This window comes from Meleagris gallopavo, chromosome 7 (genome assembly GCF_905368555.1).
Source record: "Meleagris gallopavo chromosome 7, MGAL_WU_HG_1.1, whole genome shotgun sequence".
In the NCBI taxonomy this organism is placed as follows: domain Eukaryota; kingdom Metazoa; phylum Chordata; class Aves; order Galliformes; family Phasianidae; genus Meleagris; species Meleagris gallopavo.
Window position 1 is genome coordinate 1,715,033 of NC_139410.1, and position 69,148 is coordinate 1,784,180.

General features: G+C 45.9%; 1 protein-coding gene and 1 long non-coding RNA gene across 3 annotated transcripts; both read right to left on the reverse strand.

Moving 5' to 3' along the window:
- Positions 1 to 348: 348 nt before the first annotated feature.
- Positions 349 to 12,819, reverse strand: LOC146543922 (uncharacterized). The gene is made up of 2 exons (XR_014884320.1): positions 12,559 to 12,819; positions 349 to 2,082 (listed from the first exon to the last, which is right to left on the reverse strand). It is a non-coding gene; the product is annotated as an uncharacterized LOC146543922 (long non-coding RNA).
- Positions 12,820 to 26,544: 13,725 nt separating this feature from the next.
- NAB1 (NGFI-A binding protein 1) lies at positions 26,545 to 51,182 on the reverse strand. 2 transcript variants are annotated; one of them, XM_085228602.1, is made up of 8 exons: positions 50,880 to 51,182; positions 45,968 to 46,801; positions 40,422 to 40,555; positions 39,334 to 39,385; positions 33,831 to 33,941; positions 31,496 to 31,637; positions 30,157 to 30,306; positions 26,545 to 29,074 (listed from the first exon to the last, which is right to left on the reverse strand). In XM_085228602.1, the coding sequence occupies exons 2-8, from the start codon at positions 46,784 to 46,786 to the stop codon at positions 28,983 to 28,985; spliced, it is 1,500 nt and encodes a 499-aa protein (XP_085084728.1). In that variant the 5' UTR covers positions 46,787 to 46,801; positions 50,880 to 51,182; the 3' UTR covers positions 26,545 to 28,982. The 2 variants fall into 2 exon arrangements, with proteins under 2 accessions (XP_085084728.1, XP_003207476.2); XM_003207428.5 differs by lacking the exon at positions 50,880 to 51,182 and adding an exon at positions 50,359 to 50,759.
- Positions 51,183 to 69,148: the final 17,966 nt, after the last annotated feature.

Genomic DNA, 69,148 nt, shown 5'->3' on the forward strand with positions numbered 1-69,148 from the left:
AGTGATATATGTAAAACCTATCAAGGTGCCTCCGGTTTTTGTTTTGATCCTACATCTCAGTGAAATCCCCTTTTGACTTCCCTCTAGAACAGCATGATATTGTCTTTTTGAAAACAGAAGACAGGCCGTCTGCTCCACCACTGTGTTTCGCACGGTTATCCACAGAGAAACAGAAAATTACAAAATTTTAATTTCAAAGTTCCCTCTAGCTTTGAGTCAGTTATGCAGCTGGCAGTAACCACAGACCAATGATTCTCTTCTAATTTCGACAGCTATGCATGTATTTTTGTGAAAAAAGAACTACGATTAGACGATAAGTTTCTTCAATAAAAGAATAAAAATAAGAAATTGTTCTTTTAAATGGACTTTATTTTGAAGTATTTTCCTTAAGCTGTACTGTAGCAAAGTATGTGTAGTCTATTCCTCTCAAAATAATCCATGTAGAGAGGTTTTTCTTTCTAAAAGGAGCGTAGCAGCGTTAATCTTCTAGGAGAAAGGGCCCTGAAAAGCAGGTGGAAGGAGGTCTTCCCAGTTCAAGCACATCCACTGATAACAGCTTTCAGGAAGGTTAAATCCTCCCATCAGATCTGCAGGGCAGATCTCAGATAAGCAACAGAAATTAAGGATTATCTTGACTACACCACAAACTGTTTACTTCGCTATTTTAGATGGTTATGTTGACTCCATTTCATTTGTTGCCGGGTAATGCTTTCCCAGGGAGAACTGAGGACCAGACACCCCGATCTTGATTCTATTTCAGTATTCCTATTCATTCTAGCAGCAAACCCTAAGAGCAATTTTCCTCATTTGTGAAGCTAACATAGCATACATTTGGATAACATTTTGTTATGGTTCAAAGGTGCTTAACCACAGGAAACATTTCCTGTTGGTTGTACAAAGGATACGACGCAGCATGCTCTGAGCAGAGGACAAGCAGTAAATAAAGTTACTATTTAATTAAAGAAAATAGTGGTTAAAACATTTAGACATATTTGCTCAGAAATCCAGCGAGGAGGAAAAAGCTCAGAGGAGTAATTTACCTGGAAGGTAATAGCTGAGGGAGTGACCTCAAGTGACAAGCGATAGCAAAAATTTGAAATTGTCTCCCCAGCATGAAGCACAGTAATGACACCATAGCTTATTTCTCATTCTGCAAATTCCAGCTTAAGTAAGGCAGTAAGGAATCAATTCAAGGGAAAGCAACAAAAATATTCGGAGGATTTGCTGAGACTGACATGGAGAGAGACTGAAGAGGCTAGGGACATTCCTAGCATGGCTAAGAGCATACAGAGTTCTTTCAGGGTAGATGACAGAGTAAGCAGGGAAGAGGGTTTCTTGAGGATGATCTGCAAAGACTGATGTGAAGGTGTGGGGTGAAATCAAAGGAACACGTAAAAGCCATAGAATTGCCATATAATTTTGAATCAACTGGGAAGAAGGTGCTTAAAATACAAAAATAAATCTTAACAAAATTATAACGTAAAACGTTTCTGTTTTGACCCGTTTCCTAACCTGCATATTGGGGAAGATCATCTGTTAGCCACAATCTTTTCTGCTACTCTATTTGATAACCCGTTTCCTTTCATCATAGCACCGGTGAGACATCACTGTCACTCATCATGCACATTGTTGGTTGTAGCACTTTTCAAGTGCAAAACACTTTCCACATCAGAGGATGCATCTTTGGAGGCCAGTAGCTTACCTGCAAGGAAGCATCTCTCGATGCCTTCAACGCACAGCATAGTATTTGCCCTGTAATATACCCAAATCATAACATTACAAAACCCATCCACTCAATCCACAACTACATTACATGTTTAACCCCGGTGACCCCTGCCAAGCTGCAGTCCAGCTCTTGACATCAGACCAGGCAGAGCATGGGAGCAAACCTTGACCTTCTCCTCCTGGCCCTGATCCTCAACTGCTAATGCTGTGCTAGCAAATCCAGTGACAGTAGCATGCGGCACGCAGTGTGTCACTGGACTCCAACCACATTTAGTATTTGGACTGGGACTTTTGAACAGTTCCACACTGATAGGTCAATGGGGACCGCTGGTTTCAGAAACTGGTTGCAAAGGTGTCCTAGGAAAAAAAAAAAAAAAAAAAAGAATAACCAAGGTTGTAAAGTAGCCTGGATTAAGCAGCTGGTTTTGCTAATAGCTTTCTTAGTGGTTAAGTGTGTGTGCATTTATCCTAACTCACAAGATGACAATCAAAATTCTCCTAAGTGAATTCTGGTGCATTTGAAACATTTGTGGAAGCAGAAGGTTTGTGCTTCAGAGGTAACTGCTGTCACAGAGCATCTTCCCGTCATCTTAACTACTCCATAGCATTCCATCTTCTCATACACAGCTTGGAAATATGCACAAGAGAAGACTCTGCTTTCTGAAGCGTATTTTTAGCCCTCGGCATAGTTTCCATAGCAGTATTAGGCCCAATTACGTGGGCTTCTGCCTCGCCTGTCTGGGCTGTGCTGTGGAAATTGAGAGCGTTTCAGGCACCGTTACCTTGGGAGGCAAAGTCTCTCCTTCCCACACACATGCCACAGCCCTTCACAGTGCTGTTCAGGCAGAGATTTAATAAGGTCAAGGGAAGCACTCAGTGTCAACGCTGAAAAACAGCATTCTCCTCCTTTGGAAAGAGGAGTTTCACACCACACATCGGTGGTGTGAAACATCTGAACAGCCCTGGGTAGGACACGGCTCTGGGTGGCTCAATGGCGGGACAGCAGCCGAGAGATTTTGATAACTTTGTTTCCCTTTCTACACTTGGCCTTGCACTGCAGGAAGGGGATGTTGTTGGACTTCACAGCCTTCCTGTCCCAGGCCATTTTTAAATGATGACCAAGTGCTGGGATGTTTTGAATATTTAGATAAAGTTTCATCGAGTGGCTCGATCAACAAAGTGAGGTGCGGGCAGTTAGATATCCTCATGAGAAAGCACGGAGCCGAGTCTCCTGCCTGTCTGCACAACACGACTGTATTGACCCCAGGAGGAAACATAAGCAGCTCTGGAACTGCTAGCACAGCCCTTATTCTGTCACAACCTCACACGTGAAATAACCTTAAAATCCCCCACAGTTATCAGTCATCCAAGATATCATGGGCCTGACTTGAGAACACAGCTACCGCAGTTTCCCAGAAGCCCATCTGAAACTAATTTTTATCTCCAGTCTCTTTGTTACATGGGCTGTCTTAGCCTATCCTCTTGTTAGACACCTGAGGATGCAAAAAACAGGTCAGGAAAGCAGTGGGACGTCTGAGAAATGAAAGCCAGGCCACCTTAGGATACTGCAGTTAGAAGAGGACTGTGTAAGAATACATGAGAAAATGAACAGTGACGTGTATTTGGGGCCAAAAGGCTCACAGAGCTGACACGTACCTGCACTGAGAACATCACCCAGCCACCTTTCTGCTTCCTCCCCAGCCCTGACTGGTCGCATCTCGTCTGCTGCAGGATTGCAAGTACTTGGGACAGGGCAAACATCAACCAACAGATGTCCTTGGGGGGCGGTACAAATAAATGCTGTATTAAAAGGAGCTGCTTCAGGCAAACAAGGAAAACTTAAGCCAGGTGTAAAATCTTTTGCACTCTGCAGAGGTTTTCTGGAATCACTGGGTCAAAGCTCTGAATCTCAGAGCAGCAGCATTCAGTTGGTGCTGTGCAAGAAATGCGTGCTTGGAAGCTTCTTTTCTGAGATCTGCTGTGGTTTGCTGCAACAGCAGCAGCTGAACACTGAATGAAAATCGCCTCTCTGGTTTACACGAAGTATCTCCTCTTTCCACCAGCAGAAGAGAAGCCATTTAAATCACTGATAGGAATGTGAATTTCTCGGCAGCAGCCACAACAATCAAAATATTTCACTTACTACTTGGTTTATTCATTATTCCTATTTATTATTATACTTTATTATGAACCTAAACATTGGAGATAATCCTAAATATTAGCACTGGAGACAAAAAGAAAGCCAGTTTGGGAAAACTCTCAGGATGGAGATGGCCATACGTTACTTAAAATTATTTCTCTATCCCAGTTGCATTTAACCAAGTTTTATTTGGTTTATTCCTTCAATTTCCACTATGCATATCCTAATGCAGTTCAGCTTCAGTTCACCTCAACTTGTACAGTTCTACAACCTTTTCCTCCAGTTATCTCTCCTCTAATTTATAACTCTGTGGCTTTTGTTTGATAGAGAAAGCATAAGCTGAAAAAATAGTTCAAAACAATGACTCATTCTGTTCTGCTTTACATATCAGTTACATTAGTTGGTATGTCAACAGCTTTTATTAATATGAAAGGTGAAATTCAGAGTCAAAACAGCACGAGTGGAATGATCTATTGCCATATGACTACAGAGATAAACGTGACAACTAGATGGCATGGCTTGATGCAAAGCCGTATAAATTCTACCCTTTGAAATAAAAAGTTGTTCTTAATCTACTAATAGTTGTTAATGATTACTAGAACTGGAAGTAATCTGAATTCACATGCTGGTGAGTAATGCTCTTCTACAAACATTCTGAACGTGAAAATTATGCCCTCAGCCCTGTGTATTTCAGGATGAGCAGAGGGATGCATACACTGGAATGTTGCTGCTCATCTCCCAAATATTTGGCTCGGCTCTGGGTCCCTGCTCACCCCATCTGAATGGCACTGAACTGTTCAGAATCAGCTTACATGATTATTTTGAAAGAGAAAACCAAAAGCAGTGGATCTCTTCTCCATGAGTATCAGTAGTTCTAGAAAAAAAAAAAAAGGCTGCTAACATTTTTTACATCTTTGAGTTGGTGGCATGCAGTTGGATCAAATGCTGCCCTTTAAACAACAAAAAAAATGAGCACCCTGATAGCGTTACAGCCGTGCTCTCTTGCTGCCTTATCTCTGTCCCTTCTACGCTTTTTATTTTCAGTGAACATTCATCGGTGCCTTGAGACACGCGTCTTAAAGACCAGAAGAGCAGTGTGCGTGAGATCAGGGCAGGAGCAGCACCGTCCCCAGGCAGCTGTCACCACTCTCTCAGATCAAGGACAGCACCAAGCGCCCGGTGCTGGGGAGCAAATTGTGGCAGTGCAGGGCAGCCTCAGCCCGACCAAGCAGGATGAGGCTGGTTTCCCTGTGCCTGTCACCTACTGCTCTGTTCGCTTCAAGAGTGTGGGTAGCGGGCAGCTGTGCCACCAAGGCTACGGGTACAACCTTTGCAAGTATATTTCAGAGTTTATTTACGAAGGCAGCCTGCTCACTCCAGCTGGATCTCAAACAGCTTAACCTTCAGCTGTCGGAGGTGTTCAGGTGGGGGCTGCACGTGAAGGAAGCATGTCATTCCCACGCCCTGGCAGCCTGCAACATATTAACCCGAAGCAGGGAGGACATGCTGCTCTGTCTCCCTGTGGGCAGAAGAGGATGTACTGGGGTTATATGTGTGCAAAGTGTAGTGCCAGCTTGTTGAAGGGCCACATGATTGCATAAGCCTTCAAAAATGCCTTCAGTCCTCAAAGGTGCTGAGAAGATACAGAAAGCTATATAACAACTTCTGTGGAAGGCTATAGGAGATGTTAGGCTTCCACTGAAATTCTTCACTAGAACAAATACAACAAAAAATGGCCTAGTCTGCCATGAGGAAAATCATCTTTCACAAAACCCAAGAGAGCAGATGTTGCTGTGCTCCCAGCAAGGGAGATCTGGAAGGAAATGAATGCCACCATTTTGGAAATGGGAATTATCGAAAGTAGCTGCAAGCCAGGACCTCCTGGCTCTCTGCAGTCGTGGCTCCTTCATACACTGCTGGGCTGCAGTCTCCGTATCACTCACGTTACGCCGCTGGAGGGACACTCACCAGGGTTGGCCTCCGAGGCCCCACAAGCGTACTGAAAGATTAGCGTGGGGGAAGCTGGGAGGCTGTCCTAATCCTCTGCAGCACAGTGCAAATCCTCACAGTGCACAGCAGGCCTGCTCTTGGCTCACTGGAGAGGACATCCCCGATTCCCTGCTGGTACTGGGGCCAGAGCACCCAAGGTAAAAGAGAGGCTGTCATCTGACAGCCACTGCAACCTAATTGTGATGCCTGGAATCTGGAGGGCCCTTTTCTTGCTCCACCACTCAGGGCAAACGCATGTCCTTGGAGTAAATTCAGGCCCAAACATCCAGAGTTTTGGCTAAACTTACACATAAAAAAAGAATATATATATATACATAATGAAAGGGTTATGCTAAAGCACACGTAGCTGTAACAGGGATACAGCAACAAAGATAAGTCATGACATTTCTGTCTAGATGCAGAAAGCAATTGCCATTATGGTTAAGCAGTGCAATGACCATACAGATATGAGCTCAAAACCAACTTTTTTTCTCGTGAGGAACAAAGTAAGAAATTGTCCAACTGTTCCGTGCTGGGGTAAGGTGCTAGTTTTGTTCTAGGTGGTGATGACCTACTAGCACAAGAACAGGTAGGATTTTTCTTCTGCACTACATAAATATGCATCATGTTTCAACTGTTAACTAAAAGCCATTATCCTGTAACCCTGGGTGAAGTGCTACAAAACACTGAGCCTGTTCCCCAACCCTGCAGACCTCACAGAGGTCAGCTAAGCTGAGAGAGACACCGAGACATGAGAGTACTGAACATGATGTTTGGCAGTGAATCACAGTTGTTCTCAAGCAATCTGTGTGACTTTGTGCTGCAGATAAAAACGGACACAGCAAGACTCTTATTTTGGAATATCTACAGAGACCCAGAGTTAAGTTATTGAGATGATAAGGTGCTTCACATCCTCCTGTTCTGCATGAAAATAACTCCACACTGACACACCAGATTTCAGTATGCCACCTAAGGTCTGCTGTTACATGTTAAATATTACCATCAGCCACTACAGCACAGCAGGTTCCAGCAACCACCGACAAGCCAATCGCCACGTACACAGGCAGGCGAATCCAGAACAGTGATGGTTCCTCACTTCTAAGCGTTTTTTCTCATCGTGTAAGTCATGTAAGCCATTAAAATTAGGATAAATCATCATCACATGCAACTCTGAGAACATTTTTAATGTATTAGTTATGTAATTTAGACCCTTGACTTTCAAAGCCCTACCCAAAATAGCTTGCAGTCGAGCTCAAGGAGCCACTGTGACCTTATCATGGGTCCAGCCAGTCGAGGGAATGGCAGAACCTTTTACCCAGGGCCATCTGAGGACAGCATGGAAGTATTAGGGATCTGAGTTTCTGGGTATTGTTCCACACCCAAGTCAAAGAACGATGGGTAGGAAGGACAGTCATACGCATCAACTGGACTTGCTCAGCCTAAACGCATGGATGGGATCCCAGTTCCAGGTTTGAAAAAAATGCTCACAAATATTTTCCAAGATGGCAATGCTTTAGAGCTGAGAGTTTCAACTAGCGCTCACACAAAAGGGCTTACACCTTTTCTCCCTGAATTACGTGCTGAAGTTATGCATTAGCAATTCCCCTTCAGGCACAGGAACATTTGTTCAGGGCAAGAATGTATTTTATTCGGTTTTATTTTCTCAGAAGCACGCAGTTTGCATCTGAGGAACGTCAATTATTAACTCTGGCCTGGGATGGAGGTGTGCAGAGTTAGCCTTCCTGAGGACCAGATGCCTCACTGGATCTGACAGCCCTGGCTGGTTCCCACCACCTGCAGGTTACGACCTATTGAAGGAGCTGGGACAATGGGCATTACACTGAGTATAGAGGGCAGGTAAACCCTGACTGATATAAGTTGAATTCACATTTTTACAGTGTGCAGAGCCACTTACATAATCAACAGGAGGCAACCCCCTGAATTTCTGAAGCCTGCTCCCACAGTGTGACTTCATGCTCATCTGTCAGCTGTAACTGAGCTCTCAGATATCAGATGTTTCTGCTCAAGCTCCCCCCACATTGCAGCATACAGCGACACTCTCCCCTGCTGTTGATCCTTTAGTGAGGGGAGCTGTAGATTTCACTTAACATCAGCTTTTACTCTGAATTCCTAGAGCACTCAGGCATCTCTGCCGTGTCCCATGGACTTCGGGAGTCTCAGCAGTATGGATAGCAGCCCACACATAGCAAGCTTCAGGTTGTTCCTCATTTCTGGCCCTTTTTTCTAAAATGAACAAGGGAGCTTCCGTACAGCTGTGCATTGCAAGAGCTGCTTCTGTCTGGAGGGAGCAGCAGCAGCATTGCCACAGCACTTTGCCCAAGCTTCACTCACAAAGGCAACCTTATCCTCCCAGGCCAAGGCTCCTTCCGTTAAAGCCTGTCACAGCCGAGCTGCTAAAAACCAGCACAGTCATGTGGCCACATGGCAGACAGTAACGGATCTATTCAGATTGATTATACTTCCAACAAAACTGGTTTTGTCAATGTCTATTTACAGGGAAATTGTGGGGGGCATTTCATAACTACTTCATACACTTCCACTGCTAAGCCAGCCAGCCCTGGTCCCTAATGTCTTGGTATGACAGCCCTATAGCTGTTAGGGAAAAAACAGAAAGCCCCATCCAACGCTGTCCCTCCTGAGTTTTCAGGAGGCTGGGGCTGAGTCCTTACTCATCCTTCCCCAGGGCACTGGAGTGTCAGAAATAGCACACCCCAGCTCAGCTAGCTCCCTCTCAAGACTTCAGCCAAAAAAAGTATTGCATCAAATGCAGGGGCTGTAAACTAGCGCGAAGATGAATGTAGTGTTCATGACCAACGAGGTGAAGTTATTCTGTGTCCAGGACCCAACTGTTGAAGTTTTAACAATTAACACCTCACCGATTGCTGTGTAAAGCTAATTAAACATTTGCCTTAAAACATGCTTTTCTTCATGCTGGATTTGGACAGTGTTTTCTTGGACTCAGTGAACTCTCAAGGCAGCGTGACAGAGAAGACCACAGTCTCCAGCAGGCAGAGCAGCTGAGGACAGCAAGCCAGCAGCCAAGAGTTTCTGTAGCCTTCAGCCTTCCCTGCTGAAGCAGCTGGGAAACAGCAATTGCTCTGGGATAGTAAAACATCAGCATTTACTGCTTATCTGTAGATGATCAGCAATATCACCATTGATTTTTCTGTGGGTCAGTTCCTGCTCTGCTCGAAGGCTGGGGGTTGGAGCTACACACGCAAGTCACTGCTGTGCAATTCAAGGGAGTCACTCTGAGCTCCTTGGCTCACAGGGGATGACTCACTTCCAAAGCTGAAATACCATTTGACCACAAGCGACGTGGTAACTTCTCCAAGAGTGTTCAATTGGAATAATGTCACGGCAAGAATAAAAAAGTAACATTAGCTGAAAGGCTAAGATGAAACCTAGCACTTGGTAACTGCTGCACACTGCATTTGGTACTTGTCTGGTGGAGCAGCGTCATACCACATTCCTCAAAGCATTCAAGGCCAGGCTGGATGGGCTGTGGGCAACCTGGGATTGCATAAGTTATACCAGTATCAGTTATACCTAAACCATGGACTAGACGATGTTTAAGGTACCTTCCAACCCAAACCGTTCCGTGATTCTTATTAAGTGCCAGTTCCCCAGGAGAGGGACACAGACGAGCACCTGCTGAAATTGATTGGTGGACTCTCCATCCAAAAAAAGCATTTGTTTAGGAGAGCAGGATTGCTGTGCTCAGTCTAAGGGAGAGCACTCCGGCAGCAGCAAGAGCCTTGCCAAGTGAGTGTACAGATGTGCAAAATCACTGGTGGATTTGCTTCCCCACCCAAAATTAATTAATTCTAATCTTAAGTATTTGTGCATCACTGCATGCTTTGCTCTAGATATCTACTAGAATTACTGTGTTACGGGAGGCTTGTCTATCAGGCAAGCCTCCTGTAACAAGCAAGGTGTGTATTTCCCATTGCTTTTGTCATACAAATAAGTACAGATTACAAATAATGGTTATCTTAGAAATGCCATTGCAACATAATGAACTAAGGTTAGTGGATCATAAAAGCTACTGGAGGACACAACCATGCTTTTGACTGGCAAGGTCTGTAGTAGTAGGAGAAGAACTGTGACGCACAGAGCTATTTGATAACCATTGCAAGTGATACTTCTTTTAACTTCCTTGTGTAGCACAACTGCACATCCCACAGTGACAGCTTAATCCAACATAACACTTTCCTCGTATGCGAGAAGGAGGAAGAAAACCCAAAGAGGAACATGCTGAAAAACCAATGCGAACTAGCTATGCAGAAGCTGAGTGATGGCTATTCTTCTAGTGCATGGCAAAAGCCTTCAGGCAGAACAAAATAAAACCTGTTCTAACTAAATTCAACTTGCTTTGAGCTAATTTTCATGCTTCCTCTTGCGCATACCTTATTCAAATTTCTTCTCCATTTGGCAGCCCAAGACACTGAAACAGGGAAATCAGCCCTAACTTTACGCTGCATTTCACAGAATTTGAGAACCAACACATCAGCAGGTACGCTTACTGATGGGTAACTCTAATCTTGGAAAAAAGCAAAAACAAAACAGAAAAAGCCCCAGCATCTTCCTCATGCCAATTAATATCGTTGTGTAACCAATAGCATTACTGCTCAGGCATAACCATTGCTGCCCTTCCCCAAATACTTGTTTGCATTCTAAGTCTTGCAAAGGCAAAAATCTGTCTTCCAAGTCTTTGAGATGCTTAGCACACTGTTGGCACCTTATAAAGTTATTATAAACCACACAGACATATGTGTGTTTTATAATTATTAGGGATATTGTTATATATGCTGTTTATTTTGCTGTTCAGTGGTTATCCTACTCTGTGTTACTATAAGCTCAGGCAAGGCGTAGACAAACGCAGAAGTAATCGTGCAAATGCAAGCAATGACAATTTCCTCAACAAATGTAAGCTGGGAGAAGCAGGACAGGACTAAGAGAGCAATGACGGCTGATTAGAAAAGCTGTCCGTAAGCACAGCCTGCAGGAAGAAGCTGATATTGCATCTCAAGCTGCAGTGCTTTAGCCCAGCTTCTGCCTTGGAACTTATGGGACGTTTTGGTGATGAATACATCCTTACAGACAACAGACTGGGCAGGAACCTGCTCTGAGCACCTTCCAGCCGGGTATCAGAGAGCAATGCATTTCTGTTGAGCAGGGTACTAGTAGGGGCACACCACGTGCACTGAGATGAGCTCAGCCCGTGACACTCTCTCTCAGAGCAAGCAACTGGGCTCATTGCAGGTGTCATTGGTAAAACTGAGATCTGCCTTGGTCACAAGGAAAGCTACATCAGTTTTCTGCTCTACTATCAGGCACCACACAAAAAATAGTTTGTTCACAAAGGTAAAGACCTCCTTAAAGGAAAAACTGGGTTGCATACATGAAGGAGATACCAGCTTCATGGTGCCCAGGATGGAGCAGCCAAAGCTACCCTCATAAGAGCGAAGGGCTTTCACCCTCTGTGTGGAAGGGGCTGAAAGAGATCTTCAAAACTACCTATGAATGCAGGCAAGGGGTAATGGTGCATGACAATTGAATTATCGTCCTCAAATTAAATTTTCCATTCAAGACTTGAGTTGCTTTTCCAACAGGAGTTAGGCACTGTGTTTGGTCACATCAACTCATTCTCTACAAAGTCAAGAAGACATCATTTATTCTGGACACAGGGATCGTAAATGACAAAAGGGCAATGTGGCTTAACTCCAAGTGAGGCTCCTGCTTTCCAGGGCCACTGAGCTTGGTCATAACCCAAGAAGTTGATAGAGAAAGAGACATTTGTGGCAGTAGGGCATGGAGAGCTCACAGGCAAGGCTGTACTGTGGCTGCCCAAGGCTCGGCTGAGCCAAGCACAAAACAAGATGGGCCAGATGTGGGCTTCTGTTCTACCAGGAAGGTGATCTTGAATTTCAGTGCCTAACCACCTTTAGAGTTCAGGTCTTTGTAAAATCCCAGTGCTTATTCCTCAATGGGAGGAGGAAACTCGTAGCAGATGCTGTGAATGCAGAGTATTTACCTCAAAGAACGGTGCTGGGTGGTCAGAGCCTGCAGGGAACAGGCGAGGCTTGTCCGCCATTATGGCGCTGAGGCAGCCTGCCCCTACCGCCATTTTAGGCTGGAGACGGAGAGGGCCCGCATCACTTCCTTGCTGCTCTTACCTGTGTCAGGAACGAGCACAGCAACAGGAAAGCTTTGCTGCTAACAAAGCATGTGAAAACTGTAGCATGAGTCTTGAAAAACGTGGCTGTTCAGCTACTCCACAGCTAACAAGCAAGGATGTCTCGGTCCTGACATCTCTAACCAAGCCTGATGTTCAGCTACATGGCAACTTTTCAAAATGGGCTCTACTTGACAGGTTTTAACTGGGATTCCCAATGCTCGCCTATGACGTCAAAACATGACTTGGAATATTAGCCCAGATACAATTGAAAGACATTTGATTCTCCTAGACAATCTGGCCCTGATTTAACGGCACCAGCAATTTCGTAACTGCTCCCAGTGCAGAGCTTATTCTGGGATAAAAGAGGCCTTTTTTCCATTACGTTTCTGTTATTATTTTAATTTAGAAAGACACACGGAGGCAATCATCACTTAGGTTTCTTTGAGAAATTCCAGAGCAGCTGAAAACTCCTGAAAATAGTCACATGTGCAGCAGTGCTTACCTCTGTTACGGCACAGGGATGTATCAAACACAGGCTACTCTATGTCTTGACCATTTCAAGCAATATGTGTTATAAAATCATTCTTCAAGTCACTCAGATCTGGTAGAAAGATCTCCAAATGCATTGGGACGTGCTGCAGAAGTCCTCCCTCTTTGGCAGACTTAGCTCACACATCACTTCTTCTTTCAGAAAAGAAAACCAAGAGCCAGAGAGCATGGGAAAAAGTTAAGATAGAAAGTAAAAAGGCAGGCAAGCTGTGACATGTCTATGTTTCCTTTTGCACTCTCTCCACAAGCCAGCAGGGTGTGCCTGCAGATTGGCTTTCTTGCTCGGTTTTCAGCTTAAACGATGCAAACTCTCTTCCTTTATGCACCACAGCCTTATTCAGTAAAAAAGAAGGTTGTGCACCCAATTAAACACTAGGATACTTTTCCAGAGAAAGTACAACTAAATTCCAGCAAATTGAGCAGCAAGCCAAGGAATGGACTGTTTTTCCAATAAATACAAACTCCGGTCAAACTCCTCTTCTGATCAACTGTTGACTGGCTTGGCAGCTTCCCGTGCCAGCCCAGTCACTTGATTTATCGGGGCCAAGTGAGGGCACACCAACTTCTACCCTCTGGACTTATTTAACACTGCTAATTTTAGCGATGGCTCCTGTTGATGTGGCTGCAACATGCTCATGAATCACTGCCACAGCCTCCCACCCCAAGCACCGGATGCAAATACCGAATTGCACCATTACAGCCTAAATGTACATAGAATGACACCGGGTGATTTCTTTTACTGGTGAGCAATATGCACGGGCAATTTATCTTTTCAAAAAACACGGGAAAAGAACATTTCAAGCCATTTAAGCACCGTGCTGCTAAAAGGAGTGCCTGTTTTTTCCCTGCCACTGCAAAGTTGTGCACATCACTGCACATTCACCTCCACTGACCCAAAAGAGACACAGCTGGCATTTTCGATATTTTTGACTGAAGCCAAAAAGCTGTCCCAGATCACTAACGAGTGCCATCTGCTCCTTGAAACCAAAGTGCCATCAATTTGCAAGCCGGGGCCAGGATTTTCAGAAACAGCTAGTCTGAAGTGAGATGCCTCAATCTGCACTTCAGCACCTGTCTGACTTGCAGAGAGCCTGAACACTGTACTAAAACCACGGTCCGTCTCGCCCTATTTACGTAAAAGCCTCGCAGTGCTGCTGTTCTTCCTCCTGCATGTGGCACTGATCTACAACCTTCATTTTCTTTGAAGGGGGGCACAGGAAATGTAGGTCCGCAATGACACTTTTATACCAGTGGAGATCTGGCATTCCTACAGTGCACCATAAAAAAAATCTGACAGGTGTCAAAGATATTTTCATGGTATTAGCGACTATCATTTCAACACGAAACCCACTTTAATGAATACCTGACAACTAAACCTTTTAAAGGAACGATTTAGCTTGACGTGAATGCATGCGGCTGCTGTTTGTTGAATGGCATGCTTCTTAAACAGCTAGTGAAAGAACACTGCCTCACTGTAAACCAACACTGACAACACTCAGGACACACTCAAGGCAGGTAATGGTCTCAGAGCAAAACTGGATTTAAGAACAAGCTTCGATGAATTTACATGAGCAGAGACAGGTTCATCCAGAGAGTAGTCCCCTGGCAAGCACTACTGGGCACTGAACACAGTATACTTCTGTTGTTTCCATCCTTTTTCCACATAACACTGCCTGCAGTTCCTGCTCTGCTCCAGTCTTGCTAATCTCCTGCCAGAGCAGAAAGCTAAATGTGCCCTCCTGAACCAGAGCAGCCAACTAGATGTTGGCAGGGCTCTCTGGTCAGGACACACAGACATCAGGAATCCCACAGTCACAAGGATCTCTGCTCTTCTGCTCTCCATCACCTCCTCCCAAAATGCAGCTGACTGGTACAGTACCGTAAAGGGCAGAGTTTGCACAAAGCTGATCACAAGTTCATAATAAAAGGAGAAAGCATCAGATAAAACGTGGTTAATTAATTAAAAACCTTTTAACGTAAAAATCTGGTCACTTTTCTTTCAAGCAGCGGCTTGAGGCTATGTTTCATTGGTTCACATTCAGAACCATCTCTGTTGCCACCCAGATAATGTGAAGATCAATTTGTTTCGTTTGTTTCTTTCAAGAAAGCTCATCTTCTGCAGAACCAGTGAAGCCTACCAATTTGAGAGAGAAGTCGCTTGGATAAATACCTTCCAGCCTGCCATAGTGAGTCAGAACTGTGAGAATACTGACTCACAACGCTGAGAACCTTGACATGGGCAATCTGTAAGAGCTGCAGTATATATCATACTAATATATATGATAAAATAAAAATACACAAGGCAGATACCCTGTTTTTGAGGGTTGGCCGTGACACGTTTTTACCAGCAGATGTCATATGGAAATTAGTTCTCATCTCAGATGACACTACATCTCCCCTTGCTGAGGCACAGAGGGGCACCCAGAGCAAGTCCCTGTCCCTGTCTCAAAGCTGTCTGGAGTCCAAGGTCTTGGTGACAGAACAGAGCTGTCTTTCAGCCGGGTGAGGGCTGTGACCATCAGCAGGTATCTTGCACCAACATAGGAGATCTTGGTAGTGTCCAAGAAGCTGCCTTTTGCTTCTTATGTTTATAGCAGAATATGCCACCCTTCATCCTAACACGAATTATTGCTCATATAGGGCAAAAATGTCCTACCACTGATATGCACCTAGTTCATCAAGGATATTGGTGTCTGTTTATAAATGCCAGGTGGTGTTTCTTTGTGTTCAGCAGCACTGAAATCATAAAGCATCCCTTCCTCAGATGTGAACAGTGAGCAAACGTTACAGTCAGATAACAACTTCTCATCTCACAACAATTTCTAAGTTTAACATAGACACTACATCGTGTTTCAAGATACTTCAACAGCTGGTCTCCCTCAAAGGAATCCCATGGAGCCCCAGTCTTTTCTCAGTTACATAACCACAAAAGCTGAGGACCTCAGCATGACTGCACACCAGCTATGCTAATTCCCACTGTCTTCCAAGCATCATCTCCAGGAAGAAATCCTTTAGAGCTGTGTGTCAGGAACTTGCCTCAAACCTCTGCCACCACTTCCTTAGCAGAGACCCAACTCACCGCAGTAAAACAGACCTCAGCAGCACTGATAGCCATGAACTCTGCACTTGAGTGGCACTGAAGGCTCCAGAGACATGCCTTCCACCTCCAGAGAAGCCACCACTGCCTGCCTTGAGGTTTAGTCCCTTAGCAACCAGTAACAGCACATTGCCTGTGCTGACCTCCAGGTAAGCAGCTGCTGGACCATGAAGTCTTCCGAGCAGGAGTGAAGCACATAGAGACAACAGACAGCCGTAACACCATGAAATACAGACAATGATCACCACAGTTTATAAAGATGGAATTCCTGCTGAATTATGACGTTATTGTGCTTTTCCTTCTAAAGTGAGCATCCTTCCCAGAGTTCCCATAGACTTACACTTTGGTTTTGTTCCAAGAGTGGAACAAGCAAGATGGAGGTTTCATTAAAATGGATTTTCAATAACCCCACGAGAGTGTGAGAGCACTGGTGTTCAGCATCTCCCTGCAGAGCTTCAAGCACCCTCAAGTCCATCTATACAAGCACAAGCACAGGCTCCATCAGACTATGCTGACCTGGAACACCTTGAAATAGAGATGATTCATCCGTAAGAAATGATGGTGTTTTTCCCCCACCAGCCTCAAGCAAGAAGAGAGGCTTTCAATAAAACAGAAAAGATGAAGAAAAGCATCTTATACTGAAACAGAATGCTCTGGCAAAGCTTCCACGCCTCTGCTGTGGTTTCTAACTTCACGTCTCAGCTCTCGTTGGCCCCACAACCAGCAGCTCCAAGATGCCTATGGCAGGGAGTGCACTTCCCCCTAACCCCCCACACCTGCTGCAAAGGATGCAGACAGCAGGCACAAATCCATGGCTCCCACTGAACTCCCCTGGTATGGTGGGCTCCAAAGGCACCCAACAGCTACCCGCCCTCAGCAGCACTGCAGATGGTGTGATCATTGTAATTAAAGCAGATGCAAGTGTCACAGAAGAGAAGCAGCTAAATTACAGGTCTGAGAGCTGGAGAGCAGCCCTTGTCTGCCAGCATGACAACCGCAGGCAGTAGGTGAAGCCTGGAGCTCTGATACTCTGCAATTGCACCCAAATCTGAGAATAGATAGAAATAGGTATTCATTTGCCTCCAAAAAGTCACATTGCCACTTATTTAGTCCATGGTTTGTGATACAAACATTTTAGTGGTAAGTTTCTCCCTGCTAGTGTGCTCTGTGTAGCAATCGCATCCAAGAGCGACCCTGCAGTCTGCAGAACAACTCAGAAATGACTATCAATAAACCATAAATCATCCCTTCCATAGAGCAACCATCTGTCCAGAGAAGGAAAGCCCCAGGACATTATGTGCTTTTAAAAATTTTTCTTAAACAAAAGTATTTGCCAGATGTCACACAAGAGAAAGCCAAGGGGAGTCAAGCCCCCTATCCTCCCACATGGACACCACTGCCATCCCAGCAGGGGTTTGAGACCAGCCTGGGGTATCAATCAGGAAAAACTTATGCACATTTGTCTCAAAAACAAATGAAAAGAACAAAACAAAAAAAAAACCTGTTTACCCACATGCCTTGCCTTTCCCAATGAAGGATCTCCAAGCACACAGCTGAGGAAGAGAGAACAAGTAACCATTTCCCTTTTTTCTCCATCCTCACCATCACCTCTAAGGCCGTTTGGCCATTGCTGGCAGGCACAAAAGGAGCCAGATCCTGTGCCTTCGAGATAATTCCAAGAGCTTCGAATGCAGCTTAAGGGCACAGGTACAGCCCAAAGCCTGGCTGTACGAACCAAATCACTTAGGTCTCCAGAAGAAAGCTGAAGTGGGATCTGGTGCCTTAGATACAACAGTGATAGACATCGTAAAAAGGATTTCAATTAAAAAAAAAAAAAAAAAAAAAGCAAACCCACAAGCATTGGGCTTTTCTGTGAGCTCTGGACATGACCCTAATCCCACATATCCACGGAAGCACGTGGGTGTTTTGCAATCGTTTTCACTCCATGCAGATCTTTTCTCCTTATCTTGCCTCCTGTCTTCCCATCCCTCCCTCCTCTCCCATTTCCTTTCCCCGCAGGGTCGGTGCCCCCCGGTCACCCATCCCCATCTGCTTGGTGCCTGCTGGCCGTCCTCCAGCCCCAAGTACACCCAGGTACCTCCTGCATCAGCAGGAGCGCAACATCAACGGCGGAACACCCACCGAGCCACCAGGAAGGAGCTACCTCAGAGCCTGCGCCTTTAAATTCATTCTACTACCGCAGCCATTTCACTAAATGCTTAATTGCAGCCATCTCTCCGCGTCTGTCTCAGTCCGACACCCACAGATGCAGCCGCCCACGCCGGCCCACGCTCTGACTCATGCTCAGAGCAGTTGTCAAAAAACTCCGCTCCCCGCCGAACGCTCCCTTCAAACGCGTGCTGCTACTTTGATCTATTTCCATAGATTCCTGTGAGTCATTGGAGCCGTCTCTGATCTCAGCCCCGCCGACCGGAGCCCGCACGGGTGTTGTTTTGCATCAATTTGGCTTGTGCAGAGAGCGGACCCCGCTGCGACGTACGGGTATGTGGGAGCGGAGAATTCCTGGGAGCGTCTGCCATAAATGAGTTACCCAGAGAGTCATTATTTCCTATTGAAAAAGAACTGGTTGTACTCTGAAAAAAAATATCACAGGGATAGCGTTATTGTCAGATGTAAAGTCACAGCTATCCTCTGAAACTCTCTCCGTCATTCGGAGGCGCTCCAGCAGGCAGCCTTTTCTGCCTCGACGAGGCAGGTATCCTCCTCCTCCTCACCTGGCAGATGCCAAAATGGTGCTACCAAGCACTGAAATGCCCATTCTGGCAAAAGATGGAGCTAGGCCGCCACCAGCAATGCAGGTTAATGGATGGGTTTGGCAATGTGGAGATGACGGTCATTCCAAAGAATGGAATGACTCAAATGTTTCCCCTTGCTCCACGGGTATAAGTTCAACTCAACCCCCCGCTGTACAGCAGTAACCAAAAGCTGAATTCTGCTGCCAAACTAAACACTTGCCAGTAGCCATTGCTTTGGTGCATCATTCCCATGGGTGCCTCCAGCTGCTGACTGGTCTCAGCAGCACCACGTGCGTGCACCAACACCGGTAAACCTGATTACAGTAAAATCTGATTAAACATCCAAAGCCAACATACCTAAACCAGCCATGCACAGCCACACCTGAGAGCCAGCCCTTGCAACTTCAGTGGCAACATAAAATTTATAGAGTGTTAGCCCACCGCTTTAACACCAGTAATGCCAATGGCACCTACTATAGATAGAATATGAGACCCAGCAAAAAACAGCCTGAGTATGGATATGCCCATAAATGGTTTTCTGGCTCTTTTAGTCCCATTTTTGGCTGCCCCTCTGCACAAATGGGACTGAATTACTGCTGTGGGACTGCTGACATCCCGCTGCAGTGCAAATCAGCTGAGAACAGGACAGAGTGGATGACAACAGGCCAAACTTGCATGAGCTACAACACAGGTGCCAACGTGCACTTTACCTTTAACTAACAACTGATAGCAACAACAAGAATATCTTCTTAAACTCTCACCAAATCTTTATAAAGTGTGATGGTGTGGTGTCTCCGTCATCTTGAAACCTTGTGTCCAACATTCCCAAAGAAAGGCCTCGAAGCAAGGAAAAGAACAGAGATAATTGAAATGCTGCTTAAATGAGCTTTTACCTTCTTCTCAGAGGAGTTCTACCAAAGTTATTGCACAACGACAGACAAGTTCCTGTAAGCATCCCAGCCTGCCCAGGGCAAGTCTCATTAGCCCCAGGCAACAGCTGCTGTGACTTCCACAGGTGCACCTTAATTTCAAGCTAAATGAGAGAAAAAGAAGTAGAAAAAATTATTTCATTCTATTTGCAAGAGACAAAGGATGGTAGGGATGTGGCAGGTGGGACTCAAATATGATCTGTGATACAAGAAGGTCCTTATGCTTTCTTTCTTCTTTGCAGGAAGAAATCTTGGATTTACTCCGTATTTATACCACGTTATCAAATTAGAGCTCCAAACATCATCAGAGCCCCACTCTAAAGAGCTGAAAAATACAAATGAGTGGGAAAAAGAGGTGGAAAATGTGTTAATATAGAGGATGGTCTCTGTATAGCAGCTCACAAAGGAAATATTTGCTGCCTTTAGAAACATGTGTGATGAAAAATACTTACCACAATGAATGGAGCGTGTCCTGGGCAGCTTGTTCCTATACGAAGCAGAAGGCAAGTGTAGTCCCTATGGTGGAAAACCAGTAGGGTTTTACTCTCTTCCCCTTTCTCCTTCAATAGCAGAGACTGCTCTCCTACTTGCTTTGGTCTCCAGTAGTATTGCCAACCATCAGCAGGACCTAAGATCCTGAAGGCAGGGAGAGTACAGCAGAAAACGATGAGACATCTCCACTGGCTAGCTGTCAATGGGCTCATTCCCCGGGGTATCTCAGCGGAAGCTCTCTGAGATCTACAAGAAGCCTCTCCAAAGTTCAGCCCTAGGTCCATGAATAGGGCACTTGCGCAGCCTTACCCTACAAGGGGACGTGGGTAAAGCCCACAGCATCCCTATGGGACACAGGGCAGACACGCCTCTGTCCCCTGGCATGGAGTACATCTTTCTTCCCAGGCTCAGCCTCTTGGGAGCTTCTCAGACAGAAGGGCCCAGCAGAGAGCATCTAGATTCAGTTTCTAAATCCCAGTTTTTGAGTGGTGAAACCAGGAGAGATCGCTGCAAGCTGAGGAAAAGCAGGGAGAGATGTTTTTTGAGCCCAGAAAGGAATGGTAGCTCTTAATATAGAAAGTGGAGTAATATAAAAAGAGTTTTCCTATCTCCCACCTCCCGATCCTCCCACAGACATACTTATTTTAGTTCCCGGCTACGCCCCCCAGCACACAGAACACCACCAGGGTTGCCAAATGCCTGTTTTGGGAGACAATTTGCATACTGGGAACAATTAAAGTCTTCTTTGCTGCTCCTCACTAGAACACCCGGGGCTGAGGCTGGCCAGAAGCCCCTCACACAGCCCTGGAGGGCTCAGCTTGCTTTACTGGCTGCTGGCAAATGACTCGTGGGCCCTTATGGGTCCTGGCCATGCAGCGAGCCAGCAGCATGTGTGCTTCACGGCATCCCCTGCACACCAGGTTCCTCCCCCCAGCACCAGAGAGAAACTCTCCTATATCATCCCAAATCACAGATGTAACTTGATGTTTTCTGTCCCAAAGGCACTTCCAACAGAACTCAACCTTCAGGGCGAACACATGCGTTGAGGAAAACTCACGCTCTACAAACGAAGGGTTCTCCATTAAAAAATAATCATTCTCATTTGACGGAGTTTCCTTCATACAACATTATTTTTACCTATTAAACGAGATGTCAGCAGTAGTTATTGTATCATGTCATATTATGACAGGAATAATAGATGAAATATTCTCGTTTTATTTTCCATTACAATTACAAAGAGCAGCTGTTATCTGGTACCATTTGAGACATCTTCCCTTTGTGCCTAGATCAAAGTGTCTCCTGTTGGTGCCCTACGAAGCTGTCAAATCCTTTCCTTACAACACCAACCGGAGACACTTTCATCTAGGCACAAAGGGAAGGTTGGTTAATCAGCATCAAGCACAAGCTGCCCTTAATTAAAAAAATCATAATAGTTGTTCGAGCTCTTATGTCATGCTGGGATGTGTCAGTAGCTGTAAGGCCCACAACGCAGTGCCTCCACAGGTGCGATGTGAAGGATTGCAATGGCAAAACATCCCTATTTTGAAATACCCAAGCGAATTTTCCTCAAAAATCCTAAAAAGAAGGGTTGTTTTTTTTTTTTTTTTTTTCCAAAATTCCAGCCTGGAGAAAACTGAAAAAAATAAAATAAAATAAATTCTTGATTTCACAAAAGATGAGGAGTAAGAGCTCAGGGATGGAGTAACAACCCCTTGTTTCCACTCTCATTTCTTCCTCCAAGGATGGCTCCAGCATTCCAGGAGACATAAAGCACAGCAGCTGGATATTAATGGAACTTGGCATTACAATGATTTTGGGCCTTTTTTTAATTAACGCTGTACCATATTACAACAAGGAAACATTTTCTCCTCTTTTATTAACATCCCAACCCCGAGCCAAGTATTAAATAAGACTTAATTTAATTAGTTCTTGCGTTCTCCCCTCTTGCAGGATTATTCAGTAACACGAAGTCCTTACTGAGCTCCCTTTCCTGCAGTCAGATAAAAATCCTGCTGATGGCAGTGGGAATGTTTAGGCTCCTCATTTACATGCACACTGCGGTGCCATGAGACAAGAGACATTTCCACCCCAGCTCACCTTGGCTCTGCCATGCTCTCCATGGCAGCTGCTCCCCATGATCCTCTCACCCCCAGGTCTCTCCTGGGAACACAAGCCTGCAGCCAAGAGCTCAGGGTTCGCAGAGCAGTGAGCAGTGCTGGCACCATTCCACTCCCTTCTCTCACCTTTTGACACCAGACAAGGTGATCTGGTTGTCCTTACCTTTGTACTGAAGGGAGAGGGGAGGCAGGGCTCCATCCTCGACCACTCTGAAGGTGGTGGACCCAATGCGGGATGGGGCAATTAGCCTTTCAGACAGCTATGGGCATGCATCCTGCTCCTGCCCTGTCCTGTACGGTGGCCCCACCGCAGGTGACACCATGGCTACTTGTCTGGTGGCCATGGCAGCCATAACAAATGGAGTTAGAGCAGGTTGGTGGCAGCTGACAGGCAGCTCCACGCTAGGGTCCGTTCTCCACAAGGTTTTCATTGATGGCTTAGAGACAGGATGTGAACACATATTAAGTTTGCTGACAATGCTCCATTGGGAGGAGCTTATAGTTTCCAGGAGGGCAGGGAAGACTTCTGGGGAGATCATAACGAATAAAGGGCAGGGCCACCACCAGCTGCATGAAGTTTAATGAGAGCAAGCACTGGATTCTGCACCTGCGAAGGAGCAACCCTGGCTGTATGGACAGATGGGGGAATGAGAGGCTTCCCTGAAGGAAGGGTTCTGGCTGGCTGCACGTTCAATCTGTGCCAGCAGCGTGCCTAGAGCCCAAAGGGCCAACTGTACCCTGGAGAACAGCAGGTCCAGAGCTGCCAACAGGTGAGGGGAAGGATTGCCCACTGTGCTCTGTGCTGTGCAGCCTCGCCTCCAGCATGGGGTGAGGGTTGGGTGCGACACTGTCAGAAGGACATAAGCTGCTTTCCCTGAGACAGCGACAAACCCATTATTCCCAATCCACACAGGCGTGACACACGGCTTCTCCTTGCCATGAGAGGGGGTGGGGGAAAGAACTTTGCTCCTGTCTTTACTGAATCCAATCTCATTTGTGTTGGATTAAAATCACCTCACTGCCTGAAAAAGCCGAATCTGAATTTTTCTGTCACGGCACTCACAGCCCTGCTGTGACAGGGCAGCACACGTCCTTCCCATCACCGGAGCCCAGGGAAGTGCTGGGGACAGGCCAGGCTCGAGAAGCTGTCACCATTTTTGCTTTGGAGGGGCACTTTATCTTGTGGAGGCAGCAGTAGATGACCTGGAGAAGGCAGCAAGCAAGAGGGAAGGAGGAGGAGGGGATGTGGGCGAAGATGTAGGTGGTGCCACATCTCACGCTTCTGCTGGAGCCGGGAAGGGATGTGGAGCACCCGCTTCCCAGTCCTACGCGCTCACTGGGACCATCTGTCCTCCCCCAGGAAGCAGCCCCGGGTCGGGAGAGAGGTCCTGCGGGGGTTGGGGGGAAGAGGGGGAGGGCAGGTGGTGCTGGAGAGCAGGAGCCTTCCTGTGCTCCCCTAAACGGGTTTCAGCAGCCTGCAAGGAGCAGGTTTCACAGCTGTTTAAGAAATAGGGACCTTAACACGAAGAGGTGGATGGCTGTGCCCAAATCCGAGTGAGAGCCCGGTGAGCAAAGCATCCCTCGGGTGCCCAGAAGCGCCTCAGCTGCTCGGCCAGTCACAGCAAGCAGCAATCCGACCAGCTGCCCCGTGCCGTGGGAGTGCAAACTTCCCAGACGTGGTGAAGCGCCTGCAGCGCAAGCCAGCCTTCTGCATGCCCACGTTTCTGCCTGTGAGCTGTGGGTGCCAGGCGGACCCATACACGCCTGGTCTGCTTTCCGTGCCATGCACCCAGGGCTCCTCCTTCAAGCCATGGAAGGTTTCTGCCCGTGCATCAGCACGGAAAACAAAGCAAGGGCTGTTTTGCCGTGGGATTTAACCACCTGTTGTAATAGTTTTGTTGATCTAATCATTTTGGTTTAATTAAAAGCCTCTCATTCAGGTTGCAGGGCTTTTTCCCTCTGCACAGGATCACCACCTGTTTCACAGGCTCCAATGTCTCTGCCACGGAGGTGAGGACAGAGCTCTCCGAGTTCCCCAGACACACGCAAATGGCTGGAAAGCGTTCAACGCAGGGCTGAGTGCCTACAGAAAAGCCAAAGCCTGGTTGTGCCAGCAGAGCTGTGGCAGGCACTGCTGCTCCCACGGAACACCGAGCGGGCTCGCTCCCAAGCTCCCTGTGCAGCACAGCGTTTGTGTGTGAGCGGCAGCAGAGGGAAGGGCCATCTCGCCCAGGATCCCGTGGGCGTTTCACACGGCCCCGTTTAAGCAGTCGAACACCAATTTGCAAAGCGCTAGCTCCCAATGGCAGGGGATGAGTCATTACAGAGTTTCAGAATGCGTAAATGAGCTCACAGTGTGCTCGCTGTGTCACCGCCGGCTCGCCTTGTGCTCACCGGGCTGTGAGGCCACACAGGAACTTCGGAAATCCCTGCCCGCCCCGCTGACGAAAAACGCAGTCGTGTTTCTGCTGCGGCACGTGAGGAGTTAAATGGGTTTCTTCGCATGCTGGGTTTCACCAGGCACTTCTGTGCAGCTGTACAACCCAGCGCCGCTACATTTCACACCGCCCGTTGGCGAGCAAATAATAAGCAAGCATGTGATTTTTGGCCACGCTGGCTTTTCCAAGGTGATTAAATAATTTTCTAAATAGCTCTGAGAATGAAGCTGTCTGAAATCCCCGGGGCACTGAGAAATTAACTGCGTACGCACACATTGAAACAATGCAGTCAGCAATCAAATTTACCAAGCTGCAACATAACACAGTTAAGAGAGCAAACACCACTGACGGGGAGCTGTTGCTGTCTGGACACACAGGAGGAGGCCCACAGGATGCAGGTGGAGCAGCCTTTCCTGGTGCTATCTCTGGGACCTGGAGACTCCCACTGCCTGTCTGCAGGGCCAGGCGAGGCGAGAGCGGAGCCACCGGGCGCTGGAAGCCATCCCTCCCCATCAGCTCAAGGAAATGTGTGCTTCGTGTTCTGCTCCTTCTCTGCCCACAGAGTTCTTGCTCGTGGTGGTGCGTAGGTGTATGTGAGGGATTTATCCTTTCCCCACTGAATCACGGCAGCACAACATCTTTTCAACCCTTCTGTACAAGCAAAAAAGAGCCCTGCGCTATTTCTCCTCGGTTGCTAGCTGAAGGAGGCACCCAGCAGCCCCCCGACAATGGGCTGCACCCAGCTGGGTGCCAGCACACACCGCCTCGCCCCACAGCCCCCCATGGGGGCAGGGACATCCCTGAGCAGACCTTCCTGCAGCACAACCAACCCTCAGCTTTGTGCGCACACCCAGTCCCTATTTCAAAAAGAAAACCAAGTCTGCAGCTGTTGCTATGGGCAAAGCCATTGTCATCAGTGGCTGCTTTCCCTTGAGACCTGATACAAATTGCTTCTTTAGAAAAGTAAGCAGGGCCTTCAGCAATGACACGGTGAGCTTTTTGGTTGCGTGAGGAACAGGCGCATCCTGAAGTGAAGCCCTGATGTGTGAGAGCTGCTCAGCCTGACAGCTTCTAGCTACGGGCCAGAAGGTGCTGAGCTTCATAGAACCCAGCAAGATGCTGAATCCAGTGGGGCCGGCCCAAGCTGACGCAGAATGCTCACCCCATGTATCCACGGTAGTTCTTGAGCTTCAGCCATCCATCTGCCCAGAACAAGTAAAAAAAAACCAAAAACAAAAACTAATAATCGAAGTGTTTTTGTGGTGATGTTTACGTGCAGTCTGGCGTATTACCAGTAACTGCCTTGCAGCACATTCTGTCCCACAGTGGCACACTTCAGAAAATAGCGCATAGCTCACTGCTTCTTCCATGCCTTCTTCTAGCACAGGGCACGATCATACTCCAAGTGCAGGAAAGAGAAAAAAAAACGGCAAACGTTGAACTATTTGTTCAGATTTCCCACATCTGAGTTCTTGCTTGGGTGGGGAGAAAGTATGAGTATTGAACCCACCAGGCTCAGTGCTTCTCTCTGCTTCAGACTTACACGCCTCCTCTGCAACGTGGATGGTTTGTTTCCTCCTTTCTCTTTGCACTTCTGCTCCCCGCTATGTTTCTCTTCCCTTTTCCTACCCCATTTCCCACCCAATTTCTGTTGTGCAACTCTATCGCTTCTTTCTATCAAGATGTGTTTAGAAACTGAGCTGAACCAGGGAGCACCACAACGGCTGGAGTCAGCCATAGGGCTGGGCAGTGCCGTTTCGTCTCCAGACTTCCAAAAGACAGCCTGTTATTGCCTCCTGTCATGTCCGCACAGCTCTGCTTTGGTCACATCCTCAAGCAAACGTAAGGACATCGGTGAGCGAGGGAGCGGTGTAACGCAGGCCTGCTGGGCTGCAGCCCCTTGCTTCATTTCCTCCTTATTTGCCTTGGCCCACCATATTTAGCAAAGCCACCCACCCATAGCGGCAGATTCAACCACAGGAGCAGGAAAAGCCTTCGGCCAGCAAGCTGCAGTTCAAAATACTCCCTCTTCTCCTATCCCAAGACAATTACCTCCCAGTAATGGGGAAAAAAGAAAAAAGAAAAAAAAAAAAACCCTGAGGAAACTGAAGAGTTCTCACGGTGAATTTTATTTTGTAGCAACAATATAAACATGTGAATAAGAACAGGCATCATTTGCAGGGCTGGCCTCTGATCCAGAGTACCCTGAATCCAGCAACCTGCCCAGAGCAGATGCGGGTGAACCTTCCCCCTGACTCCATTGAACAGCCAAGTTGCAGTCCACCAAGACCTTTGTCATGGAAAGACCAATGCTTCATTATCTGCTATTACCAAACTTATGTGCAATCGTGGAATGTATTAAACCCCCCCACCCCCCTCCCCATCTCCACTCTCAGGGTTTCAAAAACAAAACCAAAAAAGGTAGAGCTGCAAACCAGTAAAAAAATTGCTTCCAGCTTGCTGAGACTGAAATGGCCTGTTGGACTTCTAAACTGAAATATCGTTCTAGAGATAACCAAGGGGTTGTGACACAGAGTACTGTATTTACAACTCAAAAATATAACTGTTATGTATTTTAATTTGTAGCAAATTTAATACATTAGTGTTTACAAAATAAGTTCTGGACTCAACTGAAACAGCGTGCTGCTGTTCTTTCTCCTTCCTCTCACTCCAACTGAAAAGACCAGCAAGCTTAAGAGCTTCTTCTGTGATCCACGCACAACAGTTTAGATGTTGAAAAGAAGAGCGTTTCCTGAATGTCTCGAGGCTTGCTGCTCTATTACTCAAGCTGTATAGTTCAAACCTTAAGCTGTCCTTTAGCAAGTTCCATATATTCTTACGAAAACTACTCAGCTACTAACCAGTGCACTGGCTAACATTACAAGCCAAAGAATTATCCGTACTACTAGCTCACACAACAGGAAAGAGGAAACATAACTACACATTCAATCTCTTATTTCTAACAGCAAAGCTGCAAAATCAATCACTTGAAGTAAGATACTTCAGGAAGTGAAACAGTACCATACAGTTCAAGAAACAATTAAAAAAAAAAACAAAACATTTTAATAGTATAAAAAGTTGTTTACCGGTGTTTCTACTATAAAGCTTTGTTCCACAAATCCAAAGTGATAAAATAATTAGGTATGTTTACAGTGATAAGAGACTGCAGTGTAGACATTTCAGCTCACATTTCGCTGAGCACTTGGGTACGATGGACTGTGACTGAATTAATACACAGCTACGACACAGAGCAAACTGCAGACATGAAATACACACCTGAACGTGGAAATCTACCCACTGCAAGGAAACTTATGTCCTTTAACCCTCCTTCACTCCTCCAGAAAACGCTGTAGGGAAAGACTGCGGTCAGAAACTAAGGCATGTAACTATTCTGACTGCAGGAAAGCAATCCTTAACGTGGGAGGTGCACAGAGCAAAGATGGATGCACACAAACGCAGCATGGGAAATTCCAACGTTTTAAGCCCATTATTTTTCCTTAGATAAAATGACATCTGCAAAAGTCAGAAAATGTACAAAAAAAATAAAAACTGTCAAATAAATAAAGAATACGGATGTCAATTAAACACATACATAAAGAAACGTATTGGCATACTGTATGCAGGATACGGTATATTCATAGAATCACGTGGGCTGGACAGCACTTGATAAGGAGTCACATTGTGAAGACTGAATCCCTCATCTCTCTCCTCCAAACATCTTACTGTCTCTGGATATCAGGTGCAACTTCAGTAACTGTACTGAAACTGATGGATAAACTGAAGGTATATCCAACGATCACATTTTCACATCTAATTGGGAACCTCTAATATGGACTCTGCCATATTTTAATTGGCATTTTCTACACTCCTGAACTGTAGATAGGTAGTCTACTGTAAATGCATTATACAAAGGCTGCTGAAACCATAAAAAGTGATGTAACAATAGTAAGTGTCGAGAACATCTGCTATGATACAGAACTGGGCTCTAGGTCTACCAAATGCTATACCCACATAACAATGGAAACCAGAAGATGTTTTTTCCATCTTCCTTTTTTCCTTACAAACACTGTTGCAAACTTGCTGTTTACTGTGTCACGATGTTCACGTTCCTACCTCTCCAAGGATTTGTAATTCTAATGTTTAACAATCAGGTCTATGCTAGGTACACTTAAAGTAGACACTGAAATTTCAAGTAAAATGAACTGTAGCCACATCTACTAGACTCTATACATGTCCCAACATCTAGATTTACTTTGATAAGTTATACAAATACATAATACATTCTTAAATAATGTAGACCCACAATATTAATTTGTGAATCTTTCCACGTTATAAAACCACTTGAACAGGAATGTTTATCCACCTGTATTACTGTTTAGTTTGCAGTGTCTTTTGCTTTTCAGTTTCCACAGATTACTGGACCAGTTCTTATGCTTTGGCTATTGAAATCTCTTATTTGAATGAGGCAACACTGGTTATTAAGGCTGTTTTTTCTTCTCTCGTGAAGTTTCATTCCTTATTATGACACTGGTTTCCAGAACAGGACGACTATCTTGTGTCCTCAGGTTCTGTTTTGATGACCTTCCTTTCAATGTTGTTAAAAGCTGAGTGAGGAAAATCCTTTAAGATACCAAGGCCTTCTGTATTTAAAAAAAGAAAAGAAAGAAAAAGAGATGTTTAAAACACTGCTTGGAAACAAATGTATTCTGTTCTTACTTCAAGGGGAAAAAAAAAAAAAAAAAAAAAAAAAAGGATCCACAAACTGTATGTACACTGTAAGTTGAACAAATGGATAAACTCTTGCCCTTCCTACTGGGCTTTAACCTAGCTGGGTTATAACCTCATTTACATTACAGTGATGAAAGAGTCATCCCCACAGGTCTAATTCCATTCTCTCTAGGAGCAGGACTTACTGGAGATGTACACTACACTAGAAATTTGAAAGGCAAATTTCACCTGGTGATTGAGATGATCCAACTGCAAAAACAAATAAATAAATAAAAAGAACTGAGTTTTCAGCACACCAAAATGAGATATGCAATATTCTTCTTCTCTTTCAATAACCTCTTTCCCATTGCACTTGCCAAACTCAGATGGGATTTAATTATTGTTCCTAAAGCTGTAAGAATCTCAAGAATCCCTGGCTTTATCTTAGGAGCCTACTGTGAAACTGAAACCACCCATGCACGAAGGATTGTTGCTGTCTTGTGTGAAACTTAAGAGTTTCTCCCACAGCCAAAGGGAAACGAGATAAACTTCAGCAGAAGTCAGTGAATGGGACACAGTTCAAAGCACACACTGCATGATACAGAGTACAGGAAGAGCGCCAGGCAGGACAGAAAGTCTTTTTATGAAAACTACATTTACAGTTGGATTCCTTTATACAGACTGAAGCCATATTACCATCAACGAGAGATTGCAAAGTAAGTATTTAACAGCAGAACTTTGGGTCAATACCTCCCTGAGGACAGACACATGCCAGAACTTGTTTATCTTAATCCAGCGATTGCATCTTCCAAGTTTATCCCAAATACCAGGATATCTGTTTCTAGATTAAGAAGTAACACCACTCCTGAAGCTCTGTCTGAAGCCTCGGTTGAAAGGTTACATGCAAGGAGTTGCACACTGAGCTGCCTTCTTCATTCAAGAGACAGCTCGCATCCAGCGGTTCATCAAAGGTTCTCTAAGAAACAGTGGTTAATTTACAAGGGACAGCACTAACCTGAGGACTGGGACTTTGCCTCACCACCAGGGTAAAGCCGGATCAATTCACTGCACAGAGGTTTTCCAACGTGCTGCTCGCCATCAAGTGAAATGTGCTGCAACTGTCTACTGGGAAGATTTGACATCCGGAGATTCAGCGGCCTTTCACCTGGAAGCGGTTCACAGTGACACGTGGATGCATTAAAAAGAAAGCAATAATAAAAAAGAAAAATCAAAAGAGACCAATTTTGTCAGGAATCCTAAATTTTGGCTGCTGGGAAGCTTTCTAGCAGAACAATTGTTACGTGAACATGCTGGTATGTAGACCACTCCAGAACCATGCAAATCTCTGTTATTCTGCTCAAAAAGCCCACTGAGATCCCAGAAATTCCCAGTGCCACTGCACAATGGATAAATGGCAGAAAGCAACGCACAACATCAAGAAGAGCTGGTTGCACACACCTACTCCTTCTGTGTACGTGTATACCGCACTGCTTGACCAACAGACACAAATGGAAATAGATGTTTTAATGCTTACTTGCTTTCAATCCCTCAGTTCCTCCCTCTACTGCTTCTTTAAAAAAAATAAAAATAAAAATCTAGCTTTTAAAAAAACCAAATAAATAAAAAAATCATCTGCTTGCATTTCTTGTCCATACTTAACATTTTCTCCCATTTCACAACACCCAAACAGAAATCTAAACAGAAACCGGTCGAACAAACTAAACATTCCTAACATTAATGCAAGCTGGCAAACAGCCAGTTGGTAAATCAAATAGATCACCACAAAACTATAAGCTTTTTCAAGAACAAGCTACTACAAACATTATAAGAATCTGCTTGCTTCTAAGGAATTTACATAGTAATTTACATAGCCAGCTACTCAAGTTTTGTTCTTAGACTGCACAGATAGGTTAAAAAAAAAAAAAAAAAAAGGGGTGGGGGCATAGATGGGTAGTACCAACTCCATTATCAGCTTTACCTTCAATCTCCACAAAGGAAGAGAACAAATGAAATGCAACAGCCTGAACACGCTGCTCTACTTTCAAAGCTTCGGATAAAACTAGAGACAAGTACTGCCCTCACTAACAGTAACCCTCCCTACCTTCTTCCCTCCCTGAACGTGACTTGTAGGGAAAGCAGTTTGCCCAGCTGCATGACAGTAACAGAGCAGAATCTGGCTGTACACCTGATAGTGTTATTTAGACTGTAACCACCTTAGGGCAGAAATCTTGTCTTGTCCATTCAGTGCTCAGTGCTCTGTTTGTGCTATACTAGATAAATAACACCACTGACAAAGATTGCGTAAGTTCAGATGCATTTGCTGACAGCAACACCGTGCCTGGAAGCTACCATACCTTGTCCATCAACGTTATCTAATGACATGCCATTGGGGCTGTGCTCTTCTGAATTTTGCCTGTAACACCCTGTGGAAAGACGTCTCTCTAATCCAGTCTGGTTGCAAAGAAACTCCATCTGTTTTGCCATCACCTTTTCAGACTGCAAATAAAGCATACATACATCTTTTGAGTCAAAACACGGAAAAAACAGTATCAGATGATAAGACTAGCAGCCTAGATGTAGATTTTTTGTTGACTCGTATGTACAGATGTGTGCTTTACAGTTTCTTCAAATCTATCAAGTAAACAAAGTATTTTTGCACCCATAAAAATTTTCATGCTGTACAACTGAGTCACTCAGGAATGCTTAAAATCCGAGTTGCAGTAGTTCATCCATGCAAAAATGCAACGCTAAATTCTGTTCTTAGAAAACACACTGAAAACACACTTTCTGCGCTTTAGGGCTGTGAGTTACGTGAAGAGAATCTCAAGAGAAGTGAAAAATAAAGTCTTAGCTCTGCTCAAATACATGTATTCACAAAGTATTCCAAGAGCGATGGCAACATCTGCTAAAAACTTATGCCAAGATTTCACCAGACATCTTGGAATCTTTATTTTAGGAAACAGCACTATACAAGCATAAAAATCTGCCATTCTGAAAGTGTAGGATGACAGTATGTTTGTGGGGGATAAAGGTGCGAAATGTCTGTCTAGAAGAAGAACAAGACCTATACACCTCTCGAGAGTGAAATTAAACAATGCAGCGCAACGTGGGAGGAAATGGCGTCTGAATGTTTGTCATTGAATCCAACGCCAAGAAAATTCTAGCTTCCAATTTAATCTTGTTCTTAAGAACATAAATAAGCATTTTGCAGGAAAAAAAAAAGAAAAAAAAAATCACAAGTCAATAATGTTTGTTTAGAAGAGCCATCACGAACATGAGAACACTAAGCATATCAAATTAACCCCAACAATCAACAGGAGAAATTTCATTTCTATTCCAGGTTAGCCTCTCCTACTGTTTCAACTTGTACAGATGCTGACTAAAACGAAGTGATGCCATCTTTCAGAGTGCCCAGCTTTTCCTGGTATATGACCGAAGTCGTGCCTTCCCACAGCAATGCGCTTCTGCTGCGTAGTTCAACGCTTAAATGTGGTGACAACCGAACAGACCAGAAAAAGCAGAGCTTCTCCAGCACAGCCATGACCCTGAAGGAGGGTAACAACCCAAGTGATAACTTACTCTGCTTAAAGGTCATCAGGTTCTGCAGAAGAACACTGACAGCTCAAGCTTGGTGTTGGAACGTAGGTTAAAAAAGAAACGATTTTCAAACTGTTTACTTCCAACTGTGCTTTAATTTTGCTACTCTGTCAGTCCAGTTACTACTTTCGAACTGAAAAGCTATTATTAAAATAGTCAAATAATTAACATTTGACTCCTGTAATCTTTGTTGTTTAATTGCGATAGAAAGAAAAGAACTGCAATAATTGTGATCACCATAGAATAATACCGCAGAGAAGCTGAAGGTCCATCTGAGCTTAAAACACATCTCAACTCCACTGCTGCTCAGCAGTGACCAATGACCAAAAGCACATAAAACCAAGTTAGTTTGATCATTATGTGACATCAGAAATGTAGCACAGTTGTTTTTTGATGTAGTAAAATGAACAGAATTTTCATGACTGGACACTGCTTTGCAATAGAAGAACGCAGGAGCCAGGGTAACAGTCTCAGTCTCAGAAAACAGAAGCGTTGATCCCAAACAAAACCTTACATGAAAATTCCATGATTACATTTGCCTTCAAGGCTGGGATACACTGCAGAAAAGACAAAAAACTGGAAACCTGTCTTCATCTATTAATTGCCTTCTGAAAACGCTGGACTCCTACCAAGCTGGATGTTATTGAGAAAGGCAATGTATCCTTTTAGATCCAGAGGTTCTCTATTTCCGAAGTCTAGTGGACTTCTCTCATAAAAGGAAATGTCAGAACCAAGGACTCTGAGATCTCCTACTTTATTTATTCTCAAGTTCAACAAGTTTCCATTTACAGCTAATAATTCAAGTACACGGCACCAACTGTACCAATAGTACCCTACTTGCTCCAACAGGCCATCTCATATCCTCAAGCCCTCTAAGCTACATTTTGCCTTCTCGGAGCAAACAAGACAGCGTAACACTGTCAGAAGAGTTTCAGAAGCTAATTACAGATTAAGAGTGACACAATCACAGATACGCTAGGTATCTAGCCTCCGAAAATTGAAGCTAATTCCTTTAGTCATCGAACCAATACATCAAAATCAAGGTACAAAGACCTGGCCTATATCATTCACAGTGTAGTGCAGTTGGTTTACCTGGGAATTAAGAGCTGCCGAATCCTCACTCTTTCCCTTAGCCAAAGCAAGCGGCATTTTGTCTGGCTGATAGAGCGTTTGGACTGCGTCCTGGAAGTCAGGATAACCATCCTATTGAGCACAAGAAGAAACCAAACACCAAGAGAAAGACATGATTAATTTTTCCCGCACTCCATCTCTCTGCATACTCAAAAGGAACACCGCAACCCAACCCAAACCGATCACTCTGGAGTTCAGATGTCTGTGCTAACCACAACATTTAAGTTCGTGTCTAAAATGCACACAGTCTCTCTACAGTAGCCACTACACATCTAACGTCCCATACACAAACAATCATATTTCTCACAGTTTCAGGTGAATTCAGACTACTGTCACTGACGTAAACTAGCTTTGCCAGGTAGATTCAGGCCCATCATTTCTGTTGCTCTTTAGATACAGCAGCTTTGGAGATTAAGAAATCAAATATACATGTAAGTCAAAGACCAAGGCACAGCAGATGACGATACCAACCTTGAGAAACTGAGTGAAACCTCTTAAAACTCAACATACAGCACATAGAAACCATACTAGCGTAACCAAATGAAACACACTGCAAAGATTTTAGGTACTCTGGGAAACCAGGATTCAAGAATTCTTTCAGCCTCAAATGCTTATGACATGCAAATCTCTCTTGCAGCTTGCATATGTACAAATAAAGCAAATAAAGTTTGTGTGAAAGCCTGCCAGACTTCATTACAATACATAAATCATCCGAGCAATGGTTTGAGATGAAAAACTTATCCTGCTTGGCACTAAAGATCATGTAAAGCAGAGGAACATCCATAAAAATCTACAAGGCAGAGTATAGGTGACTGTTAAGATCCGGAAAAATACTAGAGAACTTCAATATGGACTCAAACCTGAAAACAGTGACATTTGTAACTGAGTAACCATTTGTAACCCTAAGTATTACAATTATTGTAACATTCATTTTGGCTTTTGGAGGCAAGTGTATGCAAGCAAAAACACTTCTGACAATAGCCAAACAAATAAATTACCACCCGAGAAAGCTGAACTGAGGCCTTCCAGAAAAATCACAGGAAAGACTGCAAGGTCTGTGCAAACTGGGGGCTGCACACCGACCTGAACAGCTGCGGCCAAAACCCTGAGTGCAGTATAATGCCAATAAATTATTCCTTACGCTTCGGGAGAAAAAAAAATAACGTCATTGCATAAGGCTTTTATCCACCCAACATATTCCCTTGGGGAAAAATAAACACGATAAGCATGTAAAATTTCATAACCAGGTAAACTGCCACAAAGCCTCATCCTCTAGAAACAAAGACTTTGCAGTGCATTTCCATGAGCGCTGACCATTTTCATACAGTTGGACCCAAATTCGTTTGGGAAAAATCACTGTGTGTAGGAAGATGAAAAGCATATAGACAAGAACGTATCGCCGAGGATCCTATTTTAGTAACCGATCAGGAATGCGTTCTTTACAGTCTATCTGCCATCACAGCCAATATAACAGCAAAGGCTGGTTCCTACAAGCAGGCCTCCCCGCATGCTGCCGTGACCGTCACCCATCGCTCCTGCCTATGATTCTTCGACGACAACGTAAGAGTGGAGCAGCACCCTGGAGGCCTTCGCTGCTGCTGGCTGCTCCCATTCGCAGCGCGCGGAGGCCGAGGCCTGCTTTGCACCACGTCTGCCTCGCCGCTCCTTCCCCTCCTCACGCAAGAGGAGCCTGCTTCGTGCAGCACAGCATTTCTGTTTTGCTGCGCCGCTGCTCGGTTGTTTTTCAAGAGGCTTCTTGCAGCAGATGTTCCCAGTCCCACATGTGCTTTTTGCTCCCTCTAATGACATTTTTCCTATGCAAACAGTAGACTCTACTGCTTCTGCCATTTTCGAGAAAAACAGCGAAATCCCACACTTAGACTGATTTGCTTCTCAACTGTCTCAGCAATGACGGAGGTGGGCCTTTTCTCTCTCTCTCCCTTCATCCATACTGGCACCAGGGGAAGACATTTCCTCACAGCCTCCACTTCTCCCTTCCTTCCTGCGTCCCCCACAGAGCACTGTGAAATCAGCTTTTGCAAGCCTTCCCCACCCCTCTCCTTCAGCTGAACGGAAACGCTGGCACAGAACAGTTCCTTTCTGCCACAAGCCCGGGGACAAAAAGGCCACGTTCGGTTCTCTGTTTCTCTCCTCTCTTAGCTGTCGGTGCTGCATCTGGGAGCAGAACCCCATCAAGGCCAACAAAGAGCGGCACGATGCTGAGCAGCCCCTCCCTCTGAGCCCACTGCGTGATACACCTATGACTTATTTTGCCTTCTAAGTGCTGCCCCAACAGCTCATCGCTTTGAGTGCTGTTGGCACTGAGTCACGGAAGATGACAAATTAAGGGGTGCCCCTGCCCCACAACACCTATGCGGAAGAGATACAAGAGGTAGCACCGCTTCCGCCCCCATGAATCTATTCTGCCTTCTTCCCACAGCAGACTTAGGAAATGCGACTCCTTTTTATTTTTCTCTTGTAATAAAAACTGGTTCTAAAGCCCAATTCATTCCACTCCTTTTTTCACTCCCTCTGCACCTTTAGTCTCTCATTTGCCTGGAATTTCTCTCCCCCCTTCTCCTCTGTACACTTCACTCCCACAGCTTGCCCACCCACTCTGTGAATAAGAGGGGGAGAGCACACAGGGGAAGAGAAAGGCTTTTACAGGTAATTTGATGTAATTCATGGCATATTGTTTCTTTGTAATGCTTATGTGAGTTTCATATTCATAAAGAGGATAAATGTACATTGGCGGCTGTAACCCAGCAATGTTTAAGCTTGCACACACAGCTCCGCTGGCACAAGTGTGACCTTCAGAGTTCTTCAGGTTTTTTTGGATGTTATTATATTCCAGGAAATTAACTCATCTTTACTGAACCATTTATCACAGTATTGAAAAAAGGGCGTGAAACCTTTCAAAATTCAGACTAGTATTTTTGATTATGCTTTCCAGAAACATTAGTGACTAATGGGCAAAGGCACGGTGAATCAGAATACAGAGGGCAGCCTTAAAACAGAAGCACAGAATGACCTTCACAAAAAAAAAAAAAAAAAAGAAAGAAGCCAGAGCTAGCAGTAACAAATCACCTACATTCTGATCCACTGCATCCAAATATTAGCATGACAGCTAGCTACCTGAGCCACAATCGTTCAGAAACAGGATGAAGATTATTTACCCAGAAAGGAAGAAACAGATTCGCAGCACTTACTGCCACTCCCATTTTACTGAAAATCTCTTTTCCAAAACGTAAATCCTAAGAGCTCAAGGTATCAGATCACTCAGATCTGATCAGGAGGAGTGACCTCCTGAGTAATATTGCCTCTTCCCCCCTCAACACCTTTGGAAAAAAACTACCCAGTTTGCAACGTACTTCAGAACCATAACAAACCACAGTAACAATTGACTTTGGGGAGCTCAGAAGAATCCCCTTGTACAGGAAGATTTATGTTGACAATGACATCTGGCATTTCATAGTAAATAACGCTTTCCTGTTCTATGCAAGTTAACTTCATTTAGCTTAATTTTCTATTTCTTATTTTGGATACAGTCTTATTTCTAAAGCAGTGATTTGCACAACTAAGACACAAAATTTGCATATGCATTTTAAAATATGACTGTCAATTTCAGATAAAAACAACATCAAGTAAACATCCATTCTCAGAATTACTGAACTAAATAGTCCCTTGAGAAAGCAGAGCTGCCAGACCCATCATTCAGAAACTAAGAGAATGCAGATTCCCTAGGGTTGTCCTAGTCCTCAGTCTTGCCGGGTTTTTCACTGCTTTTTAATTTTACTTTTTCTTTCAATGAAGATCCTACAGAAAAAAAAGCACCTCCCTTAATGTGTCACTTCACCTACTTGTTCATCATCAATTATCACTGAATGAAGGAAAAGCTTTCCAATGCTGAAATCTACTTGTCTGTGAAACACTATCTCAAGCAAAGGAGCAGCAACTCCCCACCAGCTCTTACCAGTTAAGGCTAGGCTGGATAAAAGAGAAGAGAGAACCAAACAACCGTCTTGCAACAAATCAGTCAAGGCTGGTAATAGAGTGAAGGCACATAAAATCATTTAATACAGCTTCTACCAGCTCTCTCCTATAGACTGAAGAGCAGGCAGAGCTCAAAGCACACCTCAACACATCTAAGTGGCGTTACAGCTACAAGAAAATTCTCAATGTGCATGTGTGCTTGGCTTCCTATAAACTCAAACTACAACTCAAACTGTACAGACACTGGTTGAACTGAAACAGCAATAACAAAAGAACACATCTATGTACCTATTCAGAACTGCCTTTTCAAAGCTAAGTGCTTCCACTGGGGTTTGCTACACAGGGAAAGTCCTTGTACAGGTAACAAAGCTGAAAAAATGAGAGCCTTGTGTTTGGTGCATCATTTATCATAGATCACGTTACACATTCTAGCATGCTATAAAGCTTCCCCCTGCAGTTAAAGAATATCACATAGCTGCATGACGTGCAATTGTAGCTCAGCCCCAGCTCACATTCTAACGTGCATTTATGTTTGCACCTCTTGGAGCAGGCAGCACAATAAAAATCCCCACAGCACCAGCAACGAATTAGAGACCTGTGTAAAATTCAAACAGCAATTTGTTTAAAAAATGAGAAAGGAAGATTTGCTACTCTTACAAGTTACACAGGTACACATATTTACCATGATGTATTTATTTGAGTAAGTGACTTTCTAAAAGCCCTCAGATATAATTCCCAGCAGTTGCAACTTGACAAAAAGCAAAACACTCATTTCCCTAAGCAAAACCTTGTGCAACTGTATTTATCAGCCCGTGTACACGTGCTTTAGGCCCAAAACTAATCGCAAAATCCAGTAAATTAACACTACAAGCTGAACCATGTACGTTGACACACACAGCTTTTAGCCAGCTTTTGACTTTTCAACAGCATCTCTCCTTTAGCTTATAGCACAGTCAGAGCTCACCAATATTCCCCCATCAATCCGTACCCAGAACTCTGCATTCTGGACAAGATCAGAAGTTGATTCAAGCAACTTAAAAAAAAAAAAAAAAAAAAAAAAAAAACCTAACTCAAGAAGAGAAAAAAACCAAAACCACTACAAAACCCATCCCACCTAACACCAACATCAAAACAAGAAGCTTTATGGGAAGACATTTCCTACAGCACTTGAGTTTGTTCCACCACAGGATGTCATTTAGTTCCATTCCTCCTCCTTCTGCACATCTTGAGAGTAAAGCACTGAGAGCACCTTTACCATAAAGCAAATCCTGCTCTTTACCCCTGCTCCTTCAGATTTCTCCAACAAGCATGCACATTTCCAGAGATTCCAGCAGTGGTTCTCACCCTCTCTCTTAGACCCATCAAGTGTGTGCCAAATATTTTTCTGACCAAGCTCCTTCAACGGATCCCTTCAAAATACACATACATTTTAGCACGCGTGGTTTGAAATAGAGGAGCCACAATACTGTACCTCTATCTTGATTCTCTTTGGTGACAGTTCATCCCTTTCTCCACATTTAGATCTAGAAGAGAAGACATTTGTTATTAGTAAACAGAAGATTAGCCCTGAGCACCAGAGATAATAATGAGAAATAGTCAAGGAAAAAAAAAGTAAGGCAAGGAGAAGTCAGATGCACAGAAAAGCATCCAGTTCACTTGAACTCGGCATTAAAAGCCACTTGAGCACAGAGGAGAAGTATACAAGTGCCTTGTGTTGTTTTCAGAAGTGTCAGAAGACTCATGCACTCTCATTCTGAACAGAAAGGAAATCTGCCTGAGCACAGAGAATCACAGAAACGCCTTTTACTTTGACTACCCAGAATGGATTTGTGTTTACATATAATCAGCATGGAAGGAAGGAGAGCAAAAAGAAAAAAAAATACAAAAAGCCCCCAGAACTGTTATGAAAATGTAGATGGAAAGGGTATTGCAATAAAGGTCAGAGTAAAAATGTGAAAGCAGTGCACAGAAAGTATCTGGATGTAATAAACACGAAGGAAAGTTCATTTTTAACTGTAATCAGAAGCTATTAAGCCTTTGCCATTATTCCATAGCAGTTCACCTAACAGAACATTAACAAGTGAATTAGGACTCTGCTTCTGTTTTTTTCAACCAAGTTCACAAGACACTCCCTACGATCTTATCTTTCTCATTCCCTGGAAAAAAGCAAACTCAGTCTGCAACGTAAGAACAACAACCGCCACCACCACCAGCAAACCCAAAAAATGTGCCACATTAGGGAGCTTTTGGCTACTCTGCCTATTTTACATTAACCCTGAAATACTCAAATGCCTCCTATGCCTGAAACGCTACACTCTCAGATGCCTTTGCACCTGCACTATCACTGCCCTATCTGTACACCAGAGAACAAATAAAAAGGTGATTCAAGACAGCTCAATCTGAGCAGTTCAAAAGCTTCAAGACTTACATAGCACTTTCCTACCTTACTTGGAAGAGCACTTCGCTAGCTAGAGAGCAGGAAGAAAGAGTCTCGTGTGCTTCAGAAGAAATGCTGTGAAACTGATTAGGCGAAGGTTTTAGAGTTAATTAAAGCCTTACTTGGTGGTCCTGTAGGTATACTTGTACGTAACTTCTCGGGAGATTTGCCGAGCTAGCGCGAAGAGTTCATCTCTCCTGGTCAGCAGCGCGTTATCTTTCACACACAGCTGAGCAGCTGCTTCGTTAACTGTTAGCTGGAAATTAAAGACAAAAACAGATCTGTGATTCCAAATACTTTCACCCACTGTCTTTGCACCCCCTTTTGAAATACTGAAAGATTTCAACAGCAAGCAAGATTACTTCTAGTGGTAAACTAAACCCTGGACGGTTTCTTCCATTTATTTATATCCTTAACACACATCAGCTTCTGAGAAAAGATACAAAGCGCCCTGAACGTTCTTTAAAGTTAAGCATTATTGAAATACCCTCGATGTGCTCTGCCTGTGCCTCAACCCAGCGTTAATTAAATCTCTGTACAAGACAGGAGCTCTGAGCATTCACACTGGTTGGCTCCCAAAGCCTGGTTTATAGGGAGTACTATTTTTATAACCGCAATATGCCCCGGACTTGAAAAAAAAATCTGACAGTGTGGGTACAGATGGCTTTCCCTGGTGAATACAGCATGCATTCCGTAGAAGGTGATGGTTTAAGAAAGGATTAAACTTTTTTTTAGCGATGCTTCTCACCCTGGTGTTTGTGAAGACTATCTTCAGACATGAATCAAATCTAACTAGTTTCAAGGATGTTTTCCCAAGCCTGCTGGGACACATTTCTAGTGGCTCTGCTGCTGGCAATAGTTTGATAAAGAAAAAAAAAAAAGCCTTAAGGCTCAAAATGGTTTCATAACGTACTTGAGACACCTATAGAAAGTGGTGATACTGCCAGCAACTGCAAAACATCGCCGTCTAAAAAGCACGCTATCAACACTAAGGATACACAACTTAATTATTGATGTCATGAGAAAAACCCACACTGGGATGCAGGAAAAAAGATTCCTCCGCTCCTTCCACAGCAAACAGGCTGACGAGACATTTTCACTTCTTCCTTAACTAAAGAACAGCCAGCAATGGTCACGAGGCGTAACAGCAAGAGGACAGCATAACAATACTGCGGGTCCTTTTCGCAAAGGGTGCACATAGCTTTATTTTTCAAAAGGAAGCTGCTCTGCACAGGCTTGGCTTCTCACAAGTGAGCACAGCCTCAGACTGGCTGCTGCCATCCGCAGTACATTCTGTGTTAGTCTCAGAGTCATGAACATTCCAAGTCAGCTAGGTTATTTCAAGCACACTGAGATATTCTTCACAGGCCAAATTGTGGCATCCCTGGTCCCTGCCTGGCTGAGGAGGCAGTGCAGAGCGGCAGCAGCTCGGTGTGCAGGCTGAAATGCTTGAAGGTGGGCACAAACACACAAGGGGCCTCTAATGCTAGGGGTCTTAATGCCAGGACGTGCTCTTTTACCTCGCTATCTATCACACTGCTCCTGCATTAACTGGGAGCTTAGCAGCTCACCTGAACCACTGCACCTTCGTCCCTGAAGGACGGAAGCTGGCACACGACACAAGGAGCACACCATCCTCAGGCAGAGCTCCTGATGTCAGCCAAAAGAGAAATTTTGTCTAGTGCCACAACAGTTCTCCAGGGAGGATGGCAAAAACATGCATCAGCAGAGCTGAGACTCTCTGTGCAGCCAGCACCCAGTGAAACCTCACAAGAAACACAACTGCTCTTCTTGATATTTCACAAGCGTTTTTTCCTCTTCTTCAGCACAAAAGCCTCTGATCTGATTAAGATGTTTCCTGTGATACCTGAATGCTAAGCAGAGCACAAACACATCTTCAACAGCTGGATACGTGACCTGAGCTTTCAGTCTCCGTGCAGACAAAAAATGCCCCACAGAGATAGATGCACAAGGAAGCTGAAGTTCACTCTGTGCAACACCTCTAGGTTACTACGCTCCTACAGAACAACATGCTAAAATAACCAACTGTTACCCATTTGAGAGGAACCGTTGCTATAATGGCTACCTTTTTCAGAAAGAACCCAGGAAAAATAATACAAAAATAAAAGGTTAATACAGCACCTATGGCAAGAATTACCATCCAAAGCAGGTGCTAATTTCTGTCAGAGTGATAGCTATTACTTTGCACAGGATGAATAATATGACTAATGTTTACAACATAATTCCAAGTATTTTTTATCCCTCAATAAAGGTTGCAAAGAACTAAAACGGCTGAACACTTTGGGTACTTCTAGACAAATGCTGTTTATCCTAATATATAAGAAAAGAGAAATGTTTGTTTGTTGATTTTTCCTGGTTTCTCCTCAGAGGTCAGACCCAGACTACTGAATTGCATCATGGCTTCCTGCCTTTTCAGGAGGCACAATCCTGCTGTGAGAAAGTACTGTATGCCTGAATAGCACGATTCTGTATGCTGGAAGCCTTGATGACAGAGCAGTACGTGACCGTACAGGCTCTACAGAGAAGGATGGGTACATTCCCATCTGATGGGGTTTATAGTCTTGCCCCCCCCTCCCCCTCCACCCTCCCTCTACCCACTTAGAATCACATAATTAAATACTAAGCCTTACTGTTCTGATGAGTCAACAAAAGAAAAAGGAAGACACTGAGTTAGACAGAATTTATTGCTTGTATTTCTTAGTCCTGTTTCTCACACTATTAAACAGGATTTTTTCAGTTTTATAGGTACCCAGACAAGTACTGAAATACCGACAAGCAAATTACAGATGTGACTCAAACACACCAGAGTCACTGAGTGCAAGGCCAAGCCTCACACGCATCCTTCCTCCACTCCAACTTTAGACACGACTCACTCTCCTGCCTGAAAGGCTGTGCAACATGGAGACAATGGGAAGGATTAAGGAGAGCGTGTTTACTAGTTTTGGAGCCTCTTTGTTTCAAAGACTTTGCATTAGATTAGATAAGTGCCTCAGGCCGATAATGCTACCAACAGCACATACCTCCAGAATAGCTCAGCAGTTGCAGTTCTCATTGGTCTCTGATGCCTGCTCAAGCCCCTCGGGATACCACAGAGTTCACACAGTAACAGAATGCTCTCAGTATCTTACCACCAAGTTTAAGGCAAATCTGCATGCAACTCCACACTGCTTGAGGAGTCAGAAGTGCCCTGATCTTTATCATAAGAAGCAATCCACTACTCAAGCTTTTTAAATTCACAGAGAAGTTTATTCAGCTGCTCACTGCCAGCTGCAAGGAGAAACTTTGAACTGCAAGGCAGAAGGACAGTCTTGGAATGTATTAACACGTGCAGAAACATCATCTCCGGACGAGCAGAAGCTTACCTCCCTGCTCGTTTAAGGTCCTTCCTTCAGAGCAGCTACATGCTTAAGCCATTGAAAATAAAAATCCACTGAAATTGAATTCATAAAAAGGCAAACTCTGGTTTACCAAACGGCAAACAACAAACAGTCTCAGCGGTCACGGAATATCTGTGCCTTTTGTGCTTTAATGCAGAAATGAGAGAAAACTGTTCGAGACAAAACTTGGTGATATCCAGCCTCTTTAAGCAAACAGTAAACCAGTTATGAGCAAATTCCTCTTGTTTGCATGTGTGCAGCTCCCATCAAGTTCAGTGAGGCCTCACATGCGTAAGTGAGGCATAAGTCAACCACATACTCCTTTGATCCCATGCCCTTAGTCACAATAGCGATAGAAATATTTCCTAAAGCCAAACCATGCTCTCATTCCAGCTTTAAACATGGTTTTACAATGATCTGTACAGCTGCACTAAGACACAGTCACAGGGCAGAGCAGTCCTCCTTTCTTCCAGTTCTTTGGCACTCTGCTCCTCCAAACGAGCACCCACTGTTCACACCGCCAACTTCAGAGAGCCACTCCTGAGCCCAGCACACCTAACACACACACTGCCCCTCCACCCTCAGTGCACACCTTGCTGTCTGAGGAGACGTCTGCTCAGATTTCTTTCAGACTAAATTCTTCAGCTCCTACTCCAGAAAGAGATGGAAGAAGCGCATGGCCGCACGTGCTGTGCCGCAGGCCTTGACTGCACCCATCCTCAAGTGAGGAGAAGCCCTTTCTCCCAGTCCTGACTGCACCAACACACATGGGGCACCTCACAATTAAGCCTCCCAAATCCTGCCTTCGCTTCATAAGCCACATGTTCTGTTACAGGAGAGACTTCTGCAAGGACAGGGAGAAAGGCTACGTTTACATTTGTTCTTGCATATTGGAACTCTATACATCATATGCATAGACACAGTCACAAAGCAAGCAAGTGAAAGGTGTGCAACTGAAACCTGTAGTGCAAACGTGACTGACTAGTGACAAGTTCCCATGAAGTGTCTCCCTGCTCTGCTGTTCAAGTGCTTGTAAAGTCACTGCTAGTAACGTGCACTGTCCTTCAAGTGAAAATACATAAGCAGGAATGTAAAGAAAAAGTTTGTTTTCTGTCCACGTCCTCAAAAACACTAAGAGAATCTTGTTTTATGGGTAGAACAATGGGTAACACACCTACCAAACTTCCTTTTGAAGTGAAAAAAGGCTAAAGCCAGTACAACTTTTTTGGCACTCCTGAAACATAAACACTGCCTTCCCTTTTGGGAGCTCAGTCTTACATGCCAAATTTTAAATCCAACTGAAATTTTGCAATCTCTGTTAACTGTAAAAATGCTGATGCAGCATTCATATCAACAGTTGTTCTGGCACTGCTTTGACTTAATGTTTGTTCTCTTGTACTGTACTTTGGCATCAGGGAACTATTCCCAACACAGACACACCTATCGTGTTACAACATAGGCAGCACGAGCCTCAAGAAAGCCAGAATCGAAGCGAAGGAGGCCTGCACAGACTGTTGAGGACAGGAAGGAACAGATACTAAGCAGGTATTGATGGCAAAATCTTCAGAGCACAGTCACCCATCATTGCTGGAGACAGTAATGTTTCTCCTCACAACTTTCACTGTCTGCACTTTGCTTGGCTGGCCCAAAATCACTGTGCTCCCTGAAGAACGTGCCATAGGTGGTATCATTAAGCTTCATCCTTGCCCAAACACCACAGAAACACCCCCCCAGGTTTAGGAACCTCATCTGCAGAACCCTTTTTTACTTCATGTGAGCTACAGAGAAGGGTCTAGAGCAGCGTGAAGCAACCAAGCCGGGTCATTCTGTTACCAGACACAAGTTGTCTTAGTTATTAGTCTTCTAAACAACCAGCTTATGCTCAAAGGCCCAAGAGAATATGAAGACAAGACAGGTTTAAAAGGGTGCTGAGTGCCTAGAGTCCCGAGGAACATGCTCAGTGCAACACCAGTGTGCTATTTCGTGCTTAAACCCTCTGTCTGGAGGGCTGTAGCAGTGACTGAGCATTCTGGTGACATAAAGCTGAAGTCAGCGGTGCACACACACACACTCACACACACACCCAGGAAAGGGTATTTCTTTTTCACCCAAGACTTCTATTCCTGGGCAGAGCTGGAGATGTCTCTTGCAAGACACGCAACTCTCATTATCCAGTCAAGAGTGCCCATAGAAAGTGTACTCTATAAACAGCCCCTCACAAAAAGTGCAGAAATAGGGGAGGAAGCCCACTGTTGCTCAAGGGACTTTACCTCGTGGAGAGTAAGATGCTTGCCATCCTTTCTTTTTGAGTCAAATCTGCCATATATTGCACTGTACTTCCTGATTTCCTCCTCTTTGTGAGGGTCCTCATCGCTCATCTCAAAGATGTGACCAATCATCTTTGCCAGTTTCTTATTTGTTTTCAGTAACTCCTTGACTTCATTCAAGTCACTTTTGGGCAAGGAGGGAACCATACGTTCTACGCATTCAGCAACTGACAGAGCAGCAGCGGCATCCAGCGTCTCACTGTTCTCCTTTGGTGAAGCGGGAGAGCCGAGGTCAGCCGGGGAAAGGCTATGCTCGCTCTCTGTCGTGTGGTGTCCTTGCCAGAGCCTCGGCTCGCTGCTGCTCTGTAGTGATAAGCTCCCCACCACGTCAGATTTGCTCGCACCCACGCTCTGCACGCACGTTGTGGCAGCGCATTTTGGAATCTTCAAGTGAGGCTCTCTGGTAGCGCTGTTCCGTTCGTAACTACTGCAGGATATCCCCAGCCAAGCAGGAGACCCTTCTGGCAGTTTATAGATCGGAATGCTGCTGACCGGTAAGGAAGTGAGAGGCTGGTTAAAAAGACCAGGGTTTGTCACCCAGTCCCTCAGGGCCTTCTGCAACCGTCGCACGTGAAGCGGCTTGCTCGCCATGCCTACCAGAGCCATTATCTCCAAAAACTCCTCTTCACCTGCTTCACAGAGCTGCTGGACGTCATCACCACCCTGCTGAATGAAGGCATCGAAGTAGAACAAGAGATTTGCTTTTTGTAGTATTCGATACAGCTGCAGTTCCCCAAGGGTTCTGGGTAGCGCTGACGCCATCACGGATGACAGAACCTGCAGACAGCGAAAGCAGAGAGAAGATGAACATCAGAACGCTGACACTCAGATGCACTCCCCCCCCGCATCTTTCCTTACGATTGTCAACTGAAAGGATGGGTTCTTTTTTTTCCGCTCCCATTACAAGAACACATATGGAAATGATAAAATTGGTGATAATTCTCTTTTTTGTTGACCAGTTAGTATCTTATCAAACAAGAGACTCAGCTGAAACATTTGTGAAAAAACAAATCAGTAGATAGTTGCGATGCACCTACAAAGATGATGATTCAAACACAAAACCAGCTTGTTTTCAGCATTCCCTCTTCATGTTTGTTCCCAAGAATGTCATTCAATATTGCTCACTGCTTCTACACCACTTTTTTTTTTTTTTAATATCTTCAGATCAAAACGATCACAAAAGAATTACTGAGTACTTGATCCTCTGAAGAAAAGAAAAACATCAGTTTTGATTCTCCTTAATTCTCAAATCGTCTTCCTCCATGACAATCTGGAGGACTGTAAGAGGAAAACAGAAAAAGAAAGCAATGCTTCACGCAACCCCAGAGAATGAACGAAGCTGGATTTGCGAGGGACTGCTTCAGAACCAAGCATTTCTACCATCTTTACCACTTGATCTACATAGGATCTAATACCTCTGCTCATCTTAATCACAGTAGCAACAGCCACAGACGAAACAAGAACTCCGATGGATTCCAACACATACAGTTTAAAAACTTGGAATTCACCTGCCCGTTCCATCTGCTAACAGCAGTGGGTCATCGATAGCTACGAGATGAAATAGCACTTGGCTATACAGCAATTGCACTCCAAAGGCTCCCAAGAGACAAATAACACCAGTCGCCTGTCCTTGTTGCTGCAGGAAAGCCATTTGTACAGGTTTCAACTTGGGAGAAAGGTGTTTCTGTAAAACCCGCATTATCCACAATAATCCCACAAATACGAAACCCTTCAGAGAACGCTAAGATCTCACACTTACACGGCGGCTTTCACAACTACAAGCAGATAATTTCCAGTATTAGTGTATTAAGCTAAACGACCAATCAATAAGACCTAAAGCATGCAATTTGCAGTTGGTTCTGAAGGTAACAGAACTAAAACACAGAACTCGTCTGCTAGCATTACTGCTTTTTCACATTATACACTTATTTTAATGTGAAATAATTCACATCGTGCTTCGATAGCAAACGCAGTAACACCCCAAAATCTGCACTTAGAGAACACAATGGGGGAAAACCAGTTTAATGACACGAAACAAAAATATACCCTCAGCACAGGACTGGCAGAAGAATGAATATATTTTTACGTATCTACTAGCAAAAAATCAAAATCAGTAGGCCAACAAACTTCACAAAGACGTGTATGGCAGTGATCGGATACAATATGAACTAAATAAAGGCCTGAAAAATAAAAGAGCTGCACATCTCGTCCTTTAAAGTTCTGCAAAGCAGAACTGACAGCCATAGCTGTTGCATGCGAGTAGTCACCCCAAGGGCCTGCTGCTGGGACCTACATCTACCAGGCTGTGTGCTTGGAAACTCGAGGTGCAACTGGAATGCCAAAGAGCTGCGTGTTTTTAGACAAAGAGCTGAACTGTAGAAAATCATTAATTGCAGAACAACAGTTAAGTACAGTCTACACTCCTAGATGGGAGCAGCAATAAGGAAACGAAGCACACTGCTTAAGGAAATTCTTTAAACAGCACATAATTCTGTACTCTAAAGACTGCCATTACTTCTCAGAAGTTGTTGGAAAAACACTCCAATTCCATGCAGACTTGGACAAGACAACACTAACGGCCTACGGATCAGCAGCACTTCAGCAAACTGCTCCTACCCTCCTGCTTCAAATGATGTGGTCCTTTTCTTATCAATACCACAAATCAATTTGTTTATATAACTGCTACAAGAATACCCATTCTCTCTGAGAGACATCCATCTCTGCACCGAATCTACATACATCTACATAAACGGGCTTTGTGTGGAGAACCAAATTGAATTCTGAGACGAAGGTGGCAGTGAAATTACACGCAGCCCAAGCGCTCCAGGCAAGGCATGGAGCTAATTTTTCCAGCCCACGGGCTGGAAGAAGCAACCATAGCCCATGAGCAGCCTTTACCTAGAGGCTCTAATCAACAAATCTCCTCATGACAGATAATACTGGATTAATATGTACTATGGAGGCGTCAGCAGTGAGTCCACAGTTCAGACTGCGCCAAGGTTTGCATTTAAAGCAAGACTGAAATCCCCTTGTTTCATACTTTGAAAACCAATTCTGCTTTCCAAATTTAGTACAGTAACTCCTCAGAGGGCCACGCAAATTTTCCATGTAAGATCGCTCCTAATTTCCGCAGAGCAGACATTTTCAAACACTCCCTCTTTCGACCTTCCTCCTCCTCTCATCAAGCTGAGCTCCTCCAGTTGGACCACGCTCACCCCGACAACATCTCGAGCACTTGAGAGCTTTCCCACCAGGACAGCCCCGCTCCCTGCCAGCTGTGCTGCCTGCCCAGCCCCTCCCGGCCCACTCCCCAGCTCAGCTCTGTGCAGCCAGGGAGGCAGTGAGCCGGTCAACTTGGAAATGTGAGACGGGACAAACGGGAAAAGAAGCAACAACAAGGGTTTGCTGAGACAGCAGCGTGGCATTCCAAGAATCAGGAGCCCCTAACCCAATAGACACAGTGCTGCTCTCTCTGCTTGTCTATTGGGCAACACCAGCCACAGGGCACCCACTCATCGGGGTACCAGTGCTACCCATGTCTCATGAGATGTTTAAACAGCTTCTCTGAGGCAAAAATGAAAGCTTCTCACCCTTGCTACCATTTCTGAGAGCAGCAGGGACAGCACTTTTAGGACAAAGGGTAGGCACGAGGAAGGGTTATGCAATGGGCAGACAGTGAGAAGCAGACACCACAAATTGCGTATGCTCCTCAGCAGGGAGAGCACCTCAGGAGGCCCCGGGGCACCACGGGCATTCCTATTCCTCCTCTTCCATGGCCACCCCGAACGAGCTGCTTTGGGAGAAGCAACATCAGAGGCTCCCCTGATGCCAACCCAAATGCCGTGCTGCTGTACAGCGAACATACAAACCTGCTGAGCACATCCAGCTGCCAGCCCTCACAGCAAAGGGCTGCAACACGAAGCGAGTGCGAGGATACGCGTTCATCTTTTACATTTTCCACGCACAGAACAATGAAGCCAGGAAACTCCCCGTGGCAGAAAAAGCAGTTTGGAGCACAGGTCGAGCTGCGCGCCGTGCCAGCCGTACAGGAACCAGGAAATCACGGCTCAGACCCGCGCTGCCCTCGCCCAGGCAGCGCTCACGCCTCCTCCCTCGCCCCCACCGCCTCCACCCTACCGCTGACCGCAGCGCGGCCGTGGGAGCGGAGGGCAGCGCAGCAAACACGGCACAGCGCGCCGCCAGACCCGGCCCCATCCACAGCCCGACCCAACCGCCTCTTCGCAGGTACCGCCGCACGCCGATGGGACCCGAGCGTCACCGATTCAATAGGGAGAAGGAGAAACACGCAATCCCGTATTCGAGGCAAAAGTCACCGTTTCATAATGCATCTCCATCACTTGGGGCGTTCTGAAGTCTCTGAGGACGCACCGGGTTCGGAGCTGAGCGCCGCGCTTTGCATATTCATCGCCTTTTGCAGCGTTTCCAGAGGACTTTTAGCAGGAGAGGAAAATTACACGGAGCTCCAGCAACAGCGAGACTTTGCAAATTAAACAAGTCTCGTCTGGCTCTGAGATGTGCCAAAATACAGCCTCGCTGGCGGGCTCCCCGCTCGGGCACTGAGCTGCAACTCCTAACAAACCGAAACACGCGGCAATCGCGTGAGGGCACGGCACCGCTCGGCACCGCACGGCCCGGCCCCGCACCGCCTCGCTCACCGCCGCCGCTCCCGCACACCGCCCGCACGGCGGACCCAATGCCCCCAGCGGCACCTCGGCGCCGCCCCCCCGTCCCGCTCCGCTCTCCCCCGGCTCAGCGCTCCGCCCGGCCCGCCCCCGCCGGAGCGGGCGCCGCTTTCCGCCCGCGGGGCCGCCGCCCGGCCCGGTCCCTCACGTACCCCGCGGTAGGCCTCCGCCGCGGGCCGCCCGCGGCTCCCCTCGCCGCCGTCCCGGCGTCGCAGCCGCAGCCTCAGCCCCGCCGAAGTTCCTGCCAGCGCCCCCCCGGCCCGGGCTCCTCCTTTCCCATGGACGGGGCGGCTGGGCGAGCCCGTCCTCGCTGTTGCTGTTGCTGCTGCCGCCGCCGGGGGGTGGGGGGGGCGCGCGGTCGCCCCGCCGCCCAGCACCGCGCTCGCTCGGAGACCGAGGGGAGGAAGGAGGTAGGGAGGGAAGGAAGGAGGGAGCGGCCTGCGCCGCCCGCGCCGTCACGTGGGGAGGTCCCGCGCGCGCTCCGCCGCCCCCTCGCCCACGCGCGACCGCCGCGTGACGCAGAGCCCGGCGGGGGCCGCCGCCGCGCGGGGGCGGGAGCGGCAGAGGGAGCGGGGCGGGGAGAGCGGCACCGCCCGCCGGACCCCGCGCTTCGTCGGGCGTAAAAGTTTCCCGAAGAGGGAGCCCGCGGGGAGCGGAGCGGCCCCGCCCCGCCCCGGGCGCTCCGCGGTTCCCATGAGAAAGCGGAGCCGCGCGCTGCCCTGCGAGACCGCAAAAATGTGCGCGGCGCAGCCTCCTCCCTCCCACTCCGACGGGTTTTGCATGCGCCTCGAGGCGCTGCAACCGCGGCGATTAAAGCTGTCGAATATTACGGCTATCGCGCTTCTGTCGGGCACCCATCTTCAACGCGCCGTTTGCGCAGCCATTGACCGCGCTCCCGAGAGCCGCCGGCGACGGCCGGTCCGCCAACCCGCCCCGCCTCGTGTGAGCACGGTGTGGCTCCGGGGGCGCGGCCCACGCCCCGAGGCCGGCAGCCGCTCCGCCGTCTCCCTCAGCCGATATGACGGCGCTGGGCAGAAAGCCAGGGGCTGCCGAGGAGGCGAACGGAGGCTTTCCCAGCGAGGAGCGGGGAAGCGTGCTGAAGTTGTATAGCGCCGTCCCAGAGAGGACGCAGCGCTGCTCTCATCCCCCTCTAAAGACTCGTTGATGCGACAGTGCGGCTGTCTGCCCTGCACAGGTGGGAAGGATGGGCTGGAAACAGTCCTGGTAACTTTACAGCTGATTCCGTGCTGTACGCTTCGGTTTTGAAGTGGTTGCGGTGCCGGTCTTTGTAACGTTAACAAAGCACATAGATCAGGTGGATCCAGTAATGGAGGCGGCAGAACCTTAGCTCTGGAAACGACCCCTACTTCAGACCTTTGTCTGATTGCAAGCTATATGCAGTGACAGTCAGCAGTTTTAAAACTCTTACCCCGCCTGAGGACTGCCTCGTGTGTTCTTGGTGCCACAGTCCCTACAGATCGCTGGGCAGCTTGCAATTCACGACCAGAAGCACACGTGCCCTTTACGCCCGTGTAAAGCCAGCCAGCCTTCTGCATGTGCTGCCCCTGCCGCTGTGCTAGCTGGTTCCTTGGGACCTCCAAAGCGTGAGGAACGGGCTCACTCACAGGCAGGCGTGTTCTGCAGCTCCTGCAGGGCTCCCATAGCCAGGGCTGCCCCAGCTTTCTACCGCACAGGGCTCTCCGTGACAGATCAGATGCTCTGCCACGCGACATTTGCAAAACTCAACGGTGTGTGTGGGGGGAAGTAAAGCACGGGGCTAGAGAGGGGAGAAGTGATAGATCTGCTGTCGCCTTTGTGGAGCTGAGAGCAGGGAGCATCTCGACAGGATGGATCCTTCCTTCTCTGGCTCTGTGTTGTGCTGTCTGATCGCATGAAAAAAGATGAAAATCACACATGGTACAGGGACACTTTCATAATACATGGAAGAAGCACACAGCTGATGAGTTCTCTATTTCCTCCGACTCCCAGATTGAGGAGGAATCCGAGCAAGATACAAGTTCTACAGAATGAAGAAAAGAAAATCGGTAGCAAGCAATTACATAGAAAGAAGCAAGACGGCAAGGCAGATCCAGTGGCAATTACAAGGCTGCCAACACAGCAGCTGGTACAGCTCCCCGAAGAGCTCCATGCAGCACAGCTCCTTGGTTGGTCCCTCCAGCTCCGACTGCCACCGTAAGAGCTGCAGAGCAGAGCACATGGCTGGCACTGCCGCCCCGACTCACCGCAGGCTGTTTCCTTATAGCAGGTCACAGCTGCAGGCTGGGTCGTAACACACACACAACATTAGGAAAAGTGCGTGTTGAAACACATTTCTCAAGGATGCCATGAATGCCTGCGAGGAAAACCTTCAAATTGTTTACTCTTAACAAAGAAGGCAAAAATGCATTGCATAAGCACTTCTTTTTTGATATACTGTTGGGCAGGGTGTTGTGGCTGGAGTGCAAGGCCAGGCCCAGAGGTGGCTGCACACAGTTCCTGGCTCTGCTGTGCCAACAGGCTGACACCACGCAGGTTACTTCACCTTCTCCACGTTTCCATTTGGAAATCAGGATTGACTCAACTTCCTCATTGAAGCAGTTGCTGATCGGCAGATGGAGCGCCAGATGAAAGGCAAGGATCGTTCTTAAGCACAATAAATATTCATAGTACCCACCACAGTGGGCTTGCTGGGCAGGTGACTTGTCACAGACCATGCCCCGGAAGGACCGTTGTCTCCTCTACACTACATATATGAAGTTGCACAATGCAGCAAAGAACAAATAGGGATCAGGATGTGTTTTTTTTGGCACTGCCTTATTGAGTGCATGGTTAGAATAAGAGTTCAGGAAGAGAACTTGCATGCTTGGAGCATGTAAATCAGAGAGTGGCTTCAAAGTACAAGGAATTTTAATATATGACAGCTGAGATCATGGGCAATGGAGGCAGAAGAAAGCTGGGGTGGGAGCTAAGAAATAGAAGCGTGTGCAGGCGTCAGAATGGGCAGGGTGGAGCAGAGCAGAACTTCAGGAGTTTTCACCTTGACGGGACAGTGTGAACCAGGAAAAGAGGGTTAGGGCTGATTGGAGGAGGAAATTACCTCATCAACATTGCAAGTCATATCTTTCTATTGATTGTCAAATGAACAGACTTTAAGGCCTGGAGCAGCTGTATAAAATCATCATTCTCTGACCTCCTCTGCCCTGAAGATGAAAGGATTTCGTCTAGTCATTTGAATTAGATGAATCCTATTGTAAATAAAATAGCACACCAATTGTAATTTGTTGGAAGGTGCAGATTCATCACAGACCGAGACCTGTGCAAGCATGTAGTGCATAAACTTTGCAAAGACTTTGCAAACATTTCTCATTGAGTCGTCATCAGAACGGGAACGAACGTGGAAATGACTGCATTGAATTGTGCCCAACGTGGTATTTTAGCCGTGCCTGTTACAGTCAGATGCTTACCAAGAGCTGCACGTCCCTTGGGAAGCGCAGAGCTTGCTGCTGACCCCTTCTGAGGCACAGGCCCAAGCAGTCGGAGCTCCTGCAGGCCAAGGGCTGGGCGAGCTGCTGGAGGGGCTGTGAGCACTCAGATGGTGAAGATCTCTCCCAGCAGGGTGCTTGCCATGATGCACACGTGAGCTGCCTGCACCGTGCTGAGGGCTCTGGCTGGCACAAGCAGGAAGGCGGACAGAAGCCATTTCCATTAAGTGCAGGTAAATGTATGTTTGTATAGCCAAGTCCTTGTACATCTTCATACAGTCAGTTTCTCCTTGGGGCAGAAAGGGAAACTATCTGACTCCTTAACATCAGTAGTTGCATTCCTGTTTTATAGGCCAGCATCCAGTTTCTTATGAATTCTGGCAGCAGGGTTGTAAAGCTCCACTCATAGCTGCCCCTACCAGGGCATCCCATCAGCTCAGCACGTTTGCCCTGACAAGACCATTGGCAGCAGATGAGAGAAACCAGTCGCGCCAGAAGAAATGCTGGTATCTAAGGGCAGGTACGAATCGCTCCAACGTGTCCTGATCTGCAGGGTTCCCACTGTCCTCAGCAGGAAAGCCAAGCTAGGAGTAGGCTGTCCCATCATCTTGTGTGCAATGAGCACCATTTCTTGCAGGAGCGAGAAGGTCACGGTGCTCCTTTGTCACCTCCACACAGTGGTAGAGCCGGGCAGCATACCTGATAGCTGGGAGACCAGATTAAATATGAAACCCTAAGGGAACTGAAGACATTGACAAGTTCAGCCTGCGTCTGAGGAATACCTTCATCTGAAAAGCACAGGGAGGAGGAGGAACTTCTGAGATGTCAAAATATACCATTTCAACATTTTCAAAATAGCAGAGCCAAACCTTTTTTTTTTTATTTTTTCTTTGAAACTGCCTGTTTCTGACAAAAAGTACACCCAAACTCAAGTACAATAACAGAAAACAAATTGGAAAAAAATGACTTCTAGAGCTCAATACTCCAAGAATTAAATGAAATCATCGTTTTGGCTCAGATTAACTGCTACAGTCAAATAAAAATAACCTCGTTCCATTTTGCATCATACCTACCAACACAAGCACAGAACTGATAACTCTTTTGGAGCTCCTAGACCTTAGTTTTACTTCTGTACCTTTCAGCCATAAAGCTACAATCTTGGTCCAGTTCTAACGAAGGGAAAGAAAAGAAAGTGAGAAAGTCTAAACAAATGGCAGGAAGGAGTATAAAACTGTGGGCACATTTAATTGTAAGCTAGGTAGAGTAAGTCTTGATTCGCACATCTCAGTAGGGGCGAGAAAGCACTGAAGACCTCACAAACTTCCCCACTTCATTACTGAAATTCTGACTGCTGCAAATTGCTGTCCCTCCCGCACCAGTCCTGAGCCACATCCAAACCCAACCTGGCCGTGATAACAGGCAAATGAGGCAAAGCAGAAGGCTGATGGAGGAGTCTTCATGGTCCAGAAGTACAGTGATGGAGCAGAAGACTACGCCCGTGAGCCCCACAGCGATAACCAGGAGTTGCTCTGGGCTCTCCTTCATGGCCAAACCAGACGATTACTTAATTTTTCAGCCTGCAAAAATAGCAAAGCCAGTGGCAGGAAGGGATGGCAGGAGAAAGCAAGTGCGGAGTGAGTGACAGCGAGCGTGGCGCGGCACCTCCGGAGTGGGAGTTTGGCTTCGCAGGCAGTCACTCAGATCTCAGTGGTAGCCTGGGGCGGTTTTCAGTTTGTAACTTTAATCTTTTAATCTTTCCCTCTCCTCATGTGCGTGGGTGAGCAGCACACGTTGGTGGGTTGATTCTGCAACACCTCTCCCTCGCTCCCTGCTCTCCATCTGTACATTCAGTGGACCCACATTTAAAACGCTTTGGGTTAAAAGGGAAGAAATACCCCAAAAGCAAGACCTTGAGACAGCAAGGGGCTGAATGGTCTCCCCAACAAATTGGTTGACGAGGAGACTCAACATCCCAAGTTTCCTGCACACAAGGCAAGTCAGGGCCAGCAGCAGAGGTCTTCACTGTGTACAAGTGAATAGGTAGAGAAATGAACACTAGATAATAACTGGGGAAAAAAAAACCCACCTCTTAACCTGACAGTAAAACACAACTACACCCATCTGTGTCCGCTAGCACGTGAGAGCAGGATCGTGCAGGGTGACTATAGATGGCCAGCAGTGCTTTCCAAAAACAGCACCCAAACTCCTCACCAGACTTAGCGCTCGCTGCGGCTTTGGACAGGTCTCTCACCACAAACATGTAAAGCCAGAAGGCAAAAATCTTGACCTCACAGAGATCAAGGGCTCATTCACCACTTGAAGGGGATGACATTTCGTTGCGGTTGAGCAAATACCTGATTCTTTGCTGCAGTCCTGGCTCTCGAATGCCTCTTGCTTGTGTGTCTCCTGAGCTCCCAGTGCCTTTATGAGGATTTGAGTGCCCAAGTGTTAGATGTGTAATTACTCGATGCCTTGGTTTATCCATCTGTCAAACTCAGCTGAGGGTTTTCCATGTCACATCATTTTGGGAAGCCAAGAGCCCACAAAGAACCCTGAAACCTATAGGTGAAAAAAAAAACCACAGAAGAGGGGAATTCTGACTACGCTTGAAGCTCTCTTTCCAAGTGAGGAGAAGGCTTCTATGCTTCCCAGCTCCTCTCTTGGCAGTGATTTATGTGTAGGCAGTGGTCATAATCAGGAAGTGCCTCCTCCAATTTACAGCTGGTGATACCACCTGTGCCTCTCTAATTCCAGCCAAAACAACCACCTCCTCAAGCCCACGTGTAAGGAAGGGCAGAGGATCCAGCGATGATAACACCAAGAGAATAGCAAGACTCTAGTTGAAGTGCTGACATTATCCCCAGACGCATACTGCTGTTTATAGGTGTATTTTCTTGCTTCCTGTAAATACAATTGCCCTGGCTACTGAGAGAAGTAGACCTGACTAACGAGTGCACTAACTGCAACAACATTAGATGACAGGACAGGCACGGGACACAAGAAAAGGTTAATATGTTCAAATTTGCAGGGCCAGCGACTCACATATGTGCCTGTGTGGCAGCTGGAATGGAAGAAAGCAGAGTCATTACTCATCGCTTAAATTCTGTCAAGGACTTTTTCTTTCTGGAAAGAAAACAGCGAGTTAGTAATCGATGGTGAGGAAGAGAACTCTACAACTGAGATACAAGCGTGTATAGGGGTGTGTGTATATTCACATACTTGGTTGGTATTATTCTTTTGTCCCCCCAAGTCCATCTTCTAAAGATCGCTTTCACCCAAGTTGCATACCCAGAGTGTTTGGTTGGCTTTTTTGACAATGTCTAGCACTGTTTCACATTGCAAATGGTTCTCTGCACGCACACAAAAAAAAGGGTAAAGTAATGGTAACCAATGCCACAGACTTTATGATCTACTTTCAACCAGAATGAATACTTTAAGAGGACCCTGGGAAACAGGCTGGCTTTCAGCATATGTCTTTCAGTTCCTATCCCAGCAATCTTAATGATGTTTTTGCTTCCAGATGAGCTGGAATCAGGTAGATTTTGTGTAGGTTACAGCATATCACAGATTGTGGCTGTTACCGTCTTTCTTACCAGTTACCACCCAGACTTCATAAGCAATAAGTTTTTATGCTTTAGACATTACCAACTGAGATGGCCTTACATCCCCCAAGAGCAAGAGCCAGTGTGTTTTCTGGTTGCTGGTAAGCTTCACTCAGCATCACCATGTGGCTGCAGCATAGTATCCCATAGTGGCTGAAGCCACCTTCCTTGTTTGTGGTGGATCCCAGTACTTGTTCAGTGTTTTCTGCTTCAGTCTACTTCAAATCTTGATCAGAACTTTTAAGGGCTGGCATTCATTGTAGACATCTGAGCTTTTCCACATGCATGTCCTTTATGGGGCACACTCTGTGGTCTTGTTCTAGTCCTATTGACAAAGCTCCTGCTGGCTTCCCTGGAGCAATGAGGGCCGAGAGGCACTGATTTTCTGATTTATTAATTGCCTGTGTTTCCAGTTAGTCCAGAGCTGTGGGTGCCAAAACCTCAAGGGAGTCATTTACCTTCGTTGCAAGTATCATTTCAGCCTTTCTGATGCCAGTGGAAAATTAATACCCTTTGGAGACAACTTAAGGGCACTCTATGAGCTATATAAAGAAGAAAACAACAGGATCAGAATGAAAACTAACAGTTTGTGATATCAGATGAAACACTCCCTTTCATCAGCTGTTTTTTTCAGAAGCTGTTTGTTACTTCATTTCACCCACTTCCCATAGCCTCCAAAAGTTATTTTTGAATGACCTGCTTGCCACAGATTCCCTGAAGAGGCCCAGCTATTTACTCGTCTTTCAGAAAGTCCCTTGCTAGTGCAGGTACCTATAATTATTCGTACAAGAACCTAAACCAGGCAGCTTCTCATCTTCCATTTAGATTTTTTTAATGGGCAACACAAGAAGAGAACAACTCAGCCATACGGCTTGGTGAAGCTTTTGCTCTGCGGCTCTCTGAGCCCAGCACCATGGTGACAAGTCTCTCTTTCTGTAGTAAAGTGGGATTTCATTTATTTCATCTCTGCATGTCCGTCAGAAAGCACCTGGTGCCTGGGACAAAAATACGAGACACGGGGCTCTGTGGCTTGCTCTCCTCTGCGCAAGCTTGACATCAGAGGGAAAGGTCACATGCAAGTTTTGAAGTAAGATGTATGCAAAACCTTTTCAGAGGGGTTTGCTGAAAAACTAAAGCAGAACGCATGTGGTCATGTTTGAGTAATACACAGATAGCTGCTAGGTTCACTGCCTTTACAGGCCTTTGTGTTTTCAGAATATTTAGCTGAATATGAGCAATTTTTTGCTCACTCCAGAAGCCTTTTCTACAGCCAGAACCTATTTACAGCACTGGCAAGACCTAGCTCATCAGGTTAACACATGTGAAATTGATCTCACGTTAAACAAAGCAAGGTCTGGGAAATCTGACCACCGCGTTTCAGGGAAAAGAAACTAATAAGAGAGGGATCCCAATGATCAACACCGTAATAAGAAGTAAATATGAAAACAATAGAACGGAAGGGCAGTGCAGCACTTACCTCCTGAACCAAGCAGTAGTTCCAAGTAGCTTTATTCTAGAAATAAAAACGGCCAGAGGGATATAGGTATCCTCGGGGTACTGGGTCAGCAGCTGGCAGAGCAGCACTGGTAGATGCAAGCGTACAGAGGACACCACGTTTCCCCCAACTCTGCCTACCTGGCTGGGCAGCTGGGCCAAAAGCTGGTTGAGTGGGATCACAGAGGTGCAGTTTTGTCAGCAGGAGGCTTGGGAGCAGATGAAAGCGCAGGTCTGCCATCCCCAACATTCCTGCCAGAGAAGTTGAGCTGGTACAGGGTGGGGAAATTAGCTGTGCTAGATAAAGGAGAAGTATTAAAATCGTAATTTGCCTGGAGCAGTAAGGAAACCAAGAAAAGGAATAGCGACTCTCCAAGGAATCCAGCTGCACGTCGCTCCTTTTGGGGGTAAGCTGTGATATTTCAGTCTTACCTGTTGAATTCACACCCAGGGAAATAAGATCAAGATGAAAACAGAGAGTTTTTAAAATTATTTTTACGAACCCATCACTCAGCATTCTTTATCTATGATTGAATTGCACTTGTACCATTCATAACTTTTCAACCAGAGGGAAAAATGTGATAGGATTTTGCATGACTCAAGGGTCTTATGGGATGCTTTAAAACGGCTCAGCTTTCAGGCTTTTAACTGTGTTGAAGCACAGCAAAAACTGGAGTTTTGTAGAATGGCCCGGGCTTCCACGGAACGCACAAAGTAAGTTTCGTGCTTATTAAAGGTGATTTTGTTCTGAAAAGTACTTCAAGCTGCTCTAGAAAGCCTGGCAGATATCACCTGGTTAAGCACGAGCACAAAGGTTCCCGCTGCCTTGGGGATATTCTCATATATTTGCACAAAGCTTCAAACTTTTTTGACTAACCAATTATAAAGATGACCTGAAGCATGCATACATGACCACAGTCATACTGTTTCCAGGGACAGATTCTCAGCTGCTGTGTATCTGCATGGAGCCACCAAAAACTCAACTGCCAGAGGTCTCTTGCATTTATTTCTAGCAAGCAATCACCATATAGGTTTTCTTTCCTATTTAGCCTCAGTTTGTGTGTGCCCTTTCTCCTGCTCCCTTATCTCTTGAGCACCCGCACGGAATGCATCCCCCTGGTCCCTGTAACAACAGCATACGGCTTTCTGGTTTGCAAACACCTGCCCTGTTAACTGCATTGTCAGCTTCAGCCGAGGACTGCAGCATCCTCACGGGCAGCGAGATGTCGTAAGGACAGACAGCAGGACAGAGGAAAGAGCTGTCCTTGGAAATTGTTCTTTGGTGCAACTTGGAACAAGAAAATCTGCTTCTGAGATGCAGAATAGCAGGCTGCAGGCTCGCGGTGCTGGCACGTGAAGATCCTGACCTTTCCTTCCTTGAGCAGAATTGTTGTGCTGCTGTTCTGAGTAATCCCTGTACAAGACTTACTAGCAGTAGCAACAATAATAATAAAGAGTTATAGAACAAACTCTGCGTTCTGAATATTGTTCAGAAGGGAAACATACCACAACCGTCTGCTTTAGAAGCGCTGGGAAAGCTTGTCATAGCTCAGACTGAAAGTATTAGGCAGATGTGACCTTTAATATCTGAACTGTCATGAGACAGGAAATTGCGTTGTTACCTAAGTGAAAAAACAGCCCACAGCAGTTCAACAGTGAGCATTAGAGGCCACTTCATCCCTGGGGTGATGCTGTGTGACAGACTCCTGATGTCTAACTGGGGCTCCAGTACCAAAAAGTCCCCTCCACGATAGGCACAGCGCAGTCCTTTGTCCCAGGAAGAGCACAGGCAGTTGATGCAGATGCTCAGACATCCAGAGGAGCCCTGTCCCAGTCACCTGCTGTACCTGCTCCCCATCGCGTTATTAAGAAATCACACTCTTTGGCTTTTGAAGATTCCTTGCTGAGCAAAACTGCACCAAACGCATGGGAAGTCTGTGGGCTGAGCTATGCTGAATGACAAACTGAACGAAAACTAAGAAACTCTGCAAACGGAATGCAAATCTTTTTTTCCTTCCTAGGCTCTCCCCTCTGAAACGCCTCGCTGTTTGTGGCCAACTTCCAGCACTAAAAGGTAGCAGCAGGCTGCACAACAAGCGGGGAAACCTGCGGATGGATGGACGTTGTGCTGGCAGGGTTAGAGGGAGCGGGAGGGAAGCGAATGGGGAACAAGTTTCACATTTCAGCAGACAGAGACAAGCGTTGCTCTGTGACAAGACAAGATTCGACAGAGTTCCTTGTTTTGAGCATAGCATGCCCAAGATCCCCTTCTTCCGACACGGTGTATTGTGCCTCAGCTGAAATCCTTTTGAAGAACAATATGCACACACAATGTAATCTGACATTATTCCAGTGCTACGGGGAACATCTTGAACATAATTGCACCGCATGGAAGTTGACTTGCTGTGTGAAAAACAGACCGAAAGGCTTTCACAACAAATCTGTAAACACATTTATGCTCCCAATAGCCATGATAAACCCAATCAAACAGCCAGGATTAGTGCTAACAACTCTCACTAAAGGAGTTAATGGAGTTCCTGTTGCGTGAAATATACCAGCTTTAAGGAAGAACTCACAGCTCCTGGCCACCAGTTTTGTAGGCAAGCCTCACTTGGGAGGAGTGGCAGCCAAACCAAGACTCCTTGAGTCCTGCTTGCTCACATCCTGTCCTCACTGGCACTGCACTGCCTCACCTCCCTCTCCCTCATCCTGGCATTACAACCGTGCCCATTCTGCCTTTCCTCAGCACCTGGCAGCAAGCCTAACAAGCTCTCATGCCTCTTTCAGAGCGCTCTGGTCATCCTCAACCCTTTGTGTCTACGTGACAGCCTCAAGAGAATGGAGCCCATGTCAATTTTGCAGCTTATTTTCTCCAGATCCCAGCTGCAGTATGCACAGCTCACACCTCACCCATCAGGAACCGCTGCTGTGGGAAACTGCTGTGCAGCACAGCACAGCAAAAAATCAAACTGAAAGTCATCCTCACTTGAGATAAGAAGAAAGATCTAAGCCTGTCAAAATCAGAACATGTCCTAGCACAACTGCTGGTCCTCCCCTTATGCTGAAGGCTGTCAGAATGAGGGTCGCTTGGTGTTTACCACCATCATCTCCTTTCAAATGCAGAGCTCACACTTGCAATAACTACACGCAGTACCAGCAGCCAAGGAGGATCCTGCACGTGGGCACACCAGCCCCATACCATGCTGGGGAGTCCTATTTCAGCATGTGGCACTACAAGGGACCAGTTGTAAAAACCTGAGTCTTAAATGTGGAATAACTAACCCGCTCAAGTGTTGTTCAACTTCCCTGCAGTTCACAAGCCATTCAAAAAACATAGTTAGTGATAAGAGCCACACTTCCAAAGCCAATTAATTAGAAGATCTGGTTCTAGTCTGATGTTTCTGCTACTAATTCACTGAAAACACACATCTCCCATGGAAGATCAATTATTTAAGCCAAGAACGGAAAATGTTCTTTCCTGAAAATTCCAGTGCAGAGCAAGCACGGAATGCTGCCTTTGCAGTGGAAAGCACGGTGTATTGCAGCACTGCAGGAGCAAGGATCTCTGTCTTTAGAGGGGCATCGCTTCAGAAGAGCATCATGCAAGGTTTGCATGGACTGTTAGTAATGCAGATAACGTGCTACTAACAGTAATAATAGCACAGTATTTACAACACCACTGCTCTGCATCTGCATTTTCAGAAGGCTATGCATCAAAACCACCAAAACAATTAGAATCTCATCTGTATTTTCCATGAGGGAGGAACTCCTTTTCGCAAGCAGGCTCACAGAAGCAGAGCTGCTGGCTCACATGCCCACTGAAAACACGTTCCCTGGGTCAGCCAACCACAGCCTGACGGCCACAGCCTGAGCAGCAGAGCTGCCTCGGTGCTCACCTCTGATCCTGAGCATCCTTACTGTGTATTAGCTACGTAAGTAAGAGTTCAAAGCTTAATGGTTAATTATTCTTTAAATAAATGGATTGTGGTAGTCCCACACGCCCACCCCTCTGCTGCATCAGGACGCCGTTGTGTTCATCCTGTGCTTTGCTATTCATCCTCCACCTGCTGAAACTCTGGAGCATTGTCTGAAGCAAATGTAATTGCTTCTGTCTTTGCCCTCAGGATAGCAGGTGCCAAAAAATAGCTGTAGAAAATACCTCAGAATTAAGAGTATGCTAGTGTCGGCATCTCTAAACCTTGCTTTCCCATAGCAAAAGAGAGCCAGCTAGAACATTCCGTGATGGATTCTAGCATTACTGCTTTCGATTCAGCTTGCTTCCTGCTTTTCCCCCTAAACGATGCACCCGGATCATGCTGATTCCCAGAGACAGATCCCAAAGGAGCCCTGGGCTATGTTATCTCTGCAGCTAAGAAACTCCACCTCTGCGCTTTTGCTGCTACTGTCTGCGTATGTGATCGTTAGCCCCTTCACAATATTTTGGTTTCCTCTATTCTCCTGCAAATGTTTCAGGCTTCCATTTTCAGTAGATGCAGCCATGGTCTCTCAAAGCTATGACTCACAGCATAAGAAAGTGATGTAACACCCAGCTTGAATGCCCAGCTGGGAAGCGAAACCAACCGAGGGGAAATTTGTGCCTACACAACAATGGCCAATGATTCTGAGCACCACAAATTTCAGTCTCTTAACGGCACTTAAAAAGCATCCAGTTCTCAAAAACAGCTATACTCTGTCTTTCTATGAAACAGACATACTACAAGCATCCCATGCCTGTGTGTGATCATGTTAGAAACACAGAAGATGCTGTTCCCAGGGTGGGCAGAGTGCTTGGGACAAGGAGCAGTAGAGCTGTGGCACTCGCCGTGGTCTCCTTCCTGCACAGGACTGTCTCTGATGTGATCCTGGCCCAAGCACATGAAGAAGCACATGAAGAAGGTGAGGGAAGGTGGCCTGCTGGGTTTCTTTTGGCATCTAAGCTGCTGAAGGCACACCTGTCTGGCTCACACACATTGTTCAAATGTTTGCAGACCTTCGGACACCTTAAGCAACAGTGATTAGGCTTGAGTACTCCGTGAGTAGTCCTAGGTGTGTCTGAGTTGTTTCTGACCTCCTTATGCTGCAGCTGATTTGGCATATGGAACTGGCAAGGTCCTCTGGTGTGTTTGGTACTTGTAACTTCTTAGAAGCAGAATGTGATTCTTGCAAGCTTCGCAATGCTGTGGCATGTCTGTACCAAAGAAGCTTGCTCACAGCTAAGAACTGCCAAAGGTCCAGACCACCTGGCAAGAAACACCTGCCTATGGACACCATCCTCTGGAGGAACAGTCCTGGGAACTGAGACTTGAGGTTTGGCAAGATGGAATAAATGCTGTTGCTTCCAGATTGTGTTGCTTTTAAAATTAAAAACACAGAAAAGCTATTCCCCCCCCCCTCAGGAGTTACTCCTTCGCTTCCATCACTTTGCGTAGGCCTAACCTGACCTGGCATTGTCCACAGTCTATGCCTTAGAGGAGCTTTGAAGGGAGCAACTCCCTCCTCTCCTTGCCACTGGATTAAGTTATTCTTCCTTATCTCATCAGGACAGGTGCCAGAACTGAGAAGACTCACTCTGTGAGGAGGATGGAGCGGGGAAAATATTACTTTATGCTTGTTCTGTGCTTTCCTGAAGCTTTTCTGGCCACTGCCAGAGACAGGAGCCCGGGCTTGTTCAACCTTTCATCTGAGCTGGCACAGCAAGTCCACCGTTCCCTTTCCTGCTGGCACGAAAGAAGGAAAAAAACCCAATTTGTACTCTTCTCGGTCACAGGCACTAAAATCCCCGGTTGTCAGTGACAGCTAATATCAATACCAGGAAAGGCTGAAATGACTGCAGCAAAGAATATTTGTAAAGGTCTATTTGAGGCACATCCTGCATTCCTCAAGTGTCTGCGAGAGCGGCAGTGACTCGCAGGGGCAGGATGACTGTGCATCCTGGCTCTCCCCACCGAGACGCTGATGCACGCAGTGCTGTGTCTCACATGGGAGAGCCCTGTCAGCACATCACCTTGTTTTAGGGAAAAAGTACTGCAAGGCCCCCGTCTGTAACGTACAACACAAAGCCATTTATCGCACGAAGCCACTCATGTGTCTTGACTCAATCCCTCACTCCCCCAGTTTCCCAGTCCTCTCAGGCTTATATTTATGAAAGAAAAAGCCCAGCAGTCAAAAACAGAACACAGAGCAGACATACAATAGCTTGCATGGAGATGCATGTATATGAAGACGCATGTTTGCTGTCATAAAACACGTCAGGTATTTTATTTTGAACATAAAAGAGAAACTCTTCCTCCCTCAGATCCGCCAACCATTAAAGCATCCTGAGCAAATGGAGGAGTACTGCACCTGACAGCAACAAAGACAAATTGTAAGGAGCCAGCAGTACTGGGTGTGGAGGGAAGGAATGCCAAAGTGACACATTTTGCTGTAACAGGAATTCCAAACTTGAGTATTTCTTGCAGGGGTGAAGAAGGACAGAGGGTATGCAAAGCCAGGTTGTGTAAAGAACTGCTCAACAACCCTAACTGGACAGGCTCTGAGAGAGCAAGAAACATTGCATAGCTTGAAAATGCTCAATCGTGGGTGTGTTAAGAACAGGTAGCCTGAGCTGGACCAGTCTCAGCATGCATAGAAAAGAGGAAGCATCAAGATAGTGAAAAACTGATGGGGTCAAGTGGTAAAGGATGCTCACACACTGCTTTTTATGCTGTTTTAGGAAGAGTTGTCCTTACTGGGCCTTCTAGATATTGGGGTAGCTTACATTTTCCTGTCTTAGTCACCATCCTCTTGGTTAAAACAATTGTTTCAAACATAAGAGCTGGGCTGTAACAGGACAGCTACAGAAGGCATTCTCTTGACTTCTGTCCTTAAGACCTTGGCTGAGATAGGCTACCAACCTCTCAGGCAGGTCTCCACAGAAGATCAGGCTACGGACAGATCACTCTACTCATGCTCAGGGCATTAACACGAAGGACTGGGTTACAGGCAGGCGCTGTGAAGAGGAGTTACCCCCAAACTTCCACCTGCCTTGGCACAAGTCCTTGGCTTGGGCAATGGGTACACCAACAACTGCAAAAGTGATAGGAAAACATTAAAAACATTATCAGAAACTTAACAACTTCCCTAAATCTATAAGAGCTTGACAATCTCCTCTGACAACACAAGCATTAATCACGAAGGTAGTTGAGCGCATCAGGGATAAAACTTAATTTCAGGAAGTAAAGAACTGCTGGGAAGAGAGTAATTCTTTTCACATTTATTTAATAGTGCTAGCAATTCATTTCTCCAAGAGAGCTTTGTCAAATCCCAGAACAATTACAACAGGCTACTATATAAACGTAGTAACAAGCAACAGTGCTTAATACGAATATAAATCTGAAAGGATGAGACAGAGACGCTCGCGTACTTAACCATAAACACCACATTGTTCCCGTGGCCTCCTTACAAAACTCACAGAATTCACGTCCTGTGAATTTCAATAGCAGACCCAGGAGACTGACTTTACCTGTCAGTTCACCTTTACTTCCAGGCTTTCAAGATCAGTTTTTAAATCAATCACAGTGATTTGGAAGAATGTTTTAAACCTCATGACAAAGAGTGAGAACTACTTCCCTGGAGAACAGATGCAGCAAGAAAACTGGCCCTGTGAGGCCATGCTTGCCTTTCTGCTCTGAGCTGTGAGGGCTCTTGACCACCAGTAAAGCCTTAGACACAGTTCAGGCTTGCCAGCTGGGATGCCAACAGCACTGCTCGGTTCAGTGATGTGGTTATTTAGCAACTGAAATCTGAGCAAGGATCACCTATTTACAACAGAACACTTGTAATCAAAAGAAAGCTATTGATTTTGTTAACTACTAAGCTAGGCTGCACATTAGCTAGTGGTCCTGGAGCCCAAAGTGCTCATTTTGGAGCCACCTCCTGCAACCACGCGCTATTTTCTAGCATTTCCAGCCACTAACCTAGTTTATTTTGCACACGTCCTTTCAGAGAAAACATCTTTTCCCCCACCGTACAGCACAAACGCGCACTTGCTCACACGGGTGCTACCATCTGCTTGTCCTACATTGAGCAAAAGTCCCTTGGCAAAAGCCCACTTTTATTGCGGGGCTTTTTTTCGTATGCAAAGAGCCAGCTGTAAACGTGCTTTTCCTGTTCTTTGTGCTAGACATCGTTAAAAAAACATACTTCTTAAGTCTTTGTTGTAACAATTTCTACCCTGGAATCTTCCTGTGCCCTTGAGATCTTTCTCTATGAAAGGAATTAATGCCTACACAGCACTGCAGGGCCAGTGCACAGCTGTCCTAAGACCAACCAATTGCTGTGTGTAATCACAGTTTCCTTCTAGCAGTACAGAAAGCATTGGGAGTGAGAGAAACCTGATCAGTGGTTTCTTATCTCCCAGCAGGATCACAGCCTTGAATCAGTACAGGTGCAGCGTGTGCATGCTTTTTTGGATTTACATATAAAGTTGTTTTTTTTCATTGTAGAATACAATAGTTAGAAAACAGACGTTTTTAGATGTGTTTAGAAAGTTAAGATTTTCACTTTCCTAGCGTAATGCTATAATGGGATGGAAAATACTGTGGTAATAGCAGGGATGCAAAGACTTGGGCTGCAGCAAATGAGAATGAGCCCAAATGCAACAGCCACAGATACAGGAGAGAAGGAAAAAAAAAAAAAAAAAAAGAAAAAAAAAAAAGCGAACTGCTTACCTTCAAAAGGCCCTCAGTAAGCAAAGACTTCCAACAAAAAATACCCTTACCTCCACTACCAAACGTTAAATGAGGACTGGGAAGGAGGGGCTCCACCCCTCACGGTCACTCAGATGCATTGCATGCACCTGAACTCCTTGAGTTGGCCCTGCCTTCTCACCAGGTACTCCATCACTGCTTCAGGCCATGACTGAGCATTTCCACTACGCCTGGTTTGCTGTGATGGTTTCTGAGTCCATGCGCAGTCTGAGTGTCCCCCCCCATCACCAGGTGCCCTGGCTGTCCCTGCCCCGCACCACGGTGTCACAGCAGGTTTAAAAAAGCGCTGGTTTAAAAATTTTTTACAGAGACTCAGATTTTACTCTCAGAAGTTTTAGTTCAAAGAGCTTTGTTTTCCTACAGTCAAGTCATGAATGCAGTCTTCAATTTTCTCTCCTCTGAGAAGAGGCTGTGCTTGCAGCAGAGATGGGCAGGACAGCCCTTCGTGTAGAGCGAAGAGTCATGGTCTGCAGTGTAGCATGGGCTGGAGTTGGAGGCATCTGTAGGGCTTTATGGGGAATGGCTGGGCCTTGTTTCCTTAGACCATACTGTGTTCCTTTCCATAAGCAGCCAGATCTGCCCTGTTTTAACACAGGCTCTTGAAAAACCAAGTCTATAGCATATTAGTCAGAGCAAATTTAACACAATAAATAAGAGCCCCTGGTCAAATATAAAACAAACCCTTGCCTTCCCATTGCCGATGCAAAGCGAGGGAGGAATCCAGTCAGATTTATAGCACCGCTTCCGTGCTATAAAAATAGCTACATTGAGCGTGCTAAAAATAAGCCAGATAAATATTTAAGGCCCACTGCTACTCAAAGGAAACCCAGTGCTGAAGGCACTGAGCAGGAATAGCACGGACAGGATGGGTGAGCTTCCACCGAAGGCACTGCTGGAGCTGGAACTGAGACACGGTCACCTTCCCACACTCGTTACCATTGGTCCTCAGGATCCTAGGAGGTTGCTGCTGCCCAGGGCAGGGTATGAGCACAGTACCCCAGCAAGGCAGGGCCACCCTATTTCACCACATGCATCAAACAAAGCCTCCATCACCCTAAAAGCACCAACACTTCTCTTTGTAGATCATTTTTCTCAC

Excerpts from the sequence above, each read along its gene's own strand:
- NAB1 (XM_003207428.5), bottom strand. The coding sequence starts at position 50,379 with ATGGAGATGCATTATGAAACG. Across the intron at positions 46,802-50,358 it reads TGGAGATGCATTATGAAACG|GTTCTGTCATCCGTGATGGC; the intron begins GTGACTTTTGCC and ends CGCTGTCTGCAG. Across the intron at positions 30,307-31,495 it reads AGATAACGTTGATGGACAAG|GTGAAAGGCCGCTGAATCTC; the intron begins GTATGGTAGCTT and ends AACCGCTTCCAG.